This window comes from Amblyraja radiata, chromosome 14 (genome assembly GCF_010909765.2).
Source record: "Amblyraja radiata isolate CabotCenter1 chromosome 14, sAmbRad1.1.pri, whole genome shotgun sequence".
NCBI classification, from domain to species: Eukaryota; Metazoa; Chordata; class Chondrichthyes; order Rajiformes; family Rajidae; genus Amblyraja; species Amblyraja radiata.
Window position 1 is genome coordinate 8,864,512 of NC_045969.1, and position 58,972 is coordinate 8,923,483.

Below are 58,972 nucleotides of genomic sequence, written 5' to 3' on the forward strand. Positions count from 1 at the left end.
TTGATAACATTTACCACGTCAAGCAATGATAAAATCTAATTAAATATTTGGTGCTAGTGGGTCCCTAGTTACCACTACATAGGTTCTTCAATTTTACTCAATGGAAATCAATCTTGATCATTTTGGATAGTTAGAAAATAAGCAGAATAGAGAGATTTATATTATCTAGGATATTTTTTGAAAGGAATTACCCAAATAATTGATAACAATGAGGGGAAACTTGAATGGAATCTGAGTGAATTTAAAACCAAACACGCCTCTGGGATCTCTCGATGAATGGGAAACCAGTCCCCTGATATCGCTAAACGTTGCTGCCCTGTTGATTTCATCGTGTGACAGGTTGGTTGGTTTTACCCAGGGCTGCGGGATTGGCCTCTCCAGAGAGATTCAGAGACTCGTGGCACGATACAGTACAGAGGTAGCCACCAGAACCCATGGTGCCTGTGTACCACTTTGTGGGAGCTATCTTATTCATCCTATTTATCTGCTCTTTCTCTATGTATAAGTAGACACAAAATGCTGGAGTGATGTGTAGGAAGGAACTGCAGATGCTGGTTTAAACCACAAGATAGACTCAAAATGCTGTAGGAACTCAGATGGATAGGCAGCATTTCTGGATAGAAGGAATGGGTGACATTTTGGATTGAGACCCTTCTTCAGACCCTTCTCCAGCTTTCCCTATGCATAGTCTTTTTGTTCATGTATGGTCTTTTCTTTGAATGGAGAGCACACAAACAAAAGCTTCTCGCTGTGCCTTGCTACACTTGAGAGTGATAAATAAACTACAGGGCAGCACAGTGGCGCAGCAGCAGAGTTACTGCCTTGCGGCGCCAGAGGCCCGGGTTCGACCCCAAGAGTATGGTGCTGACTGTTTGGAGTTTGTACGTTCTCCTCATGGGTTCTCTCCAGGAGCACCAGTTTCCTCCCACACACCGAAGATGTACAGGGTTGTAGGTTAATTGGCTTCAGTAAAAAACGATGCAGGGATCATTGGTCGGTGCGGACTCATTGCTGTAGGGACCGCTGGTCAGCGTTCACAAGTTATAGGCTTCTGGTCCTAGACTCTCCCACCAGTGGAAACATCCTTTCCACATCCACTCTACCTATGCCTTTCATTATTCTGTAAGTTTTAATGAGGTCTCCCCCGCAACCTTCTAAACTCCAGTGAGTAGAGGCCCAGTGCTCATCATATGCTAACCCACTCATTCCTGGAATCATTCTTGTAAACCTCCTCTGAACCCTCTCCAGACCCAGCACATCCTTCATCAGATATGGGGCCCAAATATGCTCACAGTACTCCAAATTTTATTATTTTATCTTTTATCTTATCTTTTTTTACCTTAATATTACCCTTGTAATATCATTGCTGAGGTGACCCGTTGTCTTGTCAAACACATTTAATTGTGCCGTTGACCCTGTGTTAACCTACATATGACAAATAAAAACTGAACTGAACTGAAACGTGGCCTGACCAGCACCTTATAGAGCCTCGGCATCACATCTCGGTTTTTGTATTCCAGTCCATTTGATATAAATGCTAGCATTGAATTTGCCTTCCTGACTACCGATTCGACTTGCAAACTAACTTTTTGGGAGTCCTGCAAAAACAAGCGTTGGCCTGTTTCCACATTGTATCTGAAAATTAAACTAAACTAAACCATCCTTTCAAGCTCTGTTATCCAGTTTGGTAACAGGTAGCAGCAGGATTTCTTTCATGTGTGTGCCCTCTCTAGAGCTTCTACCAATTACCACACATCTTTGTTCACTGATGGTCAACATTTCCTCAACTGAAAACGGTTTCTCCTTACTTAATCTATCATCCCTCTCACTAGGCTAGGTGTTGAATGAACTTCTTTGCTGCTGCAGGTGGAACATTACTAGTTTCATTGTTGTATGCATTTACATAACCATTCCTGTACTGTTCACATCCATTTATGCCCTTAGCCTCTTTCCCTGCATCTGTGGTGCCTAGAAATGATCATGATTACTGTCTAACCTCCATTTCCAAGGTTTGGCATCACTTCCTTGTCTACTGCTTCATAACTATTAAAATCATTTTGACTGCTATATACACTTGTCATCTACAATAGTTTTTCCAGCAACATTCCCAGGTCTCATCTTGCATTTAAAAATAATCATTTAATGTATATTACCATCCCTAGATCTTCCTCACTAATGGATCATTAAAACTTCCTTGCATTAAACTTTAACTGCCATGTGCTTTCTAAAGTGTGTTACTATTTTGCAGATGACACAAAACTCAGTAAACTGAAATTAAAGCCCATACACACGATAAGATAAGTAGTTCTGAGACTGACCCATGGGGGCACATTTTCCTCCAGTTTGAAAAAAACTGATATTCACCAAGCCTACTCTGTCAATTTCATAACCAAGATCTTCAGTTCTGTTAGGTGGTAATTCAGTAAATAGATTTTGACCTCAATGACATCTGCCCCCTCTGCTACCACTTCATCACCACTTCCACAAACATGATTTGCCTTTAGCTCATCTCTTCCATTAAGAACCCACACATCTTTCAAAGTGACAATTATTTTTGTTCAATCATGTTTAGAATTACAAAGTGAAAACAGGCTCTTCATCCACCGAGTCCACCGAGATCATCGATCACCTGTACACGGGTTCGGATACCCCAGTTTCGCATCCTACACACTAACGGCAATTTAAGGAAGACAATTAACCTACAAACCTGCACGTCGTTGGAATGTGGGAGGAAACCGGAGCACCCAGAGAAAACCCACGCAGTCACCGGGAGAACGTACAAACTCCGTAGCCAGGATCAAACCTGGGTCTCTGGTGCTTGTGAGGCAGCAGCTCTGTCGCTGCACAACTTCATTGACGCAGAGACAACAACCCGGCTGCTCAACACCCTGCTTGAGATCCAACTATTCCTTGGTTTCTGTTTCATTTGCAAGAAGAAGAAGAAGAAGAATCATACCCTACCACCACTAGCATTAAACTGATTGACCTCAAATTTGGAAATTTGGAAATTCTAACAAAAATATTCCTCCAGTGGCCTGATAATTGAGCCATATTCAAGAGATGAAGAATGGGGGGATATGTGGGGTACGAGGGGGATGGCAGTCCTGAGAGGCAACTTTTTCCACACAGAGGGTAGTACATACATGGGACAGAGGAAGTGGTTGACAAAATGCATTTGGACAGGCAACTGGATAAGAAAGATTTAGAGGATACAAATTAAACTGGCAAATGGGACTAGCGAGATGGACATTTTGATTTGCAAAGGGCTAGTTTCCATGTTGTGTGACTAGGACTCATTGATACTGATATAATATGTGATGGGACTGGGTGGAAACAAAATTTTAATTATTTGAGTAAGAAATCACAATATTTATACCCAATAAAACATTTCTGTATTTTGAATCTGTTTCTAAGATATTTGTTTCCTCTATAAGCATCTTGGAACAGTAGTATTTGAACGAAAATATCTTTAATTTACAAGCATTGCTGTTTTACAAACTATATATCCCATGTTCTATTTAAAAATTGGAATATTCTTCCTTGGGGTATTGTGATTCACCATTTTAAACACGGGATAAAAAGGTATGTGCTGACTGGTTTTAATGCATTCTGATTTAGTCTGAGCTTGGCCCAGACTTTATCCCTAGCAGATTCTGTTCCACAGACACTCTCGAGACAGCAACATGATACTTAGAACTATATTCATTAACAAGAAGACTTAATCCTTGCAACCTTTTTTTTAAACTATATATCTGTCAAGAGCTGACATACCGACTTTTAATGAAGGTTAGAGCTTCCTCAGAAACTACCCACTTTGCAAACATATGGCCAGATCCCCTAACATCTTATAAAAATCTTTCAGACAGATAAATGGGGCTGCATAGTATTGGCAGGAGATGCACTGTAATTCTGCCCGTTCTGGAAAGATGATGGCCGGACTCCAATATAATGCACACGCTGAGTGCAGGCGAATGGCACAGAGTGCTGGAGTAATTCAACGGGTCAGGCAGCATCTCTGGAGAAAAGGGATGGGTAATGTTTCAGGTCAGGACCTTTCTTGGGGTCCAAGGCGCAGAAAGTAATGCCCCTGTCCCACTTAGGAAACCTGAACGGAAAACTCTGGAGACTTTGCGCCCCACCCAAGGTTTCTGTGCGGTTCCCGGAGGTTGCAGGTGGTTGCAGGTAGTGGAAGCAAGTAGGGAGACTGACAAAAACCTCCGGGAAACCTTGGGTGGGGCGCAAAGTCTCCAGAGGTTTCCTTTCAGGTTTCGTAAGTGGGACAGGGGCATATCTAAGACTTCCTACTGTCCTCCAACAGCACCATAAAGAGCATAAGAAGACAAGAAAATAGGAGTAGGAGTTGGCACCAGGCCCCTCAAGCCTGCTCTGCTACCCCCCCCCCCCCCCCCCCATGAAATATGATCTGCGGTGGCTTCAACTTCTCTTCCGTGTTGGTTACCCCAAGCCGGGGCAATTTACAATGCTTACAGCTCCCGAGACCCGGATTTGTTCCAGACCACAGGTGCTGTCTGTACGGAGTTTGTACATTCTCCCCGTGACCACGTGGATTTTCTCCGAGATCTTTGGTTTTCTCCCACACTCCAAAGACGTACGGGTTTGTAGGTTAATTGGTTTGGTTTAAATATAAAGTTATCCCGAGTGCGTGAATAGTGTTAATGTGCGGGAATCGCTGGTCGGGGGGGCCAAAGTGCCTGTTTCCATGCTGTATCTCTAGACTAAAAAAAATCTCCCCATACCCAATCTTTCAAACCATTATCCACCTCCACCTTAAGTTCATCTCATGATCTAGCCTCCATAACTAACCTTCCAGGGTAGAAAATTCCTGAATTCCACACTGAGGGGCTGAGCTAGGGGGTTGAGCACGCTTGGTCTTTATTCTTTGGAAAGCAGGAAGCTGAGGGGTGATCTCAGAGTGTATAAAATCATGAGGGGAATAGATCAGGTGAATGCAGAGAGCCTTTTACCCAGGGTAGTGGAATCAAAAAACCAGAGGACAGAGGTTTGAGTTGAAAGGTGCAGAGTTTAATATGAATCTGAGGGGCAACTTTCTCTTGGGGCATCTTGGTTGGTGTAGGTAAGTTGGGCCACAGGGCCTGTTTCGTAGCTGTATGACTACTGCACACAACACAACAGGCAACAGGCCAGGCAGCATCTGTGGAGGGAATGAATAGGTAATATTTCATGTATTCTCCTTCTAACTGATTGTAGTAGGGGAGGGGGAAGGGGAGACAGCTGGAAAAGAGTGCAGGTGGAACAAAGCCTGGCAAGTGATAGGATGGAGATAGACACAAAATGCTGGACACAAAATAGGTGACGTTTTGGGTCAAGAACCTTCTTTAGTCTGAAGATGGGTCTCAACCTGAAACATCACCTATTCCTTTTCTCCAGAGATGCTGCCTGGCCTACTGAGTTACTCCAGCTTTCTTCAGAATAGGTCAACACAGGTGAGGTTTGATTGGCAGATGGGTGGACTAAGGCTGGAGCCTTTGCAAGGACCTTTCCAAGTCACATAACATCCCAACTTAGAGGTTTATCTTAATCTCTTCAGTATGATCACAAAGACTCCCTACCCAAAGATATTGTGGCAGTATCTTCACAAGATGTACTCCAGTGGTTCAGGAAGATGGCTCAAAGGCAATTAGAGATTGGAAATATCTGCTGGCTTTGCCAACATCACACCATCATGAAAACGTTGAACTGAAAAAAATCCCATTTTAACTCTACTAAAAAAAGAAAAAAAGAAAAGTAACTTGACTTTGGTCAAGGAAATATCTGGTGTCTAATTTCAGGTAGTTTTACCATGCAAAACAAGCCAGGTACCTGGAATGAATCTTAAATATTGCTTTTGAAATATATTCTGTACTCTTAAAAAGCTCTGGTAAAAGACACTTTACATAAGATTTGCAGATGGCAGATACGCCAAATGGTTTTCCGTTTCAGTTATTTACGCATTATTTTCGAACACCAGTTAAGGTCTCAACAGTCAGAAGTGGAAAGGGTGCTGGAAATAAAGGGAATAAATTACAAGCCGATAGATATCTCAGTCAGCGAGGCACTGCTGGAGGAAATGAGAAGTAGGGCAGGTGACCCAGATGCGCTTCCACCACAGATATTCAATGGCAACAATTACTGCGGGGTAAGAGATCATTAATTCCTCTTTTATAGAAGCCCTGTTCTCTCTCAAATGGGTGCAGACTATTTTATGTAACTAATTCAAAGAAATGTTGTCTGTGACCATGTGGGTTTTCTCCGGGCGCTCCCCACATTGCAAAGACATGCAGGTTTGTAGGTTAACTGGCTTTTGTAAATTGCTTCTAATATGTAAGATGCAAAACTGGGTCTAACATAGAACTAAAGTATGGGTAGACAAAAAAGCTGGAGAAACTCAGCGAGTGAGGTAGCATCTATGGAGCGAAGGAATAGGCGATATTTCGGGTCGTGACCCGAAACGTCGCCTATTCCTTCGCTCCATAGATGCTGCCTCACCCTCTGAGTTTCTCCAGCTTTTTTGTCTACCTTCGATTTTTCCCGCATCTGCAGTTCTTTCTTATACTAAAGTATGGGTGATCATTGGTCGGCGCGGTCTCGGTGGGTGGAAGCGCCTGTTTCCATACTGTATCTTTCCAAACTAAAAGTAGACATTACTGAAAATCGGCATTTATTAGCTATTCCAAAGACTTGGTTTTTAGTTGCACAGCAGTATTCAACTTCAAAAATCTTTCAATAATCCAGGCCTCTGGAAGCCTAGCCAGCAACATTGAGCATTAAAAACACATTTTTATTTTATTCTACCAGCTTTTAAATGAAAGTTGCATTTCATTTTCGACTGAATTTATTTTTTGGAGGATCAAATAAATAGGCATGAAGGAGTTCAATTTAGTTTAGAGATACAACATGGAAACACGCTCTTTCGCCCATCGATCACTAGTTCTGTCCTCCACACTGCGGATAATTTACCTGCAAACCTGCACGTCTTTGGAATGTGGGAGGAAACCCGGGCACCCGAAGAAAACCCACGCAGTCATAGAGAATGTGCAAACTCCATACAGACAGCATCCATAGTCAGGATCTAACCTGGGTCTGTGGTGCTGTAAGGCAGCAACACAACTGCTGCGCCACTGTGCCACAGCTGTTGATGAAGCAATGTTGCAACTGGAAGTACTGATGGACATGAGCAGTGGGTGTTCCATCTTGGGTCATGCAACGATGTCTCTCAGTTATAGAGACCTTTGGAGGTCTGCATTGTCAAGTCCAGACTTTGTTTTGCATGGGCCGATGAAAAGATGCTTGACCAAGTTTTAGTAGCCTGCATCACTCGGCACTACAACATACAGCACAACTCATCCCCTCCTCACACTACAGCTTTATTTATCCCCGGAGGGAAATTAATCTGCCAACAGTCATAAAACACTAGAAATTAAAGCGATGAGTGGAAAGGATTGGGGATGTGCAAAGATTGTGGGGGGGGGGGGGGGGGGGGTTAGAGGGGAGTTAGAGGGGAGTCAGTCCACCCCTCGACAGAAGTGGGAGTTGTACAGTTTGATAGCCACAGGAAAGAAGGATCACATGAGGCATTCTGCACTGCCTTGGTGGAACCAGTCTGTTGCTGAAGGTACTCCTCAGGTTGACCAGTGTGTGTTATGGAGGGGGTGAGCTGTATTGTCCAAGATGCTCCACAGTTTGAGGACCATCCCCCTCCAAGACCACCTCCCATGAATCCAACTCCACCCCCAGGAGGGAGCTAGTCTTCCTGATTAGTTTGTTAAGCCTGTTGCCGCCCGCTGCCTTCGCCCTGTTGCAACAGCACACGGCAGCAAAGAAGATGGCGTTGGCTACCACCAATTGGTAGAACATCTGCAGCATCTTACTGCAGATGTTGAAGAAGCGGAGCCCTCTCAAAAAGTACAGCCGGCTCTGTCCCTTCTTGTACAGGGCCTCAGCATTCCTGGACCAGTCCAGTTTACTGTCCAGGCACACTCCAAGGTACAGTATTTGTACTCCTTGGTAAACTGCACATCCACACCATTGATGGAGACAGGGGTATTCCTCTGCTCCAAAAGTCGACCACTAACTCCTAGCACATTGCCTAATTTTGACAAGCAGTGTAATTAGGTTTATTTGACCAAATTTTTAAGGATATATTTCAGCATGTGCAAATTAATACAATTTAAAATTCACTGCAGCTTTTTGTTTTGCAGGATTACAATCAATTTTACGAAGCTGTGGAGAATGACGAAATTTACGACTTCCTAAAATTGAGAGAGAAAGAAACGCAGCTCTAAACCTTCAACACATTTACATCAAAATGACGCTGTGGACATCTGTAATGACGGGTCTATGCTGCACACTGTAGTTCATTCCTGCTGTCTTATTGATATCACATTGGTCATTTAGTGTAACAGTCAACATTAAAATTGTTAGACTTATTATTTTTAAATTTCTGGTGACAGCATTTGAGTTGAGACGATCTCAACAATTGCATTACACAACAGACCTCTTGAATTCAGAGAATTGAGATTTCAGAACAGTTAGAAGCAGTGTCCAGAGTAGTGAGGTTCAAACAATATCCTTTCAATATCTAGGCTGCTGATCCTGTAACATCATGTAACTGTAGATTCAAAAAAACTGCATTAGCTGGAACCTCGATGCTTATCCTTTCCCTCCACAGATGCTGGCTGACCTGCCGAGTTCTTGTACAGTACTGTGTGTTGTGAACATTGTCACTGTGCTACTCTCAGCATTATGCCAAACTGCTGTGACGGATATTATTCGAGCAGCTGGGAAAGAAATCAAATGCAGAAATTACGTCAGTAGGGAGTTAATGAGTATAAGAGAGAATACTTTACAAGGAAGAAGGCTGAGGGAATGGGACTGGTGGAAATGCTGACGAGAACATTTCCTTGATGGACTAAGCGAGAAGCAGTGCAAGAAAATGAGAAAATAAGTTCAATCAATGTCACAGAGAAGTCCATAGTCCAGAATTCCCAATCTGCTGTATCAGGAAAGGCCAATAAACTTGCATTAATAAAACAACTTTAATCTATTAAAATTTAAAAATAATGGAAACAGGAAAACTGCCGCTGTTTATTTCAGGAGTGTTTTCATATTGGGGTTCATTTAACGTAATTGAAGTACTTCCCCAATCCCAATATGAAATTGGAAAATGTGCAGCTGTACAAAATGTGAATGGAGGACTAATATTGTCAGATATGTCACGACAAGACAAACTTGTTCTTTAGAAATGGAAGTAACTCGAGCCACATTTCGGATGAATATAAATAAATCCGAAGATCAAACCTTGCTATGATTAAACCTTTGAAAGACACAAAGTGCTGGAGTAACTCAGTGGGTCAGGTAGCATCCCAGGAGGACATGCATCGGTGACTTTTTGGATCGGAACCCTTCTCCAGATTTTGAATAGGTTTCAGAACTTTGAAGAAGTTTTCCTCCCCTCGCCAACGGGGGTTCTGCGGGACCCTCCCTCAATGTACCTCATCTGTGAATCTTGCTGCTCTCAAATGATGTTGCCTGACCTGCCGAGTTTTGTCTTTCCTTGCTAAACCAGCATCATTTCTACTGTGATGAAACCTTTCCTCTGTTTAATGAAACACTAAAAGAAATCATGAAAGAGTGATTTTATAAAAAAAAATTAATTGCATCATTTATCAGTAATTACTCTTTCTATCATTCACAGCAATTGATTTCAGCGAAAGGAACACTGGCAAAAAAAGAGGAAAATAGGCAACCTGGCATATAATTAAGATGACAAAAACATTTTTGCAGCAATTGGCAGTTCCTCTTTGAAGGCAAGCTTTGAGTTAAGGCTCTAACTGGCATCCCCAAGGAGGAAATTTTCAGAATAAAAAGCAGAGTTTAATCATGCCCTAGAAATGGGACTGCTCACATTAACTTCCAAAAAAAAAATAGTTTTGCTTCTGCAAAGTCCATTGAATCCAAATCATCTACAAAATGGAAGGGAAAGATTGGCTGCGGCTCAATATTTGCAAAAGGGGGTGGAGGTTTGAAGGCTACGCCTCTGTAGAAATCCATGCTTTCAATTGAAGAAATGTTTTGGGGGGCAGTGCCAACATGTTTTCTGAGATCACCATGGGCGGTCCAATGTTCCTGGGTCAAGTCCCTACACTTGTTCTGCAAGGGCCTCTGCTTCCTAAAAACAAGAAACAAAAGAAAAATAGAAGTTGAATTAAACAGAACAAAACTGGGGTACAGAAACCAAAATAGCTGCGTTCTGAAACCACTTACTCCGCACCAGTTCCTTCAAATAATTTTTGTACATTCTCCCAGAAATAAAATGAGATTCAAAGCTAACATACAGAATAGTTGAGAGTTGCTGACCAAATCTCTTTGGATTGCTTTATCTAACGTGATTAACTAAGTATTTGGATCTGGTATGAGAAAAGCAAGGAACATTCTCCGAATGGATATCCTACACAAAGTACAATTTATTATAAGAGTACCAGCATATATTACCACACATCAACTACATTTCTCCAGCCTTAAAGCATCAATGAATGCAGTATCAAATATGTAAAACATTCCATAGGATTTTGCATTTCACACAAATGTCACAATATTACATCCCTAGTGTATCACAATTTAAAATTCAACTGCAGAAAGAAACATTAACATTGCGCAGTCAAAGATAATCACATGCAGTTTCCAGAAAATAATAAATAACAGCGTTTTACTATAACCGAAAGGACAAAGCCATGAGCTGCATTCAAGTCATTTCACCACACAATCTTTAGGAAAATTATTAAGTGAATGAGTTAAGTTTATTTACCGAACACGAAACCTCAAGTTAACACACCGAACATTTGGAAAGGAAAATTAGTGTCGCTACAGGCAAGGGCAGGAAATTCATAAATGTGTTTTTTTTATTTTTTAAAAGAGAGATGCCATAAATATCAAAGTCGTATTTGGTGAGAAACACAGTCAGCCAGACGTGCATGAATTAGATCCCAACGCCTTATTCTGGTAGAGGTGATCCAGTGATGTGATGCAACTTACTGTAAATAGTTAATCTATAATACAGCTTTTAAATGCATTTGGAATTTTAGAAAGGCAGAATGCTTTAGCGATTAGTCAACTTCAAAGCTTAAAATACATGGTCAGATGCCTAGCTATGTTAGAGATACACCACTCACTGAAGCTAGTTATGTTTCAGGACCACAGCAGCAACGTCAACAGGCATGTCAACTGTTTTGTATTTTTAGTCCGAAGTTTAACATTTCTTGTTACCTTAAACCCTTGCAGATGAAATCACATAAAAGGAAAAATATTTTTTTAAGATTCATCCACTTCCTCCTCATCCTGATTGAGAAACAAGAGAAAATAAGTGACTACATTTCCTGGGACCCAAACAGTAACTAAAAGAAAACATGGTCATCAACGTAATTCATGTCATATCTCAAGTGTCTGGCAGAAAATTATACCATTTTCCTTTCAAAAGTAATTAAAAAAATCAAAATCATGACAATGCCTTATCCTGAGATATTTAAAATGTGTTCTAAAATTGAAAGGAATTGAAGGATCTTTCAACCTACGCTCTATGCTAAAACTTTCTGTTATTGGAATTTCTGCTTGAACATCATTATTCACTGTCCTTCGCAAAGGTGTACAAATTAAGTCGCATACCTATACAGCACCCAAGTAAATCAAATACATTAAACATCAGTCATTGTTAAGCTTGAGTTCAGAGACTTGCATAAAACTACCTCAGTCACTGCTTCTTCATCTTCCTCGTCCTAAAATGATGTATGGAGGAGGGAGTGGGAAGTAATGAGTGTGTGAGAGAGTGAGAGAGAGGGAGAGAAGGAGAGAAAAATAGACAAAACTTAAGAAAATCAAAATAGGCCATAACATAAATATGGAATAAATAAATAATACCATGATGAGAAAGTGATGGATGAAATTACATATGAAAAGAATAAATGAAGGCTGGAAAACTTGGAAACTGAAACCATGTTGTGGAGCAGAGTGATATCTTAAACAACGACTCCAATTTTTCCATCCCATTCGCCCCACCCATCTCCCTCCGCCACCTCATGGACCCACAGTTCAGATAGTCCTGAACTACTATCTACCTCATTGGAGACCCTCGGACGGCTCAATTGTGATCATGTATTGTCTTTCCGCTGACTGGTTTGCACGCAACAGAAGCTTGTCACTGTACCTCGGAGCACGTGACAATAAATAAACTAAACACACCAAAAGGATGTCCACTTTTTAGTCAAGAGAACAGGTTCTCTGTGGGGAGTACTGTAGAAGCTCGGGATCAAATGAAAACTTAGGCCAACCACCAGAGCAGGTCCAAACCCTACCCAAGTGAGATTACATGATTTTTGCTTTCCCTGTATCTAACCCAGAGGCATTTATTACAAACATAGAAACATAGAAAATAGGTGCAGGAGGAGGCCATTCGGCCCTTCGAGCCAGCACCGCCATTCATTGTGATCATGGCTGATCGTCCCCTATCAATAACCCGTGCCTGCCTTCTCCCCATATCCCTTGACTCCACTAGCCCCTAGAGCTCTATCTAACTCTCTCTTAAATCCATCCAGTGATTTGACCTCCACTGCCCTCTGTGGCAGGGAATTCCATAAATTCACAACTCTCTGGGTGAAAATGTTTTTTCTCACCTCAGTCTTAAATGACCTCCCCTTTATTCTAAGACTGTGGCCCCTGGTTCTGGACTCGCCGAACATTGGGAACATTTTTCCTGCATCTAGCTTGTCCAGTCCTTTTATAATTTTATATGTTTCTATAAGATCCTTCCCCTCATCCTTCTAAACTCCAGTGAATACAAGCCTAGTCTTTTCAATCTTTCCTCGTATGACAGTCCCGCCATCCCAGGGATCAAACTCGTGAACCTATGCTGCACTGCCTCAATCACAAGGATGTCTTTCCTCAAATTAGGAGACCAAAACTGTACACAATACTCCAGATGTGGTCTCACCAGAGCCCTATACAACTGCAGAAGAACCTCTTTACTCCTATACTGAAATCCTCTTGTTATGAAGGCCAACATTCCATTAGCTTTCTTCACTGCCTGCTTTACCTGCACGCAAACTTTCAGTGACCGGTGTACAAGGACACCCAGGTCTCGCTGTACCTCCCCCTTACCTAACCTAACACCATTGAGATAATAATTTGCCCCCTTGTTTTTGCCGCCAAAGTGGATAACCTCACATTTATCTATATTATACTGCATCTGCCACGCATCTGCCCACTCACTCAACCTGTCCAGGTCACCCTGCAACCTCCTAACATCCCCTTCACAGTTCACACTGCCATCCAGCTTTGTGTCATCCGTAAACTTGCTAGTGTTGCTCCTAATTCCCTCTTCCAAATCATTAATATATATGGTAAACAGTTGCGGCCCCAACACCGAGCCTTGCGGCACTCCATTCGCCACTGCCTGCCATTCTGAAAAGGACCTGTTCACTCCTACTCTTTGCTTCCGGTCTGCCAACCAATTTTCTATCCATGTCAACACCCTACCCCCTACAATTTATTGAATATTGTGCTTGCACTGATACTGCATCATAGGACATCAACACCTCAGATAAGCACTCCAGACTGACCCTAGCTCAATGTGTTTGGAACTGAAGAGCTACTTGTACTCTGGATGAAATTCCCAAATTGAAACCAAATTGCATGCGCAACATTTCCTGGAATCATCCTATCCCCGATTCAAAAAATGACAGATTACAACTGAAATATTACAATGGAATGGGAACAGCACAAGAATGATTGATGAGATGACAAAAAAGAGGATGAAGCATGTAACAGATCTACCTCAGTTACAGGGTGCTCTTCTTCATCCTGAAGGAAGAAATTATAATAGGAATAATATTTGAATTATTAGCGATTAATAAGGTGAAATGTTTTGGTTAGTTATGATGGAGAAGGCAAATTTTTTAAGATGTGTAGATGTAATGAGAAGAACTCCAAGGCATTTGCACTCGAGATGCACTCGATGAAACTCACGAATAAGGCATGCTTGAAAATGAAAATTGTTACAGTGGATGTGGATGTGTTAATTTTGATGATAAAATAGTTTCTCAGCACTCAGAATCTAATGATCGAACCTCTGTAACTGGCTCCTCTTCCTCCTTGTCCTAGTAAAATTGATATAATCAAGTTAGAAACAAAACCAGGGAAGATAGAATGTAAGTATACAGCTGTGAAAGAGCTGTATCATGAAAAAGGCAAATTTCACTCTACCATGTACTTCTTACCTACCACTTGTTACCTAGAAGGATTTTCTATGTTCATAGTATATTCTTTAAAAAGTCAGATTCATTCAAGACACTCTAACATTTAAGTTGGCATTGGAAAAGAGTTCATGAACAGAGGTGGAGGGGAGAGAAGCAAGAGGAAGAGACCTTGGTAATTCAAAAGACAGGCACAAAGCGCTGGAGTAATGCAGCATCCCTGGAGAAAATAAAATTAACGATGTTTCGGGTCAGGATCCTTCTTCTGACAGTATGATGAAGGGTCCCGACACAAAATGTCGCCCATCCTTTTTCACCAGGGATGCTGTCTGACACGCTGAGTTACTCCAGCACTTTGTGCTTATCTTTGGTATAAACCAGCATCTGCAGTTCCTTGTTTCTACCATGGTAATTCCAGTGTGTGAAACGGGAAACAGTGCAATCTAAGTTAAATAAATTATAGATGAGGAACAAAAAGAAAAGGTTTCCCCAATTTCAATCCCAGTAAATGGTTTTTTTATTGGAAGTTCTTCCCCATTACATTTCCTTTAATCAACTGAACCATAGCAAAAATGTAAATGGTCCACAAAACTAAAATAACCCAACCTGTGTCCGAAGGTGCTCTGCTGTCTTTGTGGTGTAAAATCAGGGGATAGCCAGGGAAGCTGGAGGAAAGGGGAGATGCACACAAACTCGCACCCCCTTCATCCCCTCCAATGAATCAAATAGTAAATGACAGCATCATTGCTTGTCTCTGATCACATGCACAAGCTGCTAATATAACCCATCCCATGCAAAGTGTTGTGCAAATATTTCTTGTGGCGAATTGGTCAAACTATGGAATGCAATTCTAAACAAAGCAAGTTAACTCAATAAGCTGCAAGATACCGAGAGGTGTAGGGACGCATATCTACAAATGACCCGAGCTTGCAGAACAGTTAAGGCCACATATACAAGTTTTAGATATAGCCATGTGACTGAATACAATAGCAGGGAAATAATACCAGAACAGTATAAAACTAGTTAGGACCCAGCTACAGCACCGCGTACTGTTTTGGTCACCCCACTAGATAAAGAAGGTATGATAACTGGAGTGGAGCATAGATCTTGCCCAAAACCAAGCATTTTAGATACCTGTACAAGGAAAACCTAAAGTTGTTTTCTTTGGGAATGGGATAACTAGCTGATTTAATCAGAAGGCTATGAGTGATCCTGTTAAAAGATCCATTTCCTAAAGTGCTAAAGTTAATAATCTGCCACCTTTAAAGCCATAAAACCTAAAATGGATGGTCACCTCTCCCAGCTATCAATTCCTTTTTTCACTTTTTCTCTCTAAAACTCTTGACAGATTCCAACCCTGTCCACACACACACACACACAACCACACACCTGTCCAAAAAATGGCTGCCTTTTTGAAGTACAGGTGTAGTACTTTAAAAAAAAAAAAAAGAGTTTGATATGCCAGTACCTGCATTCTGCCAATTTGCTTGTGATAATACTGCTGGATGAATGAAATTTTCCAACTGATCAGGAAGATCATAGCATTCATCACAGTTCCCCCTCCCACTCCATATCTCACACCTACCTGCCCCCTTCCTTCCACCCACCCCATAAGCAACCTTGGCCACAAATCTCTGACCTGTCACTAAAATGAATGAAAGCTGTTTAAAATGCCACATCCTACTCCTCAATATTAAAATAATTTCACCACCATCCCATTTCTCCGATGATCTGACCTATGTGTTTGATGCTAAATCCACGAGCCTTCCAAGCTCCTACCTCATGGCTCTCTCATCTTCCCTTTACAGGAACTATGTCCATTCTGGCCAGCAGCGGGTATCTTTCATCTTGAGCTGTTTGCACTGCCTAGCAAGTAAAATTCTGACTTGGGGAAAATAAATTGGATTTTTGTCATCTTCCGATCAAGCTACATTTTAATCTCCAAACTCCTTCAGTCCTCCAATCATTGCCATCTGTGCTTCTTGCTTCTCCATCGCCTTGTTTCTTTGGGACTGCTCCACATATCAATGCTCCTGATATGCTCCTGCTCCTGCCACCTTTAAAGCCATGAAACCTTTATGGTCACTGGTCAACTTTATGGTCACCGGTCCTAGCACTCCCATAATCAATTCCCTTTTTAACTCTTCCCTGGAAAGTTGTAGACAATGATCATCACATATTTGCTGTCATTGCATTGCTACTGTAGAACATGCAATATAGACTAGATACCTCTTTTTCCACAGGTTCACCATCAGGAGGAGACTCCTTAGTGGAAGAAATTGGAAAGGATAAATTAAAATGGAAGGCATTTATTTTTAATACAACCTCAATAACACGTGTTTCCAAAATGTATCAAAAGGTTAGAAGTGCATATGATTAGTTGAGATGAATATGAGATACAATCGAGATCAACATGTTAGATTATGCTTAGTGTTACTCATGATTAAAATGGCAGAGACCTCAGATTGTAAAAGCACTTTACAAAATCTGACAAAGCAAACGATATATCTAAATGCAGCAAAAACCTTCAAACTGCAACGATAATTTAATATTGACATCAGCAACTCTGATTGGAAAGTCTTGATTCACAAAGTACTGAAACACACCCTTTGGTCCGAGTTCATGCCAACCAACTATGTAGCTGCAACATCACGAGAAGGAGTTTCTTTAGTCAGAGGGTGGTGATTCTGTGGAATTCATTGCCACAGACTGCTGTACAGGCCAGGCCAATGGATATTATTAAGACAGAGATTGACAGATTCTTGATTAGTAAGGGTGCCAGGGGTTATGGGGCGGAAGGTAGGAGAATGGGCATGAGAGGGAAAGATAGATCAGCCATGATTGATGGCACAGTAGACTTGATGGGCCGAATGGCCTTATTCCACTACTAGAACTTATGAACATATGAGCAATAAACCAATTCCATACCATCAGGTACCAATTTACACCAAAGATAGACACAAGGTGCTGGAGTAGCTCAGCGGGTCAGACAGGAACTCGGGAGAAAAAAGGATAGGTGACGGTTAGTCTCGGGAACTTCTTCAGAATAATTTACAGACTATCCATTTACACCAATTCCATGTTTAAGAAAGAACTGCAGATGCTGGTAAATCGAAGGTAGACACAAAATGCTGGAGTAACTCAGCGGATGAGGTAGCATCTACGGAGAGAAGGAATTGCCGAGTTTCGGGTCGAGACAAGGAAAGAATGTAGGCGGAGACAGTAAGATTAGTGGAAGAACTGGGAAGGGGGAGGAGCGAGAAAGCAAGGGCTGCCTGAAGTTAGAGAAGTTAACGTTTCTCTCTCCATCCCCTCCCCCTTCCCAATTCTCCCACAAGTCTTACTGTCTCCGCCTACATTCTTTTTTGTCCCGCCCCCTCCCCTGACATCAGTCTGAAGAAGGGTCTCAACCCGAAACGTCGCCAATTCCTTCTCCATAGATACTGCCTCACCCGCTGAGTTACTCCAGCATTTTGTGTCTACAACAATTCCATTGTATTTTCATTATATTCCTGTAATCATCAGTTTGCATGTAGATAAACAAATCAATATAATTCTGGCATACAATGCAATGAGGGTTGGTGGAGGGGGGTGGATGTGAACGATGGGGCTAAGACTCAATAAACACCCTCTGCAGAGTGCACAAGATGAAAGCATTTGCTATATAGGAACAGAACCTGACTCATTTGTCCCAGAAGGCTGCACTGTTGCTCAATGATTGATCTGTTATTTAAAACCTCAATTTCCCCATATCCACTCACAATTTAACAGGAACAAAAAATGTATGAAAGGCTCAATGACAGTTGACCTTGCATCAAATATCATTTGCAAATGTACACTTCCCTTTGTACATGGAACTGCTCCCTTTCCCCAGCCTACTCTGGACTCCAACCAGTGGAAAACTCCCCAGTTCATGCAAGAGAACACGTCTGCATGCATGACCAGTGAGACACTGTTATTCATACCTGGGATGATTATTAGCAACTAATAGAAGTCTATGACAATACCAAGCAATGATCAGTATTTGACAAAAATCTTAAACCACCTTCCCTTTTTTTTAAAATTCAATTCGATATTTCAAAATGTTTCAGTGTTATCAAAGCCCACTATTAACACCCTTAAGCCACCTTTAAGTAAAAACTTAACTGAACCAACCACGTAAATCGTGTTGATACAAGCTTAAAGGGTAGTTATCTTGAAAAGTATGAATTACCACCCTACTTTCACAATCCTTCCACTGCAGAGGAAAAATGTACCATAATTACTAGAAATACTGCTATTTGCATGTTCATAACTTATAGGAGCTGAATAAGGCCATTCGGCCCATCGTCTACTCCATCATTCAATCGTGGCTGATCTATTTATCCCTCTCAACCCCAATCTGCTGCCTTCTCCCCATAACCCTGACACCTACACAACATATAGATAAAAATTTGCCGATCCCTGCCTTAAAAATATCCATTGACTTGGCCTCCGCAGCAGTCTGTGGTAATGAATTAGATTCAGACTGGCCACCTTCATGGTTGGGGAAGGAATATTCCCAAATGCTGGATTATTCCGTTTCCCACTTTCTCCATTCTTCCTGTCCCCCATCTAACCCAGTATGGAGTAACTTAATTCAATTAGGTAGTTAGCAATGAAGATGAATATGAGAGGGTTATTAAGTGATCATTAGACATGTAATTTCTTGATCAATGTCAAATTAAATTAAATTTGACTTGAGTTAGTAATTAAACTGGTGGCTAAGGCACAAAAATAATAAGAGGAATGTTTACAGGTTTGCGAGATTCTTCCTCAGCATCTTCTAGATCAACCATTTGGTGAGGAGGCTCCTCATCCTTTGCAGTTTTGTTCTCACCAATGTTTTCCTGCACACAGCAACATCAATATTTGAAGGGAAACAAAGCAAATACATTTTTCTTCACAAAATCCACGAATTCTAGAGGTTCTGACAAAAGGTGAAAGTTTACGGATGCTGTAAATTAAAACAAAGGGCATACACACTTGTTAGCATCGGTGCAGAGGAGACATGAGTGGGAGTCATCAGTACTGAAATAATATTCAATGAACTGCACAAAGGAGGAAGTTTTAAAGAATGGTGAAACTGGACATGCGTGAATGCAAAACAGGCAAGAGAGAGATTAGCACAATGTTGTTTCTTCCTGTGATCTAAGAAAGAAGGAAAAACCTAAGCCTGTCATCTTCTGCTATAAGTTCTATTGACTGTTTATCTATTTTGATAGAACATCGCATTGTTTGATGTCTACACAGATGTGAAAGTTGAATGCTGAGTTCCCCAGTGTATTTGTCTTCTCCCTCCAAGAAGATACAAACCAGTTTTATTAAAAAAAAAAAAAATTCTACCAGAATTGACATTTAGCATTAAATCAGCCAAAACTGTTATTAATTGTCATGGGCTACAAGTTAATGGCATAACTAATAACACCATTGTAGGATTATGTATTTGTATTTACATAAAACATAAGGTTGAAAAATTAATGTAGCAACTGATGGTGTGAATCTTCACAATTTGCTCCTGAAAATAAAATACTACCAAAAAGACATTGTCTGATGGTGCTGAAAATGATTTTTAAAAGTGAAAAATACCCTGCATAAATTTGGAAAACCATGTAATATCCTTCCACTAAATAAATAGTTTGTTGACTTAAGTGTACAGCATTTATAGTTATAACGTCAAACTGCATGACAAGCTTCTTATTACTCCAAGCAACTTTCTCTTTGAAAGTTAATTGTGTTAAAAAATATATTGCTCATTTACTAGATATCAGTTATTCATATTAAGGACTCTCACATCACTTCTATCCACACACACACACATTATTGTTAAAAATGATAATGCATATACACAAAAAAACCATGCTATATAAGTACACCCAGAGCAATACAGGCAAATATATAATTACATTTATATCTGTTGACCGTTCATAGTGATTATGCAACATTTCATTATTTTCTCCAAGCTGATCATCGCTGGCTCTATGCAAGTGCTGTGCATTGGCATACCAAAGAAAGAAATGGCGGTGAGGGAAGAGTTGTGCCATGCCAATATGTTGCAAAGAACGACAAAGACAACATTATTGAGCGATCATTTCTTTTTCTTAATCAAACCATTTTTTTTAATGCATTTTAGCATCTTTCCAGTTTTTACAAATACCTGCAATGAGAATAATTAGATTCTACTGGGTTCCATTGATACATCTAGATTTTTTTGTGGCCTGATGTTTTGACTAAAGTCAATCAATTCCAGATTTGAAGAAACAAATCCTTCCCTAGTTTCTCAGTTACATAACAAACATAAAATCCAGATATTTTCAAAGTATTTCCAACACAGAAACAAGTTATTTGGCCCCAAGCTACTGTTGCTAATTATCCTCTGAGCCGTAAATGCAACATCACCCAACTGTTCTATCACAACACACTTTTATTATGACATTTTAATCCTTCCTTTGACAACCTGAATTCCAAGGCTATCAAATGCTTTGGTTTCAAGTTCCGTTGCCCCAATCCATTTTCATGCGCTCTGTTCTAACTTTCCTACATTTAATTTTATCTTTCTTTTCATTCCCATCGTGTGTTATCGATTTCAATGCTGCCAAGCCTTTCAGAATCTTAAGTACTCTATCAAATCTCTAGGATAAAGGGAGACATCTCAGACCACAGTGCTTCATCTTAGTTCCGTTTTCCGTTAATAACCCAAAAAAATGACAAAGGTGGCAATTTACCCCATCATATCAAAAAGGGCCTTCCAGCCTTTCAAAAAGCAGTCCATTAGTTGTAATTCATTGAAAGATAGCCAAGGTCATGAATGGGCCAATAAATGCAAGCCTCCAATTCTCATAATTGAGCAACTAAATTTTTTTTTAAAGCTTCACTTCTCTAAAGAAAACCATCCCAGTCTTTACATTCTCTCCACATAAATGAAATTCCCTACACTTACAGTCACGCTGATAAAATCTTCCCTGTAATTTCCTGTAATGTAGTGTACAGAAAGGGACACAAGTTAATGGTCGAGGCCCAGTCATTTGCAAAATATTTATCTTAAATATGTTGATATCACAATTTGTGGCATTCCTTGGCAGGCCAAAGATTTGATCTGCCTTTTAAGTAACTTTATCAACAGGCCAAAACTTGTTGGCATGGACCTGCCATCTACAATCACCACCCACTGCAATCATCCTACTCTCATACTTTGCTGGAGACGAATGGATCTCTTGGTGACTCGAAGCATCCTAGATTACAGTTGCAAGTGCAGAATAGGGGTGTAAATAGCATAATGGAGTAGGTCCCCCCCCCCCCCCCCCGATACCTGCCTAATAGCTTTGATATGGACACATGGAACTGCAGATGGATTTGATAGTTGGCAAAGATCATCCCATTTAAATAATTTAATTTGCAATGCTTTCTGAATATCAGAGGCACTTAAATGCAGAGAATAAAATAACTCATTAAAAGCAAATCAATAAAGGAACGCTCAAGTTCTAACTTGTTGCAGAATCCAAGAACAATCTTTTCAATGCTAATGATTGGGAATCTCAGGACTGAGGCTAATCTCTCAAATGTCGACAGATGCGCTATAATATTCTGACAGGACGCATCATAGCCTGGTATGACAACTGTTTGCTTCTGGACTGTGTAAACCTGCAGAGAATGGTGAACACTGCCCAGTCCATCATAGGAGTGTCACTTCCTTCCTTCAGTCTATCTTCAAAGTGCATTGTATCAGGAAAGCTGGAAGTATTGTCAAGAGTGCCTGTCGAATTGGTCATTCTCCTTTCTTCCTTCTATTTTTCAGAAGGTACAGGAGTTTGAAAGCTCGGACGTCCCAACTTAATAATATCTATTTCTCCACTCGTATAACAATCACCTTTGTCACACCCATTCCCAAAGGTGCTGCCCTGTACCCTTACCTCTACTTCTGGCTATTCCATTATTGTACATGAATAATTTTTTGCACTTTGCATTCCACCACAACTTTGCATCATTTTGCTGTTTCGCACTACTCATTGTATTTATTGTTGTATTTATCATTATTATATGTATCCTATTTACTCAGTGAGCATTGTCTGAACAAGGAATTTCATTGCATCCCAGTGGTATACAACAATAAACTAATCTGTATCTCTAACATCTGGCTCCCTGGGGAAACCCAAATGAAAGCATAGTTCTCAGTAAAAAGTTGAAGCTTTTGGATTTGACTACACATGCACACAAGGGGCAGAGTTGAGAACATTTATCTGCAAAAACCAGGACATTGCAAGTAGTTGCAATCTGAAATTGATTGCATTTTTTGAACTCAGTTCTCCAGCAAACCCCTTATTTTACCAACACCTTTATATAGTTTTTTTATTCCTATTTTTAACTACAACACCATTCAATCAATCTACATGCTCTCTCATACGGTGATTTTCCTTAATGGAAACTGAAGTCGCAATTGGAAATACAGCGATTCTCTGAGGGTCCAGGTAGAGACGGGTGATAATATCACACCCAATAATATCCGTATTTTTAAATCCTACATCAACCCGAGCTTGGAAAAGCAAAGCAACTTCAATGCAAAACTAGACAATGAAAAAAATAAACATCTGGCAGCTTATGCTCTCAGTGAGACCTCAAATTAAACTACACACAAGAATATTATATATCCATTACAATTAATAATATGGGCCTAAGTATGGCCTTGGTAAGCAAACATTTGCTTGTGAAAGCCAGAAATTAATAGGGCTGCAATATTGCGTCAGATGGATGAATACGCAGTTAAATTAAACATCACAAGCACATTACAAAGCTTCCATTTTGGTGGGTTAAGGTCATCTGAGAGATAAATATTTGCCAGCCAAGCACTATGCAGCTTCGAAATAGAACTCTAACCAGTGATATGTAGTACATGCATCAAAACTAACCAGGTTCACTGACAGCCGGATAAGTTAGTTCGAGTGCAAACCACAACCAAACAAAAAGGATAAGGAAATATAATGTTTAATTACAAGGATTTCTTTATTTTCTGGAATTTCACCATTCTGGATGATTGCAGCCTGATGAGCTTCCTGGACCAGAGAAAAACCAAACACAAGAAACCGAATGTTATACATTTGCTAACTGTTATTAGACAAAGAGAAAATCAAGAACAGGGAAAACTGAAAGCTCAGTAAGTTCTTGAGTGTGTTGGTCCTCAGTCATTGAAGATGGATTTAGGTTTTCACAGCATCAGCAAGATTCAGAATTTTGAAGTGACCATTCAATCCTTAAATTGGACTAATTCTAAAACATTTAGGACTACAGGAAAAACATACGTACAGTACAAAGAATCTATAATAACAGGATATCTAAATCTTTTTTTAATAAATATTTTTATTAGAAGCATATACAGTTAGTTAACAAGATCGAGCTAATTTCAAAAGGTAAACAATCTTCCTTTTCCATCTTTAACCAATCTGGTTGTTGATCCATATCTTCCAACCAGAAGTTCATATTTTTAATATTAACTGCCCAAACATAAAATAAAAAAATTGGTAAAACTAATCCTCCATTCATCTTGGATTTACATAAATGTTTTTTTACTTATTCTATGGTTCTTATAATCCCAAATAAATCTAAATCTGGGCAGCAAATTGCAGCTGTATTTGAAATATAATGTCCAAGGCAAAATATAAAAAAGTCTAAAGGTAAAGGATTGATTTATGTATCTTGCACATATTATTAACAAAACATTATTTAAAAGTATTAACAGCAATATACAATGCAAAATAGAAATAGAGCACAACATTTGCTCCTGTTCAAATGCCCTCTAATTCTGAATTAGCAGCAATATGCAGTGCAAGGTAGAAATAGAACACAATTTTTACTCCTGGATCTTTGCTCAAATGCAGAACAGACTAAAAAGATAGAAAAGATTAATTTCTCCAAATGGCAAGTGAACAGTTGAAGACAATCCCAAACTCATTGCAAAGTCACAGTGAATCTTCAGTGTGAAAACTAACCTCGCTCAGACATTGTACAAATAGTTAGAGTTAAAAATAGGGGGAAAGTGTGGTGCAGGGAAGCCTTCTCTTCTGAGCTGAGAGCTACAGAAAGCTTCTTCCAAAAGTAATTGATGCTGACACTGGTCTAAATATAGTACGCCGTTCCCTTTTCCATTCTCACATCCCATGTAAAAATTGAGACTGCGCAAGAGGTTGAGCGGAAAATTTTCAACAACAAAATTGACAAAAGTCTGCAGAGAGATAGAAAGTGCTGGAGTAACTCAGCAGGTCAGGCGGCTGGAGAAAAGGAACAGGTGACGTTTCGGGTCAGAACCCTTCTTCAGTTTACATAAGGCTGTGTTTTTTTCTTAGAATAAATTGGATTTGCAATTCTTACAGCAAAGTAAAAGGTAGCCATTCGAGACCTGCTCATCACTCATCTGTCAGTTTATTCTGGATCTGACAAATGGCAGATGATTGTTTGCCTTTTCATTTCACCTGTTCTAGCCCATCCCAGGGGTCAACTTTCATTACTCACTAACCTGGGAAATTAATTCCCCAGCTGGAAAGGGTAGAACACACTAATGATATGCATTACATCAACAATAAGTTTATACATGTCAGTCTGGAGTATGCACAAGGTTTTTTTTTTTTTTAAACAAAAAAAATCAGCCCAACCAGTGCAAGGGATTATAGAACATTAAATGTACTTGGGTTTACACACACTGTTTTGGCTCGTTTACAAAACATTACACTGTGTCCAATCCTGCTCAACAATCTAGGCAGGTCAATAAGATTAAAGCAATCATGTGTAGGATATTTGTGGAATGAACCCATAAGTGTACTTTGATAAATTAAACAGGTTCTTTTGGATGCAATGATACCAGATTTGAAGTTACAGTTCTGCATTGATGCACCAAAATTGATTAAACATATGAAGTTAAAATTATGAATAAATAATACCCAGAATTTAATGCAGTTTTCAAATCAAATGACTTATAGCAATGTATAAGCATGTGCAACCTCAAGTGAATCATGACTGTTAATGCTCATGAACCATTGATTTATGATCATTGCCAAATTATATTCAGCTTTCAACTGTGAATGGAAAAATCATTTCTTACAATGGTCTATCCTGAAGGCCAAAACTGTCATCTTTAATGTTTCAAACTGTTACCTTTCATGCACTGCAGGTTTAATTAAAGTTTGTAGATCTGACACAGAATGTTATTGTAAAAGACTAAGTCTCCACAACAACTGTGGTCCAACACCGCTGAATGCCCTTAAGGTTCCAACTACTTATCCCCAACTATTCAGCTCATCCTCATTTGTACGTAGTCAATTCCAGATGCCCTGAATGATCCAAACAGAATTCCCTCTTCTTTCCACTGAGCAATGTCCCTTGACAGTTTATTCACAAGTTCACTGTCACAGTCATTCTGGTGAAAAATCACATCTACCTTTCCAGCATCTCTCCAAACTCACATCATGGCAGCAAACTGCTGGCATGCTACAGGCAAACCCGTAACTTTTCCTAGTTAATGTAAAACAAAGTGAATTGCTCCTTCCTAGAAAAGAATTGTGTACCGTTTCATTCCTGTCCTGTACATTCACAGGACTACTTTTTGAAAGACAATCATTGCTTTGATGTAAAAACCATAGGCAATTTGTACACAGTGCTCCTACAAACAGCACCATAACATTTTATCAGTGAAGTTGAGCCAAAGATATACACTAGTCAAAATATTAGGGAAGGCACCTTTCTTCAAATCAGTGCCATGAAATATTTTTCACCCAATTGAGAAAAAGAAAGTACAGCCTTTTAATTTTTACTGTCTTGCAGAATGTGTAATTTAGGTATATGTTATTGTGTGTTATTTGAGTCTATGTGCATGTGATGCTGCTGCAAGCAGGATTTTCAATGTACCTGTACCTAACTATACTTGTGCATATGATTATAAACTCAATTTGATTAGTTAACTTTGTCATTTTGCCCCTGATCACAGTTGGAATACTGGAACTTCATACACAAGCCAATTGTAGGAATAACTATGCATCATGCTGCAATTGAATAAAAAAAGTCCAGAACTCCAAGATAAACATGGACCATCACTAAATGTAAACAGAAAAGGTTGGCCTTCTGCAAGATAGCATCCAGATAATATTCATTATATAATCAAATGAGTACTTTGAGTGTTAAAGTGCTAGGATAACTCAAGCCCATGAAAGGTGCTAACCCAAAAGCAATTCTTTTTTATCTTTTAGATGTGAGAAAAATAATTTCCAAACTTGCATACCAAATACTTATGAGAATGGTCAAAGTAAATTGACAATCGGATTCCCCTTTGAACTGGTAGAAGCTCAAATTTCATTTCCATCAATTCAGATGTGTGTTTCAGGGATAACTCTTCCCTATAACTAAAGGTGGTATGAAAATAGTTGTGAATTTTTAATTAGGTAATTTTTCTCTCTGGAAGCACCCATTTTTAGACGGCACCTGATAAGCAAATTATTTTTTCATATCATTTTAAACAACAAACGGATGAAAATGCAGGAAAATACCTTTGAACCAGGAGGTGGCGTCAGACCAAGAAATGCATAAACTCCATTATCCTCTTTGGCATTGAAGAAACTCTCAAAGTCCTATCGTGGCAAAAAAATAAATGAAATATGTAAGCTGGCTTTTAATTAACATTGCAAATGGCAATGCAGAAGTCATTATAATGAGATCAGACTTAAAAGGTCCTGAAGTATTTAAATATAAAATAGGCTTAAAAGGAGATATCCCTCAACATCCTCATCCTCCTCGACCTGAGTGCGGCCTTCGATACCGTGAACCATAACATCCTGCTTACCAGACTTAAAGACCTTGGCATTGAAGGTTCTGCACTCAGCTGGCTCCGTTCCTACCTTTCCAACCGATCCCACTTCATCTCTCTCCATAACCACACCTCTGCTACAGCCACTGTCACTCAAAGCGTTCCCCAAGGCTCTGTTCTCGGTCCCCTCCTCTTCATCATCTACATCCTCCCCCTTGGTCATATACTCCGTCACTTCAAACTGGACTTCCATTGCTATGCTGATGACACCCAGATCTATCTCAGCACCAAGTCCCCCCACCACCCCCCTCTCTCCCATATCAACTCCTGCCTGTCAGCCATCAAATCTTGGATGCAACTCAACTTCCTTAAATTAAACAGTAACAAAACAGAATTTCTCCTCATTGGCTCCAAATCAACACTTACCAAAATTAACAACCCCACTCTCATTATTGACGGCACCACTGTCTCCCCATCTCCTCAGGCCCGCAACCTTGGAGTGATCTTTGACTCAACCCTCTCCCTTGAGCCTCACATCCGCCATGTTGTCAAAACATCATTTTTTCACCTCCGCAACATTGCCAAAATCAGACCCTCTCTCACACCCCCCGCTGCTGAAAGACTCATCCATGCCTTCATCTCCTCCCGACTGGACTACTGTAACTCTCTTCTCTTTGGCATCAATTCCAGCAACATCAACCGACTCCAACTGGTCCAGAATGCAGCCGCCCGACTCATTACCCACACCAAATCCTGGCACCACATCACCCCAGTCCTCAAAGAACTTCACTGGCTTCCCATTTCCCACCGGATCATCTACAAAATCCTGGTCCTCACCTACAAAGCCCTCAACCACTTGGCCCCCCCTTATCTCACTGACCTCCTCTCCCCCTACCAACCCTCACGGTCCCTCAGATCCATTTCAGCCAGTCTCCTCTCCATTCTGAAATCCAACCTTTGCACTTTTGGAGACAGAGCCTTCTCCAGGGCAGCTCCCAGGCTCTGGAACTCCCTCCCACAATTGATCTGAACTTCTGAGTCCCTCACCATCTTCCAGTCCCGCCTCAAGACCCATCTCTTCACCTCTGCATACCCTTAGTCCCATGTCCCCCTCCCCTTTGCATCTCTGTCTTACTACTCTATTTGTTTTGTTCTTGACTCACCATGTAAAGCGACTTTGAGTCCTTGATAAGCGCTATACAAATAAAATGTATTATTATTATTATTATTATTATTATTATTATTATTATTATTATTATTATTATATTATTATTATTGTTATTATTATTATTATTATTATTATTATTATTATTATTATTATTATTATATTATTCAAGTTTTAAGAGAATTTTGTTTACTTTGCTTCCTCTGGGTAATACCCAATACAAAAGAATAGTGAAAGGCTTGGATAGAGTGGATGTGGAGAGGATGTTTCCACTAATGGGAGAGTCTAGGACTAGAGGTCATAGAATCAGAATTAAAAGATGATCTTTTAGGAAGGAGATGAGGAGGAATTTTTTTAGTCAGAGGGTGGTGAATCTGTGGAATTCTTTGCCACAGAAGGCTGTGAAGGCAAAGTCAGTGGATGTATTTAAGGCAGAGATAGATAGATTCTTGATTGGTATGCGTGTCAGAGGTTATGGGGAGAAGGCAGGAGAATGGTGTTGGGAGGGAGAGATAGATCAGCCATGATTGAATGGCAGAGTAGACATTAGATGAGCCGAATGGCCTAATTGTACTCCTATCACTTATGATCTTATGAAAAGTACAGAGACAAAAAATTAAGATGGACACAAAGAGCAGGAGTAACTCAGCGGGTTAGGCAGCATCTTTGGAGGTAAAGGATGGGTGACGTTTCAGGTTGGGAACTTTCTTCAGACTGAAAGTTGAGGGAAGGGAACTGGAGATAAGAAACGGTCAGAACAAAGCAGGGCTGGCAACAGATGACCAAGGAAGGGTGGAGTCCATAATGACCCATCGTTGGCTGGGGTAGAGGTGATAATAAAAAGAAATAAAAGGATGCGAGCAGTGCACCAAGTAGGACGATTAGGGTAGGGTGGGCGGGAAGACAGAGAGGGAATGCAGGGATTACTTGAAATGGAAGAAATCAAAATTTATACCGCTGGGTTGTAAGCTGCCCAAATGAAATATATGGGACTGTTCCTCCAATTTGCGTGTGGCATCACTCTGACAGTGGAGGAGGCCCAGGACAGAAAGGTCGGTGTGGGAATGGGAAGGGAAGTTAAAATCTCTGGAAATGTAACTTCCTTTAAAGAACTATCACATTTGCAAAATACCTCTTGATGGCTTAACTTTTAATGTTAGAGCCGACAAAGGAAGCAAAAATCCACTGTTCAATTACTTAAGATTTTAAATTGAGAGACGGAGCAACAGTTAGACAGCCTCTTTGGCCCATCAAGGCTGTGCTGAACTTCAGACACACATTTACATTAATCTCATTTTATTCTCGATGAGATCAATGGAAGGACCACATTCATCAGCACCGTAGAACTGGAGAGCAAAACATTCAATGGACACGACCAATTTTCAAAGAAGCTGAGGTATCTAAGCACCATTAAAAAAAAACACAGGTCCTGGGGGCTCTGATGTTATAATTTTGTTTCTTACGGCTATTGAATTTGACAGAATTAACCAACACATTTAATGCAATAAAGACAGGAGGAGAGATTCACAAAATAAGTTTATTTCAGAATTTTATAAAGTTAAGTTTTGGTTTCATGTTATATGTGTCCCATCTCCCCAGGGATCATTCATAGAAATTAAGAAAAAATGAAGGCCATGTGATTAAAATGTAGACACTAATACTTCAAACAGAAGGAGAAAAGTAAATATCCATTGAATAATTTCTTACCCCACAATACTGTTCATCATTAAAGATCTGTGGAGGAAGAGGAATACCATTCTGAGGGCGTTTTTCCCCGGGAACATTCTCCCGCATCCATTTTCGGTTTTCCTCATGTGCTGCTATATCCATTTCTTTAAAATCAATTTTATTGGCTTCTAAGAAACCGAGAACATCCTGTTGCTTCTTTTTAATCTGTGAACAGGACCATCATTAAGTTGTGCACCATGGATATCAATCCAGTAAGACATGTTTACGATGACTGTTACTATCTCATATCAATCCCCAAGTACAGTAATTACCTTTAGATTTTGCCTTTAGAGATACATTGTGAAAACAGGCCCACCAGGTCCGTACGCTAGCACTATCCTAAACACCAGGGACAATTTACAATTTTACGAAAGCCAATTAACCTACAAACCTGTACGTCTTTGGAGTGTGGGAGGACACCGGAACATCCAGAAAAAAACCACGTGGTCACAGGGCGAACATACAAATTCCATTCAGACAGCATCCGTAGTCAGGATTGAACCCAATTTGACACTGTATGGCAGCAACTATACTGCTGCGCCACTTATGGAAGTTATAACAAATCATCAAAAAAATGACTGGATAGCAATCCAAATAATCTAATGTTAATATAATAAATCAGAGTCCCACTAAATAAATCTGTTTCGGACTAAAATGTTACTGTTGACCAGATCAAATGCCCAGTTTTAAAGGACCTCCAGGTGTTGAAATTATTAAAAGTGCTGGCTGGATGATGAAATACCTCAGAGATTTTGTGGAACCCAGTAAAGAAATGAAAAATATTACATTTTAGAGATGAATTAAATCCAGTAAAGATGACAATGAGATTTTCAAATTTATTTGTACAAATATAAAGGGCAATAGAAAATTCTACAAGTATTTGAAAAAAAACTATAATTTCACATGAACTCTCTAAAGGAAGCTAAAAACTGATCAAATTCAAAGTATAAAATCAGTCAAATAAAAAGTCAAATTAAATACAGAGTAGCCGTGCAACTCAGTATTTAAGCACTTCCTGCGAAAAGACATTGCCTAATCACGAAACCCATATTTAATACTTCATTCTTAAACAAATAAATAGTAAACAGCTATTAGAAGAAACGTATTGAGCCTTGAATTATCTTATGTTGCAATATTGTGTGTAATTTGTATAGCCATCTTTTTAGTGACTGAACAAAACAAATACAATTTATTCCTGTGACTCTGGTGTTTACAAATATTTTGAAGACCAAGTTCTACTCATTTATGCACAAGAACGCTTGTTTATTTTGACAAGTATGGAATTTTCAATATGGATTTAAGAATTCCACAGCATAACTACTTTCATGGAAATCCATCACCTTTCTCAATAATTACAGAATCAATGTAATAATAATAATAATAAATTTTATTTATGGGCGCCTTTCAAGAGTCTCAAGGACACCTAATGTACTTGCACTTAGATTGTTTTACCCAAAACATCACCCATCCCTTTTCTCCAGAGATGCTGCCTGACCCATTGAGTTACTCCAACACTTTGTGTCTCCCTTCAATTTAGATTTCTCATGTTGGCTTGCCTTAGTTAATTATATTGTCAACTACAGATCAGAAATTGTGGTTTCGAGTTCTATGCCAAGGTAACTTGAAATAAAACCCAAGCAGGTGCTTATTGTTGCATTTGCCAATATTTAAATGAATTACTGAGGCCAGTTGTAGACACAAAGTGTTAGAGTGACTCAGCATGGCAGGCAGCATCTCCGAAAAAAAAGAAGGGTTTGAAGAAGGGTCCCGACCTGAAACGTCACCCATCCTTTTTCTCCAGAGATGCTGCCTGACCCGCTGAGTCACTCCGGCACTTTGTGTCCATCTTTGGTATAAATCAGTATCTGCAGCTCTTTGATTTCACATACTAAGGTCAGTTATCAGGTTTGTGCCATAAGTGAAGTAATGGCCGTAAGCAAAGGAATTCCCATCTAGGCAATACTTGTTTAACCAACGCTAACATAACTATTGATCATGTATCCGTTGATTCCACTGCTGTTTGCGTACACCTTGCTATGCCTGGTTTACATAATGTGATGTAATAATGTAGGATGAGTTAATCAACAAAAGTCATTGGGATTAATCAAACAGTATATCTCCGCTGAATTAGTACACCTACTATACTCAAACGGTAGCGTCTCTGGGTTTGTATTACTGGAAGCTTAAGTAAAAGAGACATGTTGACTGAGAAACAGAACATCCTTTCTTGAAGGCAGCAAGTCTCAACAGCAATGGCTGATACAACAAAGTATTAGACCTACCTATTATATGTTATATAATCAATGCATAGTGTACTATAACTGTTATTTTTAAACCAGAACAAAATCTAAAAGTTTGAATCTATAATAAATCTCAACTTCATTAAAAAAAATTAATATGGGAACTTGATTTTTAATCCTCAGGGAAAAATCATGTGGCCATCTTCCTAAATTTCTCAATATAATTAATGTGCTATCCAGTCAAACAAAATCCCCGAATATCACAGATGTACAACGCACAATCTCAATTACAATAATACTTTATTAGCCAAGTATGTTTTGCAACATACGAGGAATTTCATTTGCCAAGTCAGTCATACAAATAAAAAGCAACGGAACACACTAAATACATTTTAACAAAACATCCATCACAGTGACTCCTCCACATTCCTCTCTGTGATGGAAGGCGAAAAAAAGTTCAATCTCTTCCCTTTGCTCTCCCGCGGTCGGGGGAGGCCTCAAACCCTCCGTTGACGGGATGATCTTGATTCCCGCAGCGGCTGCTGGCCATCTGCGTCAAGGCAATCTTCTCCTGCGTCGGGTGGGGTGGGGGGGGGGTGGGGGGGGGGAAGGAATGTCAGCTTCCCCGCGCCGGACTACCGAACATCGCTGTGTGGAATTTGCTGTGTGGAATGAGCTTCCAGTGGAAGTGGTGGAGGCAGGTTCAATTTTATCATTTAAAAATAAATTGGATAGGTATATGGATGGGAAAGGAATGGAAGGTTATGGTCTGAGTGCAGGTAGATGGGACTAGGGGCAAATAATTGTTAGGCACGGACTTGTAGGGCCGAGATGGCCTGTTTCCGTGCTGTCATTGTTATATGGTTATATGGTATTATATCGCGTTGGGGCTGGTCGAACCTTCCGCGACATTGTAGCTTCCGACATCCACGGCCTCTCCCGACTCAAGTCCACGCCCCACGGTGTGGCCACATGGTCAGTCCAAGAAGGCCTCTAGCTCCATCGATGGTAGGCCACAGAGCGACTAGAGGATGCGATCCGAAAATTAATCGCATCTCCGGCAAGGTAAGAAACTGAAAAAAAAGTTTCCCCCGACCCCACCCCCCACATAAAACAAATCAGCGAACATTTACACTAACTTTTAACACACACTGAAAATAAAAAAAGACGAAAATGACGCCCCTGGTGGTCCCACTTCAAACTAAGCCAGTTTAGTGTCAATTCCAGCACACAATTCTCAAATCTACTGCCAACCACCCTGTCAATTTCCACTTAAATTACACTATTCATAGAACAGAACGTTCACAGTATGATTGCTTGATTGATAGGAACTATTTGCTCTCTTACTATTAAAAAGGCCTAACAGCAAAGATAATTTTTGAACATGTTAGTTAAACTGCAATATTTCTATCCATGTTTAAGTATTTAAACTGATTGAACTACTAAAGTGACATACGAGTCATGTTACACAGATTCATTCAAAAAATGAAGAGGGACTCCAAGATTCAAGTCAATTCCCGAGTCTGTAATGAATTGTGTAGGATTAACAAAACAACTGCAGTTTAGAGCACTAAAGACTAAATAATGTGGCTTTCTTAGGTTTGAATAGGTCACAAGGATATAAAAAATAAAGGCACGCTTTAAACATCAGTCACTAACTTTAGAATGCTCCATACTTTTGTATTTATAAGTATTTTTGTTTAGTTTAGCATGGAAACAGGCCCTTCAGCCCACCGAGTCCTTGCTAACCACTGAACACTTGTTCACATGAATTCTATGTTATCCCACTTTCTCATCCATTCCTTACACTTTGGGGGATTTTACTGAAGTCAATTAAACTACAAACCCCTCATTTCTTTGCAATGTGGCAGGAAACCCGGAGAAAACCCATGCGGTCGCGGGGAGAATGTGCGAACTCCATACAGACAGCATACCGGATCAGGATCAAACTGGCGCTGAGAGGCAGCGGCTCGACCAGCTGTGCCAGTGTGCCGCCAAATCATGAAACATAGAAAATAGGTGAAGGAGTAGGCCATTCGGCCCTTCGAGCCTGCACCGCCATTCAATATGATCATGGCTGATCATCCAACTCAGTATCCTGTACCTACCTTCTCTCCATACCCCCTGATCCCTTTAGCCACAAGGGCCACATCTAACTCCCTCTTAAATATAGTCAATGAACTAGCCTCAACTACCTTCTGTGGCAGAGAATTCCACAGATTCACCACTCTCTGGGTAAAAAATGATTTAAAAAATGAAGGCGAATATATTCATACATTTTCCAAATAGTTTCAGCTCTAGAAAATGTCAACTAACTTACAGTCTGCAGACACGAAATTAAGGTAAAAATAGAAGTCTATTTTAATTTCCTTCCAATGCATACCAGCCATATCTCTGACAGGCATATCCAAGCTAACTTGTCTCCGTCAAGATGGAAGCCCCGAGTGCAGCTGAAAGATCCGGCGAGAAACATTGCTGACACTCACCCTTGTTGCACTTAGTGAAACCCGAGCTATTCTATGAGGGGACAGAGAATTCCAATCCACCAGCCTGGATTTCAAATGAAGTACTTTAATGCAGCACATATAAAATATTACGTCAACAGCAAAGAACTGCTGAAGTAATTTCATACGTCTTAAACCATCTACATTGTTATCCCCATTTGCACTCTCTTGGCAATGTCAACTACACTGAACGCTGCAACTGAGGGAATCATTTGCACCACAATCTGCGTGGTTCTTTGAGGAATTGGTTTCCTTTGCAAAAACATTGAGATTCAATAAATCAGTTTAATAAAATTGAAAAATTATCTTCTTCCCGATCGATTTGTTCTAGCTTAGTTAAGTTTATTATTGCCACATGTACCGAGATACAGTGAGAAGTTTATGTTTGCGTGCTACCCAGTTAAAAAAAAAAACCCAGAATATCCCAGATGTATAACTCTCACTTCAGTTTAGTGCCAGTTCCAGCACACAATTCTTAAATCTACTGCCAACCACCCTGCCAAAACTCACTTCAATTAAACTATTCAAAGAACAGGACGTTCACAATATAATCGCATGCTTATAGGAAGTCACTGCTCTCACTATTAAAAAACCTAACTGCAAAGATAATTTTTTCAACATGTTAGTAAAACTGAAATATTTCTATCCACGTTTAAGAATTTAAATTAATTGAACTACAGAATCATACCATATCTTAAGAGAATCATTAAGCACAAAAGGAAGCGAGAACATATTTGATATTATGAATATATTAAAAGGGTCATTGGCTTGAAATGTTTCCCTTATATAGTTCTGCAAAGAGAACACAGAGGGTATCATTGACAGGAACCCTGTCATTTGGCATCTGTTTGAACTTGAGCAGATCGGATGTGTCTATACACTTCAGAATTCATTATGCTACTACCATCAGCAGTAGTATCATCAATGAAGCTAAGTGAGCCAGTACCTTCAGCAGCCATACATGCCCCCACCACCGTGTTTCAGATAAAGTCTTGGGCAGTTCCTTCTCCCCTCCATACTTTGCTCTTGCCATCACTCTGATATAAGTTAATCTTAGAAACATAGAAACATAGAAAATAGGTGCAGGAGTAGGCCATTCGACCCTTCGAGCCTGCACCACCATTCAATTTGATCATGGCTGATCATCCAACTCAGTATCCTGTACCTGCCTTCTCTCCATACCCCCTGATCCCTTTAGCCACAAGGGCCACATCTAACTCCCTCTTAAATATAGCCAATGAACTGTCCTCGACTACCCTCTGTGGCAGAGAATTCCAGAGATTCACCACTCTCTGTGTGAAAAATGTTTTCCTCATCTCGGTCCTAAAAGATTTCCCCCTTATCCTTAAACTGTGACCCCTTGTTCTGGACTCCCCAACATCGGGAACAATCTTCCTGCATCTAGCCTGTCCAACCCCTTAAGAATTTTGTAAGTCTCTTCGTCTCATCTGTCCACAAGACATTTTTCCAGAATTGTGGTTGCTCTTTTAAGTACTTCTTGGCAAACTGTAACTTGGTCATCCTATTTTTGTGGTCAACCAGTGGTTTCCATCTTGCAATGTAGCCTCTGTATTTTTGTTCATGAAGTCTTCTGCAGACAGTGGTCATTGACAAATCCACACCCGACTCCTGAAGAGTGTTTCTGATCTGTCAGACAGATGTTTGGGGATTTTTCTTTATTATAGAGAGAATTCTTCTGTCATCAGCTGTGGAGGTCTTCCTTGGTTAGCCAGTCCCTTTTGCGATTAGTAAGCTCACCGGTGCTCTCTTTCTTCTTAATGATGTTCCAAACAGTTGGTAAGCTTAAGGTTTGGCTGACATCTCTAAGAGTTTTATTCTTGTTTCTCAGTCTAATAATGGCTTCTTTGACTTTCATTAGCACAACTTTGTTCCTTATGTTTATAAACAGCAACAAAAGTTTCCAAAGGTGATGGAAAGACTGGAGGAAAGACTAGGTGCTGAGAGCTCTCTTATATCTGCATTAAGGAGGCATTTAAACACACCTGAGCATTTACAAACACCTGTGAATGCCATGTGTCCCTAACATTATGGTGCCCTGAAATGAGGGGGACTATGTATAAACACAGCTGTAATTTCTACATGGTGAAACCAAAATGTATAAAAAATACTCTTTAATAAAAGAGTCCCCCTTGTCCTCACCTTCCACCCTACCAGCCGTCACGTACAACAAATAATCCTCAGCCATTTTCACCACCTCCAACGTGTTCCCACCACTTGCCACATCTTCCCATCTCTTCCTCTGTCTGCTTTCCGCAGAGACCGCTCCCTCCGTAACTCGTTGATCAATTCGTCCCTTCCCACCCGAACTACCCCCTCTCTGGGCATTTTCCCTTGCAACCGCAGGAAATGCTACACTTGTCGCTTTACCACCCCCCTTGACACCATTCAAGAACCCAAGCAGTCTTTCCAGGTGGGGCAGAGGTTCACCTGCACCTCCCCCAACCTCATCTATTGCATCCACTGCTCTAGATGTCAGCTGCTCGACATCAGTGAGACCAAGCGTAGGCTTGGCGATCGCTTCGCCGAACACCTCCGCTCGGTTCGCAATAACCAACCTGATCTCCCGGTGGCTCAGCACTTCAACTCCCATCCCAAATCCCACCTTTCTGTTCTGGGCCTCCTCCATGGCCAGAGTGAGGACCACCGTAAATTGGAGGAGCAGCACCTCATATTTTGCTTGGGCAGTTTACACCCCAGCGGTATGAACATTGACCTCTAATTTCAGGTAGTCCTTACTTTCTTCTCCCCTTCTCAGCTCTCCCTCAGCCCACTGCTCCTCCTCTTCCTTTCTCCCCCCCCCCACCCCACCACCACCCTCACATCAGTCTGAAGAAGGGTTTCGGCCCGAAATATTGCCTATTTCCTTCGCTCCATAGATGCTGCCTCACCCGCTGAGTTTCTCCTCCAGCATTTTTGTCTACCTTCGATTTTCCAGCATCTGCAGTTCCTTCTTAAACAAATAAATGATGGGTTTTTGACCCAAACATTATGGAGGGCACTGTAAAGTGTTGCATCTCTTACAGTTAAATGACTTGGTGCCATGAAGGCGAAGATAAGTGATGATAATTCGGATTTCATTCATCTCCACCTATTTGAACCTCTTCCACATATGCCCTTGTCACCTACTCTCAGCTGACACCACCACTACCACTCATGTTGAAACAAGGAATTGCAGATGCTGATTTACAAATAAGACAAAATGCTGGAGTAATACAGCAGGTCACGCAGCTTATCTGGAGAACATGGAAAGGTGACGATTCGGGTCGGGTCCCTTCTTCAAACTTGTGTTATTCATTCTCTCCTGGAATATATTCCACTATTACCATTTATTTTTGGTCTTTCTGATCCTTTCCTGCCCTTTGAACACATCACTTACAAATTTACCAGTGCTGAAGAAATGTTATCAACAGGAAATGCAAATTGTTTCTCTTGACTTGCTGAATTATTTTGTGCATATTTCAGATTCACAGCATTTGTGGGGGGGGGGGGGGGGGGGGGGGAGGGGGGGTTATATGTCATTTGTAAATCAATTAGCTTTGTTTCACACTTAATTTTATGGAATAAGGAATTACATTGTACCCTGGTATTTATGATAATAAACAAATCCAAGGGGGTGACACAGTGGCGCAGCGGTAGAGTTGCTGCCTTACAACGCCAGAGCCCCGGGTTCGATCCTGACTACAGGTGCTGTCTGTACGGAGTTTGTACGTTCTCTGTAACCTACGTGGGTTTTCTCCAGGTGCTCCGTTTACCTCCCACACTCCAAAGACTTACAGGTTTGTAGGTTAATTGGCTTCTGTAAATTGTCCCTAGTGTATAATATAGTGCTAGTGTATGGCGTGATCACTGGTCGGCACGGACTTGGTAGGCCGAAGGCCCTGTTTCCACGCTGTATCAGTGAGGTCTAAATCAAACCTGAATATTATATACAAAGTTTCTAGATAAAGAGTACCATGATTTAAATTTGTCAGAAGGATTTACATTTAGAAATTAAAAACACCTTCTTTACCATCATAACTTTCTGTTTGGCAAATTATCACAATCATCATCTAGGGCATTGGGTGCAATATCTAACACAGGCTAGCAATTTGCCAGATTACAATCTTTCCATGAGACAGTGGTGAATCCCTGGAATTCCCTGCACCAGAGGGCTGTAGAGGCTAGATCACTAAGTATTTGGAGAGAAGGGAGACATTTTAGGAAGCGATGGTTATGTAGAAATATTACCAGTGGTTCTCTTTGGATGGTAGTGACAATGCAAGTTGTGGTTTCTAGTTACAGTAATATGAATAGACCGAGTATTTTAAGGTGCGGCACAGAAGGGTTCGAGGCTTTGGGCATGTCAATTGAATGGAATAGCAGGCCTTGGGGGATTAGGTGCCCTACTCCTGTTTGTTTGTGCATTACCATGTAAATTTATTAAAATTCTGCAATAACTGAAACACTTTACAAACTGCACAATTATCCAACAATTAACATTTATTACTAGAGCAAATTGGATGATGCGTGAAAAAGTGATCCACATCTTAAAACATTCAGCCAATTCATAGTAGTACAACCAGAAACCATAACATCACTACAGTATGTTCAAGAAGGATCTGCAGATGCTGGAAGATCGAAGGTACACAAAAATGCTGGAGAAACTCAGCGGGTGCAGCAGCATCTATGGAGCGAAGGAAATGGGCGACGTTTCGGGCCGAAACCCTTCTTCAGACTGCTGAAGAAGGGTTTCGGCCCCAAACGTCGCCCATTTCCTTCGCTCCATAGATGCTGCTGCACATCACTACAGTATTTGTGAACAGCATTTGGGATTTTCTCAATTGGCGTTAAGTCTAAATTTAAGCTTGAGAGAGTGGCATGTGGGTGGTGAGCTGCAAATAAGATGCTCAGACGGTCTATTGTGATTTTGACAAGTTAGTGGGCAAAGACACAGCAGATTAAGAGAATGGAAATAGATTGTAAAAAGAAAGTAAATGAGACTTGGATATCTTTGTACACTAGTCATTGATAGCAGGAATTTTGGAGCAAACTACTGCAAGGAAAGCAAATAGACTGTCGCTAGCTTTCATTGCAAGAGGATTTAATTACTGGTGCAAGGATGTCCTACCGCAGCTGTACATGTGCTGGAGTTGTTTTGCATATCTGGTCACCTTACCTCAGGAAGGACATTCTTGTCTGTGGGGTTTGGGAAATAGTACAATTGGTTACTACACTGACTCCTGGGACGTCAGGACTGATGTACAAGGAAGAGATGGGTTGTTAAGGTCCATTTTTGATGAAATATTGAAAAACAAGAGGGGATCAAATGGAATCAGAAACTATAACGTTTTATCTGGACTAGACAGTCAAGGTACATGGTGGATCCTATGGGGATGACAAGCTGAAATCTCTTTCCCTGGATAAACCTGTGAATATTTCTACCACAGAAAGCGTTAAATACTTTAAAGTACATAGATACATATTCGCCTCACTTGCTGAGTTTCTCCAGCATTTTTTGTCTACCTTTGATTTTTCCACCATCTTCAGTTCTTTCTTAAACATAGATACATATCTTAATGCTTTGGGGAGAAGGGGGGGGGGGAGGGTCAACGGGACAGGATGTTGAAGCAGATGATCAAGAGTGTTTTATTGTCATCTGTCCCAAATAGAGCAATGAAACTCCTACTTGTAGCAGAACAACAGAAGTACAATGGTACTGAATAGTAAAGTAGACGTGAAAGGATGAATGACTACTCCTGCTCCTTTTCTTCAAGTTTCAGCTATTGATTTAGAGTACATAACTGCATTTCACCATGCTTACACATTTGGAATCTGAACTCCAGAATCACAGGATTGGTACAGCTTGGAAGGAGGTTTGTTGGCTCAACAAGTCCCCAACCATCATGACGCAAAAACAATTCTGCTGTGTCTATTTTCCCACTTTCTCCCACGCAAATTCTTTCCTTTCAACCGAGATGCTACAACTGAATCAGCCTCCACTACTGGCTCCAGGGCAGGCAGTGTCATCTAGCTAGTGTCTTTTCCTACCAAAATTAATGTTCCCAAAGGACTTTACTCCATTGTGGAATAGAAATATTGTATCCGGCCCATTTGGATTCATTACATAATTCAATAAATAATTTAAAGGACACAAAGTGGTGGAGTCACTGAGCAGGTCAGGCAACATCTCTGGAGAACATAATAGGTCACGTTTCCCGACTCAAAACCTCACCTATCCATGTTCACTAGAGAAGCTGCCTGACTTGCTGAGTTGCTCCAACTTTTTGTATCCTTTTGTGTAAACCAGCATTTGCAGTTCCATGTTTCTAAATAAAAAAAGTTTAAAATCTCAAAACAAGGATTCCCAAATCAGTTCTACTTTGGCAAAATGAAAACTGTTGGTTCATCCCTATAATGGGAATGAATTAGCCAATGGAATTCTATATATAGAACAAGTAATTCCCCAGACGAACCATCATTTAACCAAGAACGTTGCAGGTCAATTATAAACACACATACTTAATTCACAAGTAGCAAACACGCAAGCAAACAATAATACAAACCTCTTGACAAGTGGATCTGCGACCCTAATCTTTTGCCCCGAGTCATCAGTGGAAGATGGCCAACATATGGATTGGGAGTTTATGCTCCTGTTCTAGGTCATGAACCTCTTCATATCTATGAACACCAGCAACTAACAGACGTCAGTAAATTAGTGAAAAGGAATGGCATTGAAATGCAGGAGGAAACACCACTATCCACACTGTACTCAGTGGAAGAAGTTCAAGACATTGGATTATGGCAACAACAAACAATGGCTACTCATTATGCAGGCATCTTTTGTGACGGAAAGGTGAATCGGACAGGAGGTCTGACGAACTCGAACAACATGTTCCCGCCAGTACGTATCACCACAGCAATAAAGTACGGCCCAACTTCACAGCCTGACTAGGAAATACAGGGCAGCATCATGTATCCAGTTGCGAGAACGTTCAAGATTTTTTATCCTTGATACAGTGGGTGTCCACTAGGAAGACTGGAGCATCAAACTCTAGTAACCAGACTGTAGAAAGGATGTGAAAAGGGTGCAGAAAAGGCTCACTAAGATGTTACCTGAATTGGAGTGTATTAGTTTCAAGGCGTAATTGGACACATTTTGATTATTTTTTTATTGAGGATTGGAGGCTGAGAAGGTGAAGTATACAATTATGAAGTGTAATAAAATTTAATCCCCCCCTTCTCCCCCCCCCCTCGATAAATGTCAAATACCAGGGGAAAGCGGAGTTTAAAGGATATTTGTGAGACAATGTTTAAATAGAGTATGGTGGGTGATTGGAACATGCTGTCAGGGCTGTCCTTGGAAGCAGATAGACAGCAACTTTTAAAGAGGCATCTAGACAGACATTCAGAGGGATATGAACCTTGTGTAGGCAGATGGGATCTGCACCATGGCCAAAGAGACATTTGCTGCTCTGTATTGTTCTATGTTCCATGTTCCATGATTAATATGACATGTTCTGAATACTGATGACATTTATCATGATATAAATGATGTGGAGAAACAATTTAGTAGTTTATTGAGTTTCAGAGAAAGTGAATTAATATCAATAACATAAACTCAGCAATAGTTATGCACTTTATACAAAGGTTTCGGAACCAATGCCAAGTTATACTGTTCTGCTATTCATCGAAACAAATTCAAAGCTATTAAGTTTAATTATAAAAGTGGAAATGTTCCAGACAAGTTAACTAAGTGCTTCAACAAATCCTTCATCCCCCTGATCACAACCTAATAAATCGGTGAATATAACACAGCTGCTTTCACATCACCATCAGAACTATTTTAATCAGGCCACTAAGTTGTGCAAGAGATTATTTAAGATTATACTTTGTCCTTTCGGATACAAGGAACTCCAGATGCTGATTTACAAAATTAGACACAAAGTGCGTAACTCAGTGAGTCAGGCAGCCCCTCGATCTGTGGTGGAACCCATCAAAGGAATAAATTTCAAACCTCCATTATAAATGAGTACAGGAAAACTAGAAACATACAAGTGAGACCATACCAGTGGAGAAAGAAACGGAATTAACACTTCAGGTCAATTATCCATCACTGGGTTCTTAATTCTAAAGTTTAGTTTAGAGATACAGCGTGGAAACAGGCCCTTCTGCCCACTGAGTTCACGCCGACCAACAATAAACCCCATACACTAGTTCTACCCTTCACTCTAGGGACAATTTATAGAATCCAATTAACCTACAAACCCACACATCTTTGGAATGTGCGAAAAAACCGTAGCACCCGGAGAAAACTCACTCGGTCTCAGCGAGAGCACACAAACTGTGTAAGGGAAGCACCAGTAGTCAGGATCGTACGCACATCCCTGGCTCTGTAAGGCAGCAAATCTGCGCCACTGTGCCACCCAAAACACAAAAGAAAAACGAAAACATAAAGAGGGACAGCTCTGCTCGGTCCATAGAATCAGCTTTACATGCTGAGTATTTTCTATCCTTATTTCATATTTTTGCCATCTGTAGCTTTTTTGCTTTTCAGTTTTAGTAGCACAACCTATAGCTTTTCCCTTGGCTGCACTTTGTATTTTTACCCATGCCAATGCTATGCATTTACTGCCATACTAAACTATTATGTTATTGGTTATAACAGTATGGTATAAATAATCTCAACTCTAAGGCAGCATGTGAATTTTAAACAATAATAGATTCAGATATTTCATGGGAACATGAATATAACATTAAAATTCTAACGTGCTCAACATACTGTCGAGAACATGCTTCACAAGCAATATTTGCAATAATAAACAGATAAAGTGCAATAGGTTGTTATAGTTCAGAGTTTGTTTGAAGTTGTGTTTAATAGTCTGATGGCTGTGGGGAAGGAGCTGTTCCTGAACCTGGATGTTGCAGATTTCAGGCTCCTGTACCTTCTACCTAATGGCAGCGGAGAGATGAGTGTGTGGCCAGGATGGTGTGGGTCCTTGATGGTGCTGCCAGCCTTTTTGAGGCAGCGCCTGCAATAGATCCCCTCGATGGTAGGGAGGTCAGAGCCGATGATGGACTGAGCAGTGTTTACAACTTTTTGCAGTCTTTTTCGCTCCTGAATGCTCAGGTTGCCGTACCAAGCCACGATGCAACCGGTCAGCATGCTCTCTACTGTGCACCTGTAGAAGTTCAATAGAGTCCTCCTTGACATACTGACTCCCCGTAATCTTCTCAGGAAGTAGAGGCACTGATGTGCTTACTTTACGATTGCATCAGTGTTCTGTGACCAGGAGAGATCTTCGGAAATATGCACCCCAGGAATTTGAAGTTCTTGACCCTTTCCACCATCTGTGGGTCCCCATCCTACCCCTTCCGAAGTCCACAATCAGTTCCTTGGTTTTGCTGGTGTTGAGAGCCAGGTTATTGTGCTGGCACCATTTGGTCAATCGGTTGATCTCACTTCTGTACTCTGACTCGTCCCCATCAGTGAAACGTCCCACAACAGTGGTGTCGTCGGCGAACTTGATGATGGAGTTCGCACTATTTGCGGGTACGCAGTCATGCGTATAGAGTGAGTACAGCAGGGGGCTGAGCACGCAGCCTTGAGGTGCTCCCGTGCTGATTGTTATCAAGGATGACACATTTCCACCACTACGGACAAACTGTGGTCTGTGAATGAGGAAGTCGAGGATCCAATTGCAGAAGGATGCGCAGAGACCCAGTTCTGAGTGCTTGATCCAACTTGATCCAGGGGATGATGGTATTAAATGCTGAGCTGTAGTCAATGAATAACAGCCTGACATATGAGTTTTTGTTGTCCAAGTGGTCCAGAGTGGAGTGGAGAGCCAGTGAGATTGCATCCATTATTGATCTGTTGGGGCGGTTCGCGAACTGCAGTGGGTCAGGGTTTTTGTCGAGGTAGGAGTTGATTTGCTCCATGATCAACCTCTCAAAGCACTTCAACACCACAGGCGTTAGTGCCACTGATCGATATTCATTGAGGCACGTCACCTTACTCTTCTTGGGCACCGGTATAATTGATGCCCTTTTAAAGCAGGTGGGAACCTCAGACCTCAGAAGTGAGAGGTTGAAAATGTCCGTAAAAACTCCAGCCAGTTGGACTGCACAGGTTTTTAAAACACGCCCGGGTATACCATCAGGTCCAGGCACTTTCCGAGGGTTCACCCCTCTGAAGGATCTTCTGACGTTGGCCTCTGTGACTGTGACTGAAATGCCATCACAGCGAATGGGGGCTCGGGAAGGCACATCAGTGTTCTCCCTATCAAATCGTGTGTAAAACACATTGAGCTCGTCAGGGAGTGATGCTTCGCTGACATTTGAGCTGCCTCCTGATTTCGCCTTGTAGGAGGTGATTGCATTCAAGCCCCGCCACAGTTGCCGAACATCCATCTCATCCTCCAGCTTGGAGCAGAAGCCTCTTTTGGCCTTTTTGATGGCCTTACCAAGGTCGTATCTGGACTTCTTGTAGACCTCTGTATCTCCAGACCTGAATGCCCGGGATCTGGTCTGCAGAAGAATGCGGAAGTCATGTTTCATCCAAGGCTTCTGGTAATAAACACTCGGAAGGTTTTTGTTGGGTTGCAGTCCTCCACACATTTCTTTATGAAGTCTGTAACGACTGTGGCCAATTCATTCAGGTCCGTTGCCGAGTCCCTGAACATTGCCCAGTCTACAGACACCAAACAGTCTTGGAGTTGTTCCTCTGCCCCCCCCCCCCCCTCCCCCCCACCCCCCGACCAGCTCTGTACAGTCCTCACCTCTGGGGGTGCGCTCTTCAATTGCTGCCTGTAGGAAGAAGTAGCACTGCAGTATGGTCAGATTTATCAAAGTGAGGGCGAGGGATAGAACGATAGGCATCCTTGATGGTGGTGTAGCAGTGGTCGAGGGTGTTTGGTCCTCTGGTGCTGCAGGAGACATGTTGGTGGAAGTTAAGGAGTGATTTCTTAAGGTTTGCTTTGTTGAAGTCCCCAGCTATGGTGGTAAATGCCTCGGGATAAGCCGTCTGGTGCTTGTTGACCACAGCGTGCAGCTCCTCCAGTGCCAGACGGACGTCTGCCTGGGGTGGGATGTAGACCGTGGTCAGGATGATGGACGAGAATTCCCTCGGTAGGTAGAAGGGACGGCACTTCACAGCCAGATGTTCGAGGTGTGGAGAGCAGGAGTTGGACAGGACTGCCACGTCTGAGCACCACGCAGAGTTGACCATGAGGCAGGCGCCCCCTCCTCTCCCTTTCCCAGATGCCTGCGTACGGTCCATACGGTGGATGGAGAACCCTTCAGGCTGGACCGCTGAGTCTGGGGAGATGGGGGTGAACCATGTCTCTGTGAAACAGAACACAGAGCATTCCCTCAGCTCCATTTGGTAAAGCAGCCTTGCCCTTAATTCCTCCACTTTGTTTTCAAGTGACTGTACGTTGGCCAGTAGGATAGTGGGGAGAAGGGGCCGAAGTTTCCTACGCTTCAGTCTAACTTGTAGTCCTGCACGACGGCCACATTTCTGTACTCCATGAAGCCCTCCTCGGTGTTTAAACGTACAGTACCTACGGGTCTCCCCGAGTTCAGGGAATCCCCTGAGATCGGGAATTCCCTTACAGTCGGCACCTCCAGCTCCGTTGCTGCTGGGAGATCCTGCCCGACGGCCTCTTCTTGTTCTTGGTTCTTGGTTTCTTGGTCCTCCAAAATATTCCAAATGGAATTTAAACTGTAGGTGGTGAAGGGAGGGCTTAAGCCAGAAAGGGTTATTGGGAAGAAAGAGCTACTTTAAATTTAGTTGCATCTGGTTGGGTAACTATAGTTGGGTGGAGATTATTCCATGCTTTAATTGTGCGGGGGAAGAACGAATTGCTGTATACATCTGTCTTTGTAGCTGGGATCACAAATTGGATCGAGTGCCCTCGTCTGCTCCTAATTGGTTTGGGGTTGGTGTAGGTCTTGTAATCTATGTCGAGCTAACCATTTAACATTTTGTAAAAACAGGTCAAACGGTGAGCTTCACGTCTGTCTTGGAGAGGGTTCCACCCCAGAGAATTCAGAAGTTTGGTGACACTCGCTTCTCTCTCATAGGTGTTAGTAACAAATCGAGCTGCCTGTCTTTGGACACGTTCGATGGAAGAAATGTTTTTATTTGTGTATGGGTCCCATGCTGCAACTCCGTAGTCCAAATGTGGTCTGACGAGGGTGAAGTATAGCTTCTCCTTGACAGAAGTTGAACAATGATGAAAGTTGCGCCTCAGAAAGTTTAGGACACCTGTTGCTTTCACCGTTGCATGATGAGTCTGACCATTCCAACGCAGATCATTCTGCAATTTGATGCCAAGATACTTGATTTGTTTGGATTCTTCAAGGGTGGCACCAAGTATATTGTAAGATGTTTCGCCTGGATTCCTCTTTCTGGTGACACGCATGGTTTCACATTTGGAAGGGTTGAACTGCATACCCCATTGTTGTGACCACTCAACCATAGTATCATAGAGATCCTTTTGGAGAGCATCTTCATCATCAGCTGACTTAATTGGAAAGTACAGCAAACAATCATCAGCGAATAGCCTGGTCGTACTTGTGACTTTTTCATGGAAGTCATTTATGTAAAGCAAAAATAGGTGTTGGCCAAATACTGTGCCCCGAGGTGTACCACTCAACACTGGATGCCAATTGGAGCTCTTTCCGTTCACACACACACGCTGAAGACGTTTTGTCAGGAAACTGGAAATCCATCGTTTCGTGTTGGAACGAATACCATAGAAGTCAAGCTTCCGAAGCCTCGATTCCGGACTCCATGAAGGCCTCCCCCCCCCGTGTTTACAGGTACAGCACCATATTTTTATGTCCATTCAGGCCCATCCTCTTTGGTGACATTTTTATAAACTCACATTTGATTTCCCACAATTAGTTATGAAAATGCAGTCTGATCTTAAACAAGTTCTCTACTGAAACTATTTTCAAAGATTTATCAACACATAGCAACACTAGCCAAGACTTTGGAATGATTAAACACAGTATTTTAACCATCTGTTAACTGACTTAGAGAAAATCAATAAGAGTGGCAGGTTGCCTGGATAGTTAACTTGGCCAAGGTGCTGATTCATCAGTCACATCTTAAACTAACCTCTGGGAATAAATACTATGAACAGCACTGCATTTTCTTTATTTGGAAACTAATAACCTTCTAATATTATACAACTGACTCAGGCTCAAATGCATTGAGGAACTACATCAAGGCATTAATCACTTGAATAAAAAGGGGTCAAGACTATGCAGGATTTACAAAGCAAGAGAGGTAACTCAAACCAGTAGGTTGCAGGTAGGAATTTACAGATTAATGCACAATATTAATGCGAGTGAACTATTTAAATTCTGATCACAGTGTTTTGGATTGATTAGTTTGAAAATAATGCCGATAGGGAAGCAATTTAAAGGATTCAGTTTGTGAATCAATGAAGGAACAGAAAGATTGGTGGGAATGTAATCTGCAATTTTGCGGAGGTGGAAAATATTCCATTAGCAAAATAGATTTGGGATGGAAAGGTCAAACTTACAATGAAAAATCAATTGCTAGCAAATTGCTCTTGTCCCCCACACACACACACACCAATAATTGCATTGTTATCCTCTTCAGTCACTAAGCACCTGCATTGTAGCAGATTAGGCAGAACCCTTCCCAACTCATTTCAACATTCACCATTTTTTCATTAGAGGATTCAATAATTACCTGAAAAGGGAAATATCTTGTTTGCAATTAATCGAAAATACATTGTGTTAAAATAATAATATACAATTATTCTATAAACTGCCCAATGAATTGGGGCAAGGAAGAGATGTACAGCAAAAATAGCAACTCGCTCTTAAATCTGTATCAATTTCAAGAAAGGAAATAGTCCATAAAATATGTCCAAGTCATTGGGGGCAATAGGTCCAATAACATTGTTCCCAAATATTGCACAGAAACAACTTAGATGAGCTCATCCGACTAGGTTAAGGTATTTGGACCACAAGAATTTCTCCAAAAAGTCATACTTAATTTGTTTGTATTTCCTAGTAAAAATAGTTCCTCCCACATGGCTTTGCTTCTCACAAAACAATCACCTGCGCCTATCTAGGGGTTGGTTTTCCACCCCCTGCTCAATGCCAACACATAACTGCCTGGTAATATAGTCTGTAAACACAAGGTCAACTTTCCTACTAATAGCATTCAGCTTTCTTCCTTCACTGCCATTTCAGTAAGACTGCCTGGGTTTTAAATGTCAAATATAAAGGCCTGAATACGTTAGAATTTCTAGCACCTTGTGTGGCAAAAATGAACCTGTTTGGACAATCCAGATAATCCCTAGTTCGAGCTGACACAGCATATTTGTTACTCAAAGCTTTTTTCCGTTACATAATTTTAATCCATTTCTAATCATTCCTCTTGTCCACTGCCACAAAAAATCTCAATTTGTCCCTTTATCACATAGAAACATAGAAACGTAGAAATTAGGTGCAGGAGTAGGCCATTCGGCCCTTCGAGCCTGCACCGCCATTCAATATGATCATGGCTGATCATCCAACTCAGTATCCCGTACCTGCCTTCTCTCCATACCCTCTGATCCCCTTAGCCACAAGGGCCACATCTAACTCCCTCTTAAATATAGCCAATGAACTGGCCTCGACTACCCTCTGTGGCAGGGAGTTCCAGAGATTCACCACTCTCTGTGTGAAAAAAGTTCTTCTCATCTCGGTTTTAAAGGATTTCCCCCTTATCCTTAAGCTGTGACCCCTTGTCCTGGACTTCCCCAACATCGGGAGCAATCTTCCTGCATCTAGCCTGTCCAACCCCTTAAGAATTTTGTAAGTTTCTATAAGATCCCCTCTCAATCTCCTAAATTCTAGAGAGTATAAACCAAGTCTATCCAGTCTTTCTTCATAAGACAGTCCTGACATCCCAGGAATCAGTCTGGTGAACCTTCTCTGCACTCCCTCTATGGCAATAATGTCCTTCCTCAGATTTGGAGACCAAAACTGTACGCAATACTCCAGGTGTGGTCTCACCAAGACCCTGTACAACTGCAGTAGAACCTCCCTGCTCCTATACTCAAATCCTTTTGCTATGAAAGCTAACATACCATTCGCTTTCTTCACTGCCTGCTGCACCTGCATGCCCACTTTCAATGACTGGTGTACCATGACACCCAGGTCTCGCTGCATCTCCCCTTTTCCTAGTCGGCCACCATTTAGATAATAGTCTGCTTTCCTGTTTTTGCCACCAAAATGGATAACCTCACATTTATCCACATTATACTGCATCTGCCAACCATTTGCCCACTCACCCAGCCTATCCAAGTCACCTTGCAGTCTCCTAGCATCCTCCTCACAGCTAACACTGCCCCCCAGCTTAGTGTCATCCGCAAACTTGGAGATCTTGCCTTCAATTCCCTCATCCAGATCATTAATATATATTGTAAATAGCTGGGGTCCCAGCACTGAGCCTTGCGGTACCCCACTAGTCACTGCCTGCCATTGTGAAAAGGACCCGTTTACTCCTACTCTTTGCTTCATGTTTGCCAGCCAGTTCTCTATCCACATCAATACTGAACCCCCAATGCCGTGTGCTTTAAGTTTGTAAACTAATCTCTTATGTGGGACCTTGTCGAAAGCCTTCTGGAAGTCCAGATACACCACATCCACTGGTTCTCCCCTATCCACGCTACTAGTTACATCCTCGAAAAATTCTATAAGATTCGTCAGACATGATTTACCTTTTGTAAATCCATGCTGACTTTGTCCAATGATTTCACCACTTTCCAAATGTGCTGCTGTCCCATCTTTAATAACTGACTCTAGCAGTTTCCCCACTACCGATGTTAGACTAACTGGTCTGTAATTCCCCGTTTTCTCTCTCCCTCCCTTCTTAAAAAGTGGGGTTACGTTTGCTACCCGCCAATCCTCAGGAACTACTCCAGAATCTAAAGAGTTTTGAAAGATTATTACTAATGCATCCACTATTTCTGGAGCTACTTCCTTAAGTACTCTGGGATGCAGCCTATCTGGCCCTGGGGATTTATCGGCCTTTAATCCATTTAATTTACCCAACACCACTTCCCGGCTAACCTGGATTTCACTCAATTCCTCCAACTCCTTTGACCCGTGGTCCCCTGCTATTTCCGGAAGATTATTTATGTCTTCCTTAGTGAAGACGGAACCAAAGTAGTTATTCAATTGGTCCGCCATATCCTTGTTCCCCATGATCAACTCACCCGTTTCTGACTGCAAGGGACCTACATTTGTTTTAACTAATCTCTTTCTTTTCACATATCTATAAAAACTTTTGCAGTCAGTTTTTATGTTCCCTGCCAGTTTTCTTTCATAATCTATTTTTCCTTTCCTAATTAAGCCCTTTGTCCTCCTCTGCTGGTCTCTGAATTTCTCCCAGTCCTCTGGTATGCTGCTTTTTCTGGCTAATTTGTACGCATCATCCTTCGCTTTGATACTATCCCTGATTTCCCTTGTTATCCACGGATGCACTACCTTCCCTGATTTATTCTTTTGCCAAACTGGGATGAACAATTTTTGTAGTTCATCCATGCAGTCTTTAAATGTCTTCCATTGCATATCCACCGTCAACCCTTTTGGAATTAATTGCCAGTCAATCTTGGCCAATTCACGTCTCATACCCTCAAAGTTACCTTTCTTTAAGTTCAGAACCATTGTTTCTGAATTAACAATGTCACTCTCCATCCTAATGAAGAACTCAACCATATTATGGTCACTCTTGCCCAAGGGGGCACGTACAACAAGACTGCTAACTAACCCTTCCTCATTACTCAATACCCAGTCTAAAATAGCCTGCTCTCTCGTTGGTTCCTCTACATGTTGATTTAGATAACTATCCCGCATACATTCCAAAAAATCCTCTTCCTCAGCACCCCTGCCAATTTGATTCACCCAATGTAGATTGAAGTCACCCATTATAACGGTTTTGCCTTTGTCGCACGCATTTCTAATTTCCTGTTTGATACCATCTCCAACTTCACTATTACTGTTGTGAAGTTGGAGATGGTATCAAACAGGAAATTAGAAATGCGTGCGACAAAGGCAAAACCGTTATAATGGGTGACTTCAATCTACATATAGATTGGGTGAATCAAATTGGCAGGGGTGCTGAGGAAGAGGATTTTTTGGTTTAATTACCATATTAACTGCCCTCTCTTTATTCTTTAAAAGATGTTCAATAAATTCAGAACCTTGAAATCCTTGTTAAATGTGCAGATTCTCATTGCCTCGCTTGCTGGGATTAACTAATTCCTTATTCCCAACATATGGTCTTCAACTTCCCGACCCGAAACATCACCCATCTATGTTTTAGAAGGAACTGCAGGTGCTGGAAAATCGAAGGTACACAAAAATGCTGGAGAAGTCTGAAGAAGGGTTTCGGCCTGAAACGTTGCCTATTTCCTTCGCTTCATAGATGCTGCTGCACCTGCTGAGTTTGCATTTTTGTGTACCATCACCCATCTATGTTCTCCCAGAGATGCTGCCTTGCTCGCTGTGTTACTCCAGCATTTTGTGTCTACCTTTGGATTTCAATTTCCTTGACATGATTTAAAGTTGCACCCAGAACTGGATACAATCTCCAAGTATCAGGATCTTGGTGTTCGTCCAAGGAACCCTGAAAGCACCAGAACATGATAGGGTGATGATGTTCGTGATAAGGTGAACGCGGCAGGTCAGGTACTTTCCTTTGTTTGCCAATGCACAGAATACAAGAGCAGGGAATTTATGGCACTAGGCATTATTAGTCAGGCCACAATGGAGCAGAGGAGACTGACCAGGATGATGTGTGCTACATTGGTTTTCAGTTCTCATGAGATACTGTAATGGGTGGGTTTGTGTTTCTCAAAGTGAAGGAGGCCAACTGTGGAGGTGTACAAAATTAGGAGATATGTAGACTCTGTAGGTAGTTGGAAACATTTCCCTACAGGAAGAGGACCATGCGTTAAGAGCAAGAAGAAGGAGTAAAGGTTTAGAGGTGATCATGAGGATTTTCTTTCACTCAGAGATCAGTTAAAATCTGGAACTCACTGCATGAGAGGATAGTGGAGGCAGATACTCTCAACTTTTAAATAGTTACAAGAACACTTGAATTCCTACAGTATAAAAGGCTATGGAGCAATTGCTGATGAATGTGATTAATACCTTGGTTTTAGTTTAGAGATACAGCATGGAAACAGGCCCTTTGGCCCACCTAGCCCACGCCGACCATCGATCACCTGCACACTCGTTCTATGTTATCCCACTTTTGCATCCTGCATACTAAAGGCAATTTATAGTAACCAATTAATGTACAAGCCTGCACGTCTTTGGAATATTGGAGGACATCGGATCACCAGGAAAAAGCACACGCAGTCACAGGGAGAATGTACAAACTCCGCACAGGCAGCGCCCGTAGTCAGGATTAAACCCGAGTCTCTGGCGCTGTGAGGCACCTGCTCTACTGTGCTGCCCCACTGATAGGTGCCTAATGTTCAGCAATGGAAGACTGTTTCTTTGTTGTATGAATATGACCCAAGCCATTCATTCCAATGGTACATGCTCTGTTGCACGGACTCAGGCTCATTGCTTCACGACCCACTCATTAAATCCACTGGCCCCGATTCAAACACGTCTTGATAACCAGCCCAGCAGCAGCAGCAGCACCAGCACCAGACAAGGTATCAACATCCCTCCCTTGTACAGCAAAAACCTGATGCCATTTTCACTCCACACATCGGCACTTTCCAGCACATGTCACTCAACAAGAATCATATCGAGGAAATATGGCTGACGCCAAGGTCAAATTTGGCACAAATTCTACACCATCTGAAATCAGCTCAGTTAATAATGAATCAAGTATGGAACATTCTGATCTTTATGATAACATCAACTTCTTTAAAGTACTGAACGAAAGTTGGATAACAATTCTATTTGGAATCTTTAGCAAAACTGAAATTTAAACCAATGACTTGTTTGACAATTCCGATTACCATAAACATTATTATGTTCTACCAAATGCAAAATCTACCAGATAATTAATCATTAGATTTTACAGTTTTGTTATCCTTCTTTTACCACCCATTTCAGAAGAAATATTCATATTTTTAAAAAGTGAAAAAAATAATTCTTGGGCTTTGAGCAGCATCCATGTTCGTGAACCATTTAAATAAAATCACTTCAACCAGCTAATTTATCGAAGTTGTATTTATCCAAGGAGTGTTGAGGTGCAATTCAAAGATAAACAACACATTACCAAGTAAATAAATCGCATCAATCTGTAGTAATCAAACATGGAAATCAATTCCAGAATACTCATTCAAGATGATTTGGCAGTTTTAGTAACTCTAAAATCGAATGAAATCATGGAATTGCAACGTTCGGTTCATGAATGGGTTAGAAACATAGACATAGAAACATAGAAAATAGGTGCAGGAGGAGGCCATTTGGCCCTTCGAGCCAGCACCGCCATTCATTGTGATCATGGCTGATCATCCGCTATCAATAACCCGTGCCTGCCTTCTCCCCATATCCCTTGACTCCACTAGCTCCTAGAGCTCTATCTAACTCTCTCTTACATCCATCCAGTGACTTGCCCTCCACTGCCCTCTGTGGCAGGGAATTCCATAAATTCACAATTCTCTGGGTGAAAATGTTTTTTCTCACCTCAGTTTTAAATGACCTCCCCTTTATTCTAAGACTGTGGCCCCTGGTTCTGGACTTGCCCAACATTGGGAACATTTTTCCTGCATCTAGCTTGTCCAGTCCTTTTATAATTTTATATGTTTCTATAAGATATCCCCTCATCCTTCTAAACTCCAGTGAATACAAGCCTAGTCTTTTCAATCTTTCCTCATAGGACAGTCCCGCCATCCCAGGGATCAATCTCGTGAACCTACGCTGCACTGCCTCAATCACAAGTGGTTAAGGTGGTTAAGATGTATAGATAGTGAGGCACATGGAAATGGGAAGGAAAATAAAATCAATAACCCGCAACCTGATCATCTTATCAACCTCTATGGTGCTAAATTTAGATTTATATGCATTTGACAGCTGGGTTCAAGGCAAATGTGATTCCTTCAATTTTGCTTCGCCCTCAAACATATATCCAGACAAAAGTAAAATGATAGACACAAAAAGCTGGAGTAACTCAGCGGGACAGGCAGCATCTCTGGAGAGAAGGTATGGGTGGTGTTTCGGGTTGAGACCCCTCGTCAGACTGGTTAGGGATAAGGGAAATGAGAGATATAGACGGTGATGTGGAGAGATACAGAACAATGAATGAAAGATATGCAAAAAAGTAACGGTGCTAAAGGAAACAAGCCATTGTAAGCTGTTTGTGGGGTGAAAATGAGAAGCTAGTGCGACTTGGGTGGGGGAGGGATAGATTAAAATGATGCAAGGTCTCGTAGTTTAACAATCAATTTTCTCACAGAGCGGCTGAAATTACTAACCTTCAAGTCAATAATCTCTCCCTGTGGCTCAAAGTTCAGCTTATTTTGACTAAAATACAATTTGGATTCCCAACACAGCTTTGAGATCTTGGTTCAAGAAAGCTAACAGTTGGCTAAAAGCAACTCACAGTAACACTATCTACAAACTCTGAACAACAGGAAATGCATTTTAAATCGGTTTGCAAAAGTTTTGAGCTTGCAAAATAAAATTGTGCTAAACACAAGCCTTTCTTTTTTTGAATCTTTAACCCAGATCTCACTAAGTCCATTCATTCAAATTCTCATAGATATCCAGTGGGAAAATACTTGAAAGTCAACTCAAGACTATTCTTTTCATATTCTCAACCCTCCACAACTCTCGGTACAGTGGTAGAGGTGCTGCCTCACAGCACCAGAGACCCAGGTTCGATCCTCACCTCAGGTTTGCTCATTCTCATGACCACATGGGTTAACTCCCACCTCCCATAGAATTGTGAATTTGTAGATTAATTGCGCTCTATAAATTGTCCTTGGTGTGTCGGGAGTGGATGTGATAACATCGAACTAGTACGGAAAGACACAAAATGCTGGAGTAATTTTGCGGGTCAGGCAGCATCTCTGGAGAACATGGATAGGTACAGTTTTGGGTTAGGACCCTTCTCCAGAAGTTACCCGAAATGTCACTTATTCATGTTACTCCAGAATGTTGTGTCTTTGCCCGGTAATCCAGCACTGCTGTTCCTCGTTTCTACATAGAACTAGTGTGAATGGGTCATCAGTGGTCAGTGTAGATTCGGTGGACCAAAGGGCCTGTTTTCATGATGTATCTTTCAATCAATCTCTGACCTGTGCACTCCTCAAATTTGTCCACCATACATTCTCTACAGCTAATAGGTGCTATGTTTTCATAGTCTGAAGAAGGGTCTCAGCCCAAAACATCACCCATTCCTTCTCTCCGGAGATGCTGCCTGTCCCACTGAGTTACTCCAGATTTTTGAGTCTATCTTATGTTTTCAACTGACTGGTATTGAAGCTCTGAAATTTCCTCCCTAAATACAATTTTTTCACCATGCTTTGTTCACCTGCCCCTATATCTTCTTTCAAGATTTTGGTGTCACATTTTGATGATAATGCTCTGGGGATGTTTTTGTCACAATGCTGGTGCTGCATAAGTAAAACTTTGTTTTCCAGCATAACAATGGTTAATGCACAACATTCCCTTGCAAGTTCAGAAATTCTAGGAGCAGAATTAGGTCATACAGGTCTACTCTGCTGTTCAACCATGCTGCTCTATCTTGGCATGTTGGCCTTCATAACAAGAGGAGTTGAGGACAGGAGCAAAGAGGTCCATCTGCAGTTGTACAGGGCCCTAGTGAGATCACACCTGGAGTATTGTGTGCAGTTTTGGTCTCCAAATTGAGGGAGGACATTCTTGCTATTAAGGAAGTGCAGCGTGGAGAGGGTGGCGGGACTGTCATATGCTGAGAATGGAGCGACTGGGCTTGTATACTCTTGAGTTTAGAAGGATGAGAGTGGATCTTATTGAAACATTTAAGATTATTAATGGTTTGGACACGCTAGAGGCAGGAAACATGTTCCCGATGTTGGGAGAGTCCAGAACCAGGGGCCACAGTTTAAGAATAAGGGGTAAGCCATATAGAACGGAGATGAGGAAACACTTTTTCACACAGCAAGTTGTGAGTCTGTGGAATTCTCTGCCTCAGAGGATGGTGGAGGCCAGTTGTCTGAATACTTTCAAGAGAGAGCTAGATATGGCTCTTAAAGATAGCAGAGTCAGGGGATATGGGGAGAAGGCAGGAACGGGGTACTGATAGTGGATGATCAGCCATGATCACATTGAATGGCGGTGCTGGCTCGAAGGGCCGAATGGGTTACTCCTACACCTATTGTCTACCCCATTCTACTGCAGTCTCCACATAACCCCTGACACTATTACTAATCAAATTGTTGAAATGTCTGCTGGATAAGCTGGCTCCGTGGCTTCATTTTGGAGGGGGGAGGGGGTTTGCTCCAGCAATTGTTTATTTTGCTACACATTTTAACATTTGCAGTCTCTTGTGTCTCCGTTCTTCATCCTCTATCCAGGAACCTCCTCCAAGACAGCACTGGAAAGTATCTTCATTATATAAACATTATCCGTAGCAGTCCCATTATCAAATTATCCAGTATTATAAAGACGGTCAGTAATTATTGGCCTCACCACTTTACCAAAAAATGATTTTTTTTAAAACTTAACGGTTGAGAAAAATCTGCAAAGTAGGACTGTGAGTTCTAAAAAGTGTTTCGCTTCATTAAACCCGCACTACAATGAAACAACTGACATGGACCCGCGAATTAGCTCAATGCATTCGTTTTGTGCAGCTCAGCTGGTTAATTGTCCGAGATACAGCAGCCGCGGAAGAAGCCCCAAACTTGCATTCTATATGGTATTCTCAATGGAACCCGTTGCAATGCTGCAACAAATACTGAACTACGTGCTGGCCTCGTATTACAAGTTTTAAAAAAAAAAACATAATTTGTTGTGTGGAGTAGTTGAAACTAACTGTAAGTGCATAAATGCAGTTATAATTCTGGAAGATTCTGTGACCACCAGCCGTTTGGGGTGAGTGTATTTGACTGATTGCGACTGCGGGGCGGATCTGGTATGTGTTATCAGCTGTGTTGGATAAAAAAAGAAACGCTGCTCCGCTTTGAATGCAGGAAAGGGAGAGGTGGAGAGAGAGGGAGGGAGAGAGGGAGGGGGAGGGAGGGAGGAGGGAGGGAGAGGGGGGGGGGGAGAGGGAGAGGGAGGGAGAGGGGGGGGGAGAGGGGGGGAGGGAGAGGGGGGGGAGGGGGGGAGGGGGGAGGAGGGAGGGAGAGAGAGAGGGGGAGAGAGAGAAGGGAGGAGAGAGGGAGAGGGGAGAAGGGGGAGAAGGGGGAGAAGGGGGGGAAAGAGAGGGGGGAGGGAGAGAGAAGGAGGGAGAAGAGAGAAGGGGGGAGAAGAGAGAAGGGGGGAGAAGAGAGAAGGGGGGAGAAGAGAGAAGGGGGGAGAAGAGAGAAGGGGGGAGGGAGAGAGGAGGGGGAGGGAGAGAGGGGGGGGGGGGGAGGGAGAGAGGGGGGGGGAGGGAGAAGGGGTGGAAGACAGAGGGAGGGAGAGAGGGGGGTGGGAGAGAGAGGGAAGGAGGGTACATAAATAACCTCACTTACCGCGGTGGACCCGGACTGGTTTGCAATGAAGACCTTGACAACCATGGTTTTCCCCTCAAAGATAATCCCGCAGGAAATAAGAGGGTGAAAAGGAGAGGCGATTTAAAAAAAAAAAAAATAAGATGCAAGGACTCCGAGCCCGTGAGTTCCCAACCAATGCACAGACGCCCACAAACCCGACCCCAAACCCCAGCCCTTTGTCCCGCCCCCTCCCCCGCAGCGGATTGGCCGAGAGACCCTTCCTGGTGGGCGGGCCGACGTACATCTGCTTCCTGATTGGGTGGGGGACCCGTCCATCATTCGGCCGCCCGGGTCGGAGCGTGGGAGGCTCCCTCTCTATAAGGCAAGTGAACGGGGAGAGCCAATGAACTCACAAGTTAACACAAGTTAGCATTTAATTTTATTAAACTCTCCCCCACCCCCCCTCTCCTTCCTTCCCTCCCTCTCTCGTCCCTCGAACAGAAGACTTTAAATTTCAGGGGCATTAAAACTATTTGAGGCGATTTCTTCTGCTTCTTCTACAGTTTGCAAATAAGACGTCAGGGAGACAATTATTCTGTATTTTTTATTATTCTGTATCCTCTTTTTTTTTAAATTTCTATATTGCACTAC

At 41.5% G+C, this 58,972-nt stretch overlaps 1 protein-coding gene across 11 annotated transcripts; it reads right to left on the bottom strand.

Annotated features, from left to right (window-relative positions):
- Positions 1-9,085: 9,085 nt before the first annotated feature.
- Positions 9,086-58,556, bottom strand: sh3bgr (SH3 domain binding glutamate rich protein). Of its 11 annotated transcripts, XM_033032451.1 has the most exons (12): positions 58,361-58,556; positions 29,933-30,118; positions 26,804-26,884; positions 23,267-23,326; positions 20,186-20,269; positions 19,037-19,129; positions 16,491-16,526; positions 14,136-14,165; positions 13,843-13,869; positions 11,760-11,789; positions 11,284-11,355; positions 9,086-10,189 (listed from the first exon to the last, which is right to left on the bottom strand). In XM_033032451.1, the coding sequence occupies exons 1-11, from the start codon at positions 58,403-58,405 to the stop codon at positions 11,329-11,331; spliced, it is 699 nt and encodes a 232-aa protein (XP_032888342.1). In that variant the 5' UTR covers positions 58,406-58,556; the 3' UTR covers positions 9,086-10,189; positions 11,284-11,328. The 11 variants fall into 11 exon arrangements, with proteins under 11 accessions (XP_032888342.1, XP_032888350.1, XP_032888345.1 ...); XM_033032459.1 differs by lacking the exon at positions 20,186-20,269; XM_033032454.1 differs by lacking the exon at positions 14,136-14,165.
- Positions 58,557-58,972: the final 416 nt, after the last annotated feature.

Excerpts from the sequence above, each read along its gene's own strand:
- sh3bgr (XM_033032451.1), bottom strand. The coding sequence starts at position 58,405 with ATGGTTGTCAAGGTCTTCATTGCAAACCAGTCCGGGTCCACCGCG. Across the intron at positions 30,119-58,360 it reads ACCAGTCCGGGTCCACCGCG|ATTAAAAAGAAGCAACAGGA; the intron begins GTAAGTGAGGTT and ends TCCTGTTCACAG. Across the intron at positions 11,356-11,759 it reads ATGAAGAAGCAGTGACTGAG|GATGAGGAGGAAGTGGATGA; the intron begins GTAGTTTTATGC and ends TTTCTCAATCAG.